This window comes from Apodemus sylvaticus, chromosome 10 (assembly GCF_947179515.1).
Source record: "Apodemus sylvaticus chromosome 10, mApoSyl1.1, whole genome shotgun sequence".
Classification (NCBI taxonomy): Eukaryota; Metazoa; Chordata; class Mammalia; order Rodentia; family Muridae; genus Apodemus; species Apodemus sylvaticus.
In genome coordinates, this window is record NC_067481.1 from 27,013,013 (window position 1) to 27,082,684 (window position 69,672).

Here is a 69,672-nt window from a genome sequence, read left to right on the forward strand (position 1 = left end):
CAATCCAGCCATCCTTGGACGTTCAAGACCAGCCTTGGCTACAGAGTGAGAAAAAGAGAACTAACTTTGACCACCACATGTACCCATAGCACTCAGGAGGCAGAGGCAGGTGGATTTCTGTGAGTCCACAGCCAAGGCCAGTCTGGGGGTGTGAGGAAAAGGGGGGTTAAAGCACACACTCTCCAAGCAACCTCTTCTGCAGTTGATGGATTGCAAGACACCAGTAGATGCCTGAAACCATCAACAGGGACTTTGGTAACTGGATCTGGAACTGATAAGCTATTAAGTAACTGACTTACTGCTAGCTTGTACTGATGGACAAGTCGGACCAGGAGAAGATCGCCTCCAGGGCAGGGAAGGGGTGTGGCAGCACAACATCTCATCCCAGACTGCAACATCTCATCCCAGACTGCAGCTCAGACTCCAGTGCAAATTTTAAATGGACCCTTTCCATCCATCTGCCATTCTCTCTCCTGCCCTCAAGTTCTCTTTCTGGAGAAAGGTATTCATGTAGCTCAACTCTGAGCGCAAGTAGTCAAGGAGCTTTAACTGCTGACCCCCTGTCTCTATATTGCAGTGGTGGGATCACAGGTGTTATGCATTCTGGAGCCTGAACTCAACGCTTCAGGGGTGCTAAGAAGAGGGGGGCATCAGATTCCCTGGGGCTGGAGTTGTAGATAGTTGTGAGCAGCCATCTTAAAGTCTTTGAAGGAAGCCAGAGTTTTGATGTTTCAGATTCGTTTTCATTTAGTTTACAACAGGAGGCCGTTCTGCAGCCCAGGCTACCCTAAAATTCATGTCAGTCTTCCTACCTCAGCTTCCTGAATACTAGGATTACAGGCATGAGTCAGCACACCAGCCTACAGCAAGTTTAAATATCATTAATAGAACTTTAATCACGCTTGTATAAACATTATTCAGCCTTACTATCCAATAAAGAATTAACTAGTAGGAGGGATGAGGACTTGGTTCATTGGTTGGGAGCACTTGCTGGTCTTTGTGCTGGTTAGTTTTATGTCAACTTGACACAAGCTGGAGTTATCACAGATAAAGGAGCTTTCGTTGAGGAAATACCTCCATGAGATCCAGCTGTAAGGCATTTTCTCAATTAATGATCAAAGGAGGAGGGCCCCTTGTGGGTGGTGCCATCCCTGGACTGGTAGTCCTGGGTTCTATAAGAAAGCAAGCTGAGCAAGCCAGGGGAAGCAAGCCAGTAAGAAACACCCTTCCATAGCCTCTGCATCAACTCCTGCCTCCAAGTTCCTGCCCCATGTCACTTCCAGTCCTGACTTCCTTTGGTGATGAACAGCAATGTGGAAGTGTAAGCTCAATAAACCCTTTCCTCCCCAATTTGCTTCTTGGTCATGATGGTTTGTGCAGGAATAGAAACCCTGACTAAGGCAGTCCTCCAGAGGAACTGGGTTTGATTCCTAGCACCCACATGGTAGTTCACAGCCATCTTGAACTTCAATTTCAGGGAATCCAAGGCCTTTTTCTAACCTTGGGGCCATCAGCAACTTACACATGGTGCACAGATGTACATGCAGGCAAAATATACATATATAATAATACAATAAACACATCTTTAATGGATTCTTGGCCTTTTGGCTAAGATCAAGCATAGTATCTGTTCTTATCAGTTTAATATCTGATACGTCCTCTATCCTAGGACAATATATTAAATGGATTTTTGGAAGTAGGAGTTAGAATAGGAGCTTGCTCTGTCTACTTTATGTATCTACCTGGTATTGCAGTACCTCTGGGACCAGTCCACCCCCTTGGGGGACTTACAAAAAATCAAAAATCAAAAATCAAAAAACAAAAAAAATCTTTAAAAAGTAAAGATCTTTAAAAAATAAATTTAAGAAATTAATTAGGGAGCTGGAGAGATGGCTCAGTGGTTAAGAGCACTGGCTGCTCTTCCAGAGGTCCTGAGTTCAATTCCCAGCAACCACATGGTAGCTCACAGCCATCTATAATGGGATCTGATGCCCCCTTTTGGTGTGTCAGCTACAGTGTACTCATATACATAAATAAAGAAATCTTTTTTAAAAAAGAAATTGACTATTAGGAATCTGGGCTGTTCACAACCACCTGTAATTCCAACTCTAAGGGATATCCACACTCTCTCTGGTGGCTTCCTTGGGTACCTACACACATGTGGTATTTATTTAAACACACACATACACACACACACACACACACACGAGCCCACATAAAAAAAAGTTAAAAGAATTCTTTTTGAGGTGAGTTATGGTGGTGCACACCTTCAATCCCAGCAATGAGGAAGCAGAGGGAGAGGCAGGTAGATCCCCGTGAGTTCAAGACCAGCCAGACCTATCTCAAAAACAAACAAACAAAATAAACAAATAAACAAACAAACAAAATCTGAGTGTTGGAAAGAGGGCTCAGCAATTAAGAGTACTGACTGCTCTTCCAGAAGACTCAGGTTCAATTCCAAGCACCTCTGGAACTGTAGTTATAGACAGTGTTAACTGTCTGCCCTATGGGTGCTGGCAGACAGCTCCTGACTGTAACTCAGCTCCAGAGTACCCGATGCCGTTGTTGGCCTCTCAGGGCAGTGCATGGTATGTAGTCAAGCAGACAACATATTCATACACATAAGATAAGAATAAATATGTGCTGCCGAGATGGCTCAGTGGCTAAGAGCACTGGCTACTCTTTCAAAAGACCTGGGTTCAATTCCCAGCACCCACATGACAACTCACAACTGTCTAAAACTCCAGTTCCAGAGGATCTGACCCCCTACACATACACGATCAGGCAGAGCACCAATGTATGTAAAATAAAACCAAGTTTTTTTGTTTTGGCTTTTCCAGACAGGGTTTCTCTGTATAGCCCTGCCTGTCCTGGAACTCACTCTGTAGACCAGGCTAGCCTTGAATTCAGAAATCCACTTGCCTCTGCCTCCTACGTGCTGGAATTACAGGTATGTGCCACCACTGCCCGGCAAAACCAAGTATTTTTAAAATATTAAAAAGACGAGAGGGAATAATGTTGCTGCTGGAGAGATGGCTCAACAGGTAAGAACACTAACTGCTCTTGCTAAGAACTGGGTTTCATTCCTAACACCCACATAGTGCCTCACAACCATCCCTGAGTTCTGTTGGGAATCGGTGAGCTTAGCTCAACTTCCCCAGCTGAGCTGTTTTGCACAGAAAATATCCTGCAGAACATCCTGCGGCTTAATTTGATTCCTGTTTTCCCGCCCAGTGTGGTAGGGACCTCCCTGGTGCCTAACCTATGGCTATGATTGTTTTTTTCCTGTTGTGTTTCCTGGCCTCTGGTATATATTGCTGGTCCCTGACTAAAAGCTTTGGCATTCTCTTTACAGAATGACCCGAGTCTGTCTTCTGTCAATCCCCTAGGCCTACACCCGACACTTGGTACCGTGGCAGCGCGGAGGTCCCACCGAGATCTGGAAAGAGAGGCTCTCCTGACGGAATCGTTCCATGAAAAGCCAGCCAGCGAAAGGAAGAGGAACGTATTGGGGAATATATGTTGCAAGAAACAAAGTAAAAGTAGGAATTGCATCAAGCAAAGTGAGTACAGGATGGCACCATGGGGATAACAAGTTCCACGTTAAAATTGGTGGATCAACTGGTGGGTCTGCTTAGGCAACAGGTACTGAGATCAAGGTTAAAACTGCTAGGGTGTGACAGCAAATTGGGATGGTGAATTTTATTAGGGAAATTGTCTGCAGTCTAGAGCTACATCAGGGGAGAATAGGGGATAAAATAAAATAAAAAGAGTAAAAAACAAAAAAGACAGATTTTAGAAACATGAGAGAGAAAGAGAAAAAGAGAAGGAAAATGGATTTCAAAACTCTGCTTGGGACAAGGGGAAACATGGAGACGTCCTGTTTCCTCTATGGACCCTACTGGAGATATTTTTAGTATTGGTTACAAGTGCTCTTTCCTCTCTATGTATTGTCTTTGCTGTCTGTGCAATTTGTCCACATATGTCTGTCCTTGTTTTGTTGTTTGAATGATTGTTCTATGTTTCGTGTTGAAAAGAAAAATTGGTAAAAACTTTATTCCATGTTGAAAAGAAAAATTGGTAAAAACTTTATCTGCTGGCGGTCCATCTCTTGATCCAGTCTCAGTTTACACAGCAGAGGCTGACTTAAGCTGCCCTGCATTTAGCTAGGAGTCAAGCACAGCTAGAGAAAAGCTGCTTTTAAAAGGGCCAGCAGCTTCTCAAGAAGTTCCATGACAAGTAGGCTGATGGTTATTTTTCCTAGAGAAATCTCTGCAATTGGGTACAAAGTGCTTTTTCTCTTGAAAGTACAGCTAGAAAAAAGAAGAAGAAAAACTGTTTGGTTTAAATTTATAAGATTCGTGTAGCTGCTTCATTTTTGTGTTTGATTGGTCTTTTGTTTTGCATGTCTTGACTATAGAGTATTTATTAGCTTATAATTTATTGGGCATGGTTAAAAATTATTACATTGGTAACAAAAAGTTAGTTTAAAACTGGTTCAGGGTTGGAGTTACCTTAAACAACACATGGCATGACCCAACCTAGGAAAAACAGGCCTCTAAGGTACTTCTAAATTGGCCTAATATTTTATGTAATTCTTATCCTAGAAATTAGACTTATAAGGGATAATATTTAAAACAATGTCTCTTTAATGAGGTTGTAAGTTGTACTATCATGTACTTAAACATAAGAACTTGCAGACAAACTTTGTAGTATGAAAGTAATGCATTTGCCATTGATTTTAAAGAGAATAGATTGTTTAAAATTGGGCTTTACTTTTCCTAAGTTGTAGTTATGCTCTAATATTGCAAGAGAAAGTTAAAAATTATGGTTAAAAACTGCCAGTGTACCATTGACTGCAGTTTGCCGTCAGATCAAAGGCTCACAATTCTTAACTCACCCATGTTTTGTATTTAAGATGATTTCAGGAATGATAAAAGTTAAAAACAGCTGTGGCCAGTATAGGCCTAATGCCACTTTCCACAAGCTTTGTTGGATACAGTGGTCGAAGCAAAATTTAACCGCACAAGATTGAAAAGGAGATCTCAGTGGGAATTTATTTGGTATCAAACAGGCTACTTTCAAACTGTTTCAAAAATTTGTAGATATGACTACTAAAAACAGCTAGTAGAATTTTTCTGGAAACCCTCAAATTTCAGGTTCCTTTTGTTACTCGACCCTCACACACTGGGCAATAGGCTCAGATTAGAAAATAGTTTACATTTGTGTAAATGAAAAGCTCAGAGCTGCCTCAGTGGAGGCTTGTGAGGCACTGCTTTTGTCTTGCAATTCCCACCTAGGACGTTTCAGGCCAAAAACAGCATCATTGACAGATCTATCCAGGTGTGGTTCAAAATACAGTTCAAACTTACGATCTATGAAAGGTTAATAAGGCTATGAAAGAACTTATAAAGACATTAAAATCTGGCCTGCCTACTCGATACAAAATCATTATGGATCCAGAATGTTGTTTTTTGCTTTGCATCCTGATAATTGTAAAACATTTATTGATTTAGACATTGCTCTAAGCTTACCACAGGAGGACTTAAAACTCTGTTCTCAAGGTGTATGCAAATGAACTGGCAAAAGACTTTACAGATAGTAGAGAAGGCTACTGCAATCAGTTGTTTGTTATGTGTTCACAGCCATTCCTTGGCAAAGAGCATTAATGCAGAGTCACCCTTCTTCATTTCCAAGTAAAGTTTTAACATCCTGCTATAAAGCTGTTGGTGTGTTGATAAAGTATTGTTGGATAGAATCATGAAAGTATTTTGAAAAGATTGTCTTAAGAACCTGATAAAACATTTGTTCCTTGTTTCAATCACCTATCAAATTGGTCATGACAGAGTATTGATACTTGGCCTATTACATGGCAAGTCTTTTAGGCAAAATTGATAATTGTTATCCAAAAGACAAGTTGTTAAAATTTGCTTCCATGAATGCTTTTATATTTCCTATAGATTTATGCATGCATCCCAAGGATTGTGAGTGTTTTGCTTTTAGTATTCCCTCTGTTAGAGAGCCTGCATATTGCTACCATTGGGTAGTGATGCCTCCAGGAATAGCTAATAGCCCCAATATGTGTCAAGTGTACGTGGAAACAGCTCTACAACCCTTAAGGAAAAAGTATTCTCAGATGTACATCATTCATTATGCGAATGATATTCTTTTGACAGCTAAAGAGGAGAAGGTACTTCTTGCAGCTTATGCTGATCTTTAAGGCAAGCTGGTTTGATTATTGTACCTGAAAAGGTGCAAAAAGGAATATCCATATCAATATTTAGGCCATGAACTCTTACAAAAAAGGAATTCGTTCACAAAGATTGCAAATTAGATTGGATACCTTAAAAAGATTGAATGATTTCCAGAAATTATTAGGAGATATAAATTGGTTATGGCCATCATTGAGGCTTAGTACAGGACAGTTAAAGCCCCTTTTTGATATACTAAAGGGGGATGCTTTACCCAACTCTCCTAGGAAATTAACAAAGGAAGCTAGGGAATGCTTAGAATTAGTACAAAGAGTCCTTGAGGAAGCTCATCTAAATTATATAGATTATTCTAAAAAATTAGTTTTTGGTTTTTGCCTCTTAAACATTCTCCCACAAGTGTTTTTTGACAGGAGGGACCCATATTATGGGTGCATTTGCAAGCTTCACCTTCCAAAATTGTGTTGTCTTATCCACAGGCAGTGGTGTCCTTACTGTTTAAGGCATATAAAACAAGCTTGCAAACGTTTGGCAAGGAACCTGATGTTATGATTACACCCTATAATAAGAAACAACTACAAATTTTATTCCAAGGTTTTGCTGATTGGGCCTTAATTAGATGTGTTACCAATTGTTATTTTGATAATCATTATTCAGATAGTAAGGTAATCATTATTCAGATAGTAAGTTGTGTCAATTTAAAAAAACTCATCCAGTAGTCTTTCCAAAGATTGTTTCCTCTTACCCTTTGGATTGTGCTCAATTGGTTTTCACTGATGGATCATCCAATGGGAGAGCTGCTGTTATTTTCGGGAATGAAGTAAAAGTTATAAAAATTCCTAATTGTTCTGCACAATTAGCAGAATCAAATTCTTTGCAGTTTCACTGTGATGTTGCTGGAGAACAAGCTGTGCAAATTGTTAATGCCCTCAATGTGCTCAGTTCATTTCATCACCCAATTTGGGAGTGAATCCCCGAGGTCTTAAAGCAAGTGATATTTGGCAAATGGATGTGACTCACATCCCATCATTTGGGAAGCTACAATTTGTTCATGTATCTATAAATACCTTTTCTGGTATGATTTTTACATCTGCACATAGTGGTCAAAAGGTAAAAGATGTAAAAAATCATTGTTTACAAGCTTTTGCTTGCATGGGAGTTCTAAATCAGTTAAAAACCGATAATGAGCCGGGTGGTGGTGGTGCACACCTGTAATCCCAGCACTCTGGGAGGCAGAGGCAGGTGGATTTCTGAGTTCGAGGCCAGCCAGGGCTATACAGAGAAACCCTGTCTTGAAAAAACCAAATCAAAAACAAAAAAAAAGAAAGAAAGAAAGAAAGAAAGAAAGAAAGAAAGAAAGAAAGAAAGAAAGAAAGAAAGAAAGAAAGAACCCGATAATGGTCCAGCATATACCAGCAGATCCTTTGAAAAATTTTGTGCATACTTTCATATTATTCATAAAACAGGGATTCCATATTGTCCCGCGCTACCGTCTCGCCAGCAAAACGACGCGGCACACTCAGGTTCCTTCTGTAGAATGCTTTAATGGCTCTTGAGAGGCAGAGCATAAGCTTACAACCACGGAGACTCCAACGGTCTGAAAAACCGTCCCTTATATAGGCTGGTAAGCCCGCCTAGGACGTGGCACTTCCTAATTGGTTGCAGCTCATCAGCCCATATTACGCCACGAGGTAGGCAGAGACCGAAGACGTTAAATCACTTCAGGCATGCGCACTGATTTGTTCGCCGGTTAATGATACATTTTAGCTAGATGTGAACGCCACCTTGTAATGGAGTTTGCAGGAGCAACGGGCGGCCCCTCACACCATATAATCCACAAGGGCAAGCTACAGTGGAGAGAGCTAATCTTACTGTAAAAAAATTATCTTGAAAAAACAGAAAAGGGGGAGTTTACCTCTCCATATGTTAGACTGTTCTTTATTCTTTATACTTTTAAATTTTTTTATTAATAGATAGAGATAATCTTTCTGCTGCAGACAGACTTGGAAAGGTATGAAGAAATCAGAGGGTTTGGTAAAATGGAAAGAGTTATCTTCAGGAGTTTGGAGAGGTCTTGATCCAGTGTTGGTCAGGATAAGAGGTTCTGTTTGTATCTTTCCTAAAGATGCCGAAAGTCCTGTTTGGGTTCCTGAGTGTTGTGTGCATCCTGTCATAGACACAGGTACAGACAGAAACTTACTGGAGCTTTGTGGAAAATCTACCAGTACTGATGGCAGTAGTACTGTGTGACCAGTTGTGCTCTCTACTAATAGGACTACAGGGAAGGCTGCAGCTAAATTAGAAGTACAACAGAGTAATATTACTTTACATCTTATATTAGAAAATAGTTTATGCTAGATAGAACTTCATTTCTTTTTTTTTTTCTTTTTCTTTTTTTGGTTTTTCGGATTTGGTTTTTTCCAGACAGGGTTTCTCTGTGTAGCCCTGGCTGTCCTGGAACTCACTCTGTAGACCAGGCTGGCCTCGAACTCAGAAATTCGCCTGCCTCTGCCTCCCAGAGTGCTGGGATTACAGGGGTGCGCCACCACTGCCCGGCTAGAACTTCATTTCTTGACTCCTGTCTTGCACTTTGCAATGTTTTCTTGAATACCAAACCATGTGTTTTAGTCCCATTCTTTTATGTAGTTTGAAAAGTCTCTAATTAACAGGAAGAAGACAAGAAGAAATTGAATTATTCTAGCAGATTGTGTGTATTGACAAACTGCTGAGACTATGAAGATACTGCTGTGGTTGTAAGAATTCCTGGAATTGTGCCTATCCCTCTAAATGATGAAGGAAGACTCCCTGTCACCTTGTACCACCATAAGGGAGACTTTGGCATTATTGCCACCACTGATTAAAAATGGCTGGGTCCATGGCACTAGGGCTTTTGGCTTGTGGAGCTGCCGCATTGGGATTGTTCCTTCTAAACCATATGTGCAAACAACAAAACCAGTCCAGAGCAGTAACTGAAAAAATGCTTATGTCTTCAGCACAGGTTAATCCATCTGCTCAAATTTGGCTCAGCCTATATCAAGAATAGTTAGCTATGGTGGGCAACTCCTTTGCAGTCCACACTAACCTAAGACAGGGGCTCTGGGACTGGCAGAGATTCCCAGAGATGGGTAATGGGAGTTGGATGGAAGGTGTCCTAAGACAGACACTATTCCTTTTATAAAATAAAAAAGGGTGACCTGTTGGGCATCGGTGAGCTTAGCTCAACTTCCCCAGCTGAGCTGTTTTACACAGAAAACATCCTGCAGGACATCCTGCGACTTAATTTGATTCCTGTTTTCCTGCCCAGTGTGGTAGAGACCTCCCTGGTGCCTAACCTATGGCTATGATGGTTTTTTCCTGTTGTGTTCCCTGGCCTCTGGTATATATTGCTGGTTCCTCTGTAAAAGCTTTGGCATTCTCCTTACAGAATGACATGTGTCTGTGTCTTCTGTCAATCCCCCAGGCCTACACCCGATACTTGGTGTTGGTATTCTGTCTAAGCTCCACCCCACACCTACCTGGCAATAGCCAGGTATGCCCCTCCTCATAGATCTGGCCCACTGTAAAAGGGGCTACTTGCCCCTCCTCTCTCTCTTTGCTCTGTCTTTGCTGTCTCTGCTCTCCCACATACTCTCACCTCTCTGCCCCTTGGGCTCTCCTCTCCCCCCTCCCTCCACGTGGTCATGGCTGCCCTCCACTCAACTTCTCTCTCTCTCTGCCTTTCTCTACCACTAACTCCCATCCCCTACTCTGAATAAACTCTGTTCTATACCATGCCTGTGTGTGTGTGGTCCCTCGGGAAAGAGGTGCCCGAACAAGGGCCTGCCTGGGCACCCCCTTCCCCCACACTGCCGTGCCACACTCCCTTAACCCCCAATCCTCTTTTTAAGCCCCCTCATTTGGTGCCGTGACTTCGGATGAGAAACACCGTGGGTTTTTGCTTAAGCCTCTCACTTGGGATCATGGCAGCTCAGGTGCTGTCTGAGTTCAATTCCAGGGGACCCTTCATCTTCTTACCTCCATGGGCTCTAGCCATGTCTGTGGTGCACATGCAGACATGCAAGCAAAGCATTCAGTCAGGCGATGGTGGCACACACCTATAATCCCAGCACTCTGGGAGGCAGAGGCAGGCAGATTTATGAGTTCTAGGCCAGCCTGGTCTACAGAGTGAGTTCCAGGACAGCCAGGGCTATACAGAGAAACCCTGTCTCAAAAAAGCCAAATCCAAAAAAACAAAACAAAAAACCAACAACAACTTGGTGGTCAGGGCCTTTAGCTGCTGAGCCGTCTCCCTAGCCCAGTTTTTAATTGTGGGGTGGGGTGTGGTGTGGGGCAGAGAGTGTGCTGGTGCCCTTGCCATCCAGAAGAGGGTATGGGATCCCCTAGAACTCCCGTTATAACCTGTTGTGAGCAACCCTACATAGATGCTGGGAACCAAACTCTGGTCCTCTAGTGTTCTAAACCCTCGTGTCATCTCTTCAGCCCTGAAAGTTTTCTGCATAGAATCATACCCGTAATCCCAGCCCTGGGAACACAGAGGCAGCAGGATCACTCTGACTTCAACAGCCTAATCTGCATAGCAAGTTCCTAGCCAGCCAGGGTTACATAGCAACATCTCATCTCTGAAAGGAAAAAAAAAAAGAATAAATGAAAATATTCTTAAACTGGGCATGATGGTGCATGCCTGTAATTCCAGAACTTGGAGGTTAGAGGCAGGAGGATTAAAAGTTCAACCAGAACCTGAATAGAATTGAAAGCCACCCTAGGCGATGTGAGACCCTGGTCCAAAAAAGAAAAAGAAAAGAGAAAACCCTCATGATTGTTTATTCTTGCTTATTTTTTAAGAATTCATTAAATATGCATGCTTGTGCATCTACATGTGGACATGTGTGCCTGAGTGTGGGTGCCTTAGAGATGGAGATGGTGTTACAGATTGCTGTGAGCTACCTGACATGGTTGCTGGGAACCACACTTCTGTCCTCTGGAACAGCAGCAAGTGTTTTTTTTTTTTTTTTTTTTTTTTTTGAAGTTCATGAAAAATTTATTGCAAACTGCTATTATTGTCAATAGATGGCAACTAAGATCACCCAGCCCCCTTTTCACCCCACCCCCAATGAGAGGCCAGTAAGTTTCTAAGTATTAGAACTAGTTGCTTTTGTGGGGAGGGGAATTAAATACAGAAACGAACATATTTTCCCCCTATCCCAGAAAAATGAGATGTTTACAATGCAGTTTGCTTTTCTGTGGGTGGCTCTATCTGATGAGTAACCACTAATTTATGGAGACAATCTAAACTGAAAAACAAAGGGTAAGTGTAGGACAGATACTAGATAAACAGTATCAAGTGGAGCAACTTCGTTGCAGATCCATTTATAATTACTCTTACAGTATTTTTAAATCAATGCAATGTACCAAAATCAACTGCAAACTCTGGGGCAGGAATTGCTGAGCCACCTTTCTGGTTCCAGCTCCTGCTTATTTTTATTTATTTATTTGTTTGTTATATGTAAGTATACTGTACCTGTTTTCAGACACACCAGAAGAGGGCATCAGATCTCATTAAGATGCTTGTGAGCCACCATATGGTTGCTGGGATTTGAATTTGGGACCTTTGAAAGAGCAGTCGGAAGCCAGGCGGTGGTGGTGCATGCCTTTAATCCCAGCACTTGGGAGTCAGAGGCAGGTGGATTTCTGAGTTCAAGACCAGCCTGGTCTACAGAGTGAGTTCCAGGACAGCCACGGCTATATAGAGAACCCTGTCTCGAAAATACAAAAAAAAGAAAAAAGAAAGAAAGAAAAAAAGAAAAGAAAAGAAAGAAAGAGCAGTCGGTGCTCTTAACCACTGAGCCATCTCTCCAGGCCCCTCTCCCTGCTTATTTTTAGAAATGAACTATAATACCTGTCTTATTTAGGGCCAGTAAGATGGGTCAGAGCAGTTTTACCTTGCAATCTGAGTTCGATCCCTGGAACGTACAGTGGAAGGGGTGAACTGCAAGTTGGCCTCTGATTGCCACACTGGCACTGTAGCACACACAAGCCCAAACTTTCAAATTTGGTAACAAACTAAACGAAAATAAATTAGGGCTGAAGAGATGGCTCATCAGTTAAAAGCACGTGTGTTCTTCCAGAGGACTTGACTTTGAGACTCCGCGCCCACGAGGTGACTCACAAATATCCCTAACTCCATGTCTTGGAATCCGGTTTTGGCATCCAAGAGCATCAGGCACATATGTGGTACACATTCAGGCAAAACGCCTATACACCTTTAAAGATATATATATTTAAGCATTTACTATCAGTGTGACAGTTATTTTTCCCATTGACATGGTGGCAAACGCCTTTAATCTCAGCAACTGAGAGACTGGGAGATCTCTACGAGTTCGAGGACAGCCAGGACTGCAAAGAGGGACCCTGTCTCAAAAAAAAAAAAAAAAAAAAAAAAAGGTTTTCAATGTTCATTCTTTTTTATCGGAACCTTTGCATGACATTTTTTAGTGCAGGCTCCTAGAAGTGCTATACTGGCTCAAAGAGGGCGGAGCATTTAAAGGTTCTCGGTTACTCAAGATTTACTGGGTCAAAGACGGTGGCTCATTCATAGCATTTCAAATAAAAAATATTGCCAAACTGCTTTCCAGGAAGGATTTCTAATTCATAATAGCTCAATGGTTACTGCAGTTCTATTTTTCTGTTCCTACCCTTCCTGCTTGTATGCATATACATGTGGTTGTGTTGTTTTGTCGTTGTTTTAAGCAAGGTTTTGCTACTTAATCCAGGCTGGCCTGGACCTTGTGCACGGTCATCCTGCTTCAGCCTTCTGTTTGGAATTACAAGCATACACTTGACTTTGCACATTTCCTTCTACCAATTATTGTTTTCGTTTTAGAGTTTCCCTCACTCCCAACACAATAGTCTGGCCCTAGCCTATTATTTATTTATTTATTTATTTACCTAAACTCATGAAGCTTAGTCTCCTGACCTTCCTGTCTCCCTAGCACCAGCCAAGTGCTAAGATGTCGGGTATGAAATAGCAAGCCTGGCTTGAATTGTGTTTTGTTGTTGTTCTTTCACCATTCAATTTGTGAGTCCATGTTGACTGACTACTGACAGTCCCACAAGAGCACGCTCATTACTTAGAAATTTTTCAACCATCCTTAATTCTTGGACGAAAACGGGGTTTTCTACAAATCACCATGGTGGAAGGTAGTGTAAAGGCGTCGGCTCTCCCCGCCAGGAAGCAACGTCTCGCGGGATGTCGGTGGTCCTTGGGTCCTCGGACTGGACTACAAGGCCCAACATGCAATGCGCTCCAAGGTCCAAGCGGCCGAATGAAGGCTCGGAGCCCGTATCACGTGTCCACCTGCGTCAAGCGGCCGGTTGTCACTCCCACGCTTTTTTCTTCCGCTTGCACCTTGGTCGCCATTTTGTGTTGAAGGTTGTAGAACCTCTGAGTCTCATCGACTCTATGGTCAAGCACTTCGGGATTCAACCAATCGTAACCCCGATCTCGGAAAAAGAACCCGCCTTTATCCGCAAGGAGGCGGGAATTGCCACGAAGCTCCTGTGGAGAGAGAGGAAGAAGCTGAAAAAAACCAATAAGAAAGATGGAGTTGATGACGCCAGCCAATTGGAACGTGGGGAGATAACGGCCAATGGGAGTGAAGGGACCCCGAACACGTGGGTGGGGAAGCTGAGCGCTGAGACCAAGGGCTAAAGCTGGGAGGTGAGTCAGTCACCTTGAGCAGGGAGTGTGCTGTGGGCCGAGCAGGGGCTGCAGGGGAGTGGGAGTGCAGGTGACTTGGGGCCGGGAGACAGGGGTCCGCAAGGCCGTGGGCTGTGCCACGAGGAGCACCATTTGCCTCCAGGGATAGAGGAGGAGGACTAGAGTCTCTAAGCTTATCAATTAATGTTAATTACCAACGGTAATGAGCGATAAACGGCCGCTGGGGAAGAGTAGGGGACACAGCTTTGTAACTTGGGCAGGATCCTGCACGACGTCTGCCAGTTTCTGCCTCCAGTCTTCCCGGGAGACCATTCCTTTTCGCAACATTTCCCTCTTGGGGCCTGAGCCACCTCCTTTTACTTCCGATCTTGGTTGCTGTCCTTCTGCAGACCCGCTGCGCGGAAAGTGGTTGACCCCGGAATCTGCTCTGTCCTTCTGACCTCTAATGCCCTCCTTAGCTGGGGTATAGGAAGAGGGTTGGGGAGAACGATTGGAGGTGGATGGGAACGACAGGAGGTTGCCAGGATAAGCAGACACCCGGGCCTTCATAGGAATTACGTTTTTTTTTTTTTCACCCCCTTCTTGCAGATTGAAAAATGCAGACCACCAAGGCACTGCTCCTTTCTCCAGTTCTGGTAAGCGGAGGCTCCGGGTTTCCCTATAGGGTCGGGTACGGTATGGGAGCAATCTTTAATGAATGGACTAAGGAGCTGGCGTTCCGTGATGCTGACGATAGCTATTGGGGGAAGGTATAGGATGTGTTGCAGGTAACCTATGTTTATTCAGGCCTGTAAACCCAGTCGTCAAGGCTTGTCCTCAGATAAGCTAGAGCTGACCTTTATCACAGCCCTGGGTTGGCTGTAGCCAGACAACCGGAAAACAGTTTTTCTCAACCTTGGCTGCATGTTCAGTTCATCTGGAAAGCCTAAAGCTCCTAATGCCCAGACTGCACCTAAGACCAATTGCATCAGACTGTGGGAAATGAAGGTGGAACCCCCAGGCAATTTTGGTAGAACTCCCCAGGTGATTCCAATGTTGTGCCAAGTCTGAGAGTCATTGCACTGAATAATATGTCTAGAAGTTCCGGTCACTGGGAGCTTTTCTAAGATGGCTGTTCTGGGAGTCAAACCAGGCTTTCTGGCCTACTGCATGAAGGATATATGTTGCTGTAAATGCATTTTAGTAAATCTCTCCCCTGGGTGCCTTTTGTTACCTCAACAACTGATTGGATATTTGAGTCTTACTCTATTCTGGGAAACTGATTAAGGCTGTGCCCTTGGAAATGAACTTTGATACCTGGTTTGGTTTGAGTTTGCTTCTGAGGATTGACCCCAGGGTCTTCTGAGTGCTCCCCAGCCTGGTACGTTATATCAAATGGTGATTGCTGCCACTGTGGGATACTACAGCCTATCAGCATAACTGTCTCCAATGCAGACCTACCTGAGAAAAATAAGGATAAGTTAATTGACCTTGAAATTGATTGGACTGATTGTGACAAACTCTTGCAGCTTAGGTTGGGTTTTTGTTGTTTTGTTTTGTTTTTGGTCTGATTTGGAGCAATACATCTTTCTGATTTTACAGATCCGCTCCTGTACCAGGGGTCTAATCAGGCCTGTGTCTGCCTCCCTCCTGAGTAGACCAGAGGCCCCATCTAAACAGGTAAGGAAATCGGGCCCCTCAGGATGTCCCTAGACACTGAGGTGCTTTTAGGAGAATTAGAGGATCTACGACACCCTTGTAATTCCAAGACTCAAATGACAGTCATAGATGTGACTGGCCCTGTCTGAACGCACCCTGGGCTGACATTGTCCTGTACACAGAGCACTCTGCCCTCTGAGGCTGAGTTCCAGCTGCTTCTTAACTCAGGTGGGTGGGGTGGGCAGGGAGCTGCCAGCTGCCTCTCTGCTCCCTGCTCGCTGACTGACTGCCCACCTCCCTCCCTTCTAGCCTTCCTGCAGCAGCTCCCCTCTCCAGGTGGCCAGACGGGAATTCCAGACCAGCGTGATTTCCCGGGACATCGACACAGCCGCCAAGTTCATTGGTGCTGGGGCCGCCACAGTTGGTGTGGCTGGATCAGGGGCTGGCATTGGCACAGTGTTTGGTAGCTTGATTATTGGTTATGCCAGGTAAGTTTGGGGCTGCCGGGAATGTTTCTCCATATAAGCTCCACCCCACTTGGGAAGAGTCTTAGCAAGCTGGAGTCATCAAATTGATGTTCTTTTACCTCCTGTTTCTCCAGTGAACTAAGTCAGAATCAAAGTATGCCACATGTGAACTTGCCAAGTCGCTAGTCTCCTTCCTGTCCCAGGTTCTCAGGGGAGATGTAGGCTAGCCCCCCTTGATGGCCGCACGTGTCCCTCTCCTGACCTGGACCCTCCCCCTTTCCCATCTCTGCTAGGAACCCGTCTCTCAAGCAGCAGCTCTTCTCCTATGCCATCCTGGGCTTTGCCCTGTCTGAGGCCATGGGACTCTTCTGTTTGATGGTCGCCTTCCTCATCCTCTTCGCCATGTGAGGCTCCATGGGGTCACCCAGCCGTCCCTGCTGCTTTGACTCCATGCCAGTCCTGGTGCTGGAGTGTGCTGAGCTTTACCATTAAACAACGTTTCTCTAAACCATATGCCTGTGCCTGTCTTTTACCCTGGGGCAGGGGGTGCCTTTGGAATGATGAGAAGTGACACTTGGGTCAGCCTTGGTGATAAGGCAGAGTGTGGAAGGTCCCACTGTCTCCCAGGAGGATGTCAGATAGCCTGGGCAATGATGTTGGTGCCTTTCAAGTTTAGCATATTGACAGGTGCCATTTCATTTTGCTTATTTGAGGGGATGGGGAATGTATTGCTTTATTTTGTTGAGTCCTTATGGCCTTGGCTGTGTGGCTCTGGCTAGCCTGGAATATAGACCAGGTTAGCTGTGAATTTATAGAGATCTACCTGCCTCTACTGGGGCTAAAGTCATGCGCCCCCTACTGTTCGGAGCAGGTAACATCGCTGAGGAGTTTAACTGACAAGTTCTGTGCTGAACAGCAGTCCATTTAAGCCTAACCATCACACCTCACGAGAGACCTGTGTTGAGGAAAGCAAAATAATTTGTGCAAAACTCTGAGCAGGGAAGGGGAGCTAGCCTAAATTTAAAGGTGCTACTCATCCGTTGTTCCCCTCGCCCTCAGTCCTTTTTTATTTTTGCCACACAATTTAAAGTGCTGTGGAGAAGCAGATTAAAGGGAGAGGTGTCGGGCAGTCAAGATGACTATGTGGGGTAAAGGTTCTTTGTTTTATTCCTCTTCGTAGTTCCGTATGTTCAAGACTCAATCTGTAGACCAGGCTAGACTTCAGCTCATAGAAATCCTCCTGCCTCTGCCTCCCGAGTGCTGGGATTAAAAGGTGTACCGCCACCCCCATCTGAGTAGAGCTTTTTGTCACAGTAGCCTGTGGACCACGGGAGCTGCAGGTGGAGGTCCCCTCGTCGCCTGCTTCCAGCTCACTTGGGAGTCTCCTTTTCATCTTCAGCCTCATGGGCTTCTGAAATGACTAAACAGAAGACACAGAGGTTCCCCTACAACAATCTAAACTTTTCTTGAGCCTGCAAGTACTTTGGGAGGGTGTGGACTAATGAATTCCTTGGCTTTCTGAAGCCTCTTTTCTGTGGCTTGTGCCTAGACCTTCCTTGGTCCTCATTTGGCAAAAATGGCACAGATAGCCCAGGTAAGAGAATAACTAGTCTACTGCCACGCCCCCTCCACACACATAAAAACCATACGTGCATACATATTTGTGTATACAAAATGGCAGGAGAGATTTTATGTCCATACAGGCACTCGGGCCAGAGACTATCAGATTTCCTGGAATTGGAGTTACAGGCAGATGTGTTGCTTCTATAAAAACGCTTTGAGCTCTCTCTCTCTCTTTTTTTTTTTTGGTTTTTCGATACAGAGTTTCTCTGTGTGGTCCTGGCTGTCCTGGAACTCAATCTGTAGATCAGGCTGGGTCGAACTCAGAAATCTGCCTGCCTCTGCCTCTCAAACGCTGGGCTTACAGGCGTGCGCCACCACACCTGGCCTGAGCTCTTTTGTTCTTTTATTTTTTTTAAAAAAACATATTTATTATATATAAGTACACTGTAACTGTCTTCAGACACTCCAGAAAAGGGCATCAAATGCTGGGCTTATAGGCGTGCCGTGCGCCACCACACCCGGCCTGAGCTCTTTTGTTTTTTAATTTTTTTAAAACATTTATTATATACACTGCAGCTGTCTTCAGACACTCCAGAAAAGGGCATCAAATCTCTTTACGGATGGTTGTGAGCCACCATATGGTTGCTGGGATTTGAACTCAGGACCTTCAGAAGAGCAGTCAGTGCTCTTAACTGCTGAGCCATCTCTCCAGCCCTCTCTTTTAAAAACTATTTAAATTTCTATTTCATGTACAGTGGTGTTTTGCCTACATGTATGTCTCTGAGGGTATCAGATCCCCTGCAACTAGAATAACAGACTGTAACACTGAGCCGCCGTGGGGGGGGGGGGAGGGCAGGGGTAGGCCATCAGCTCTTAACCATTAAGCCAGCTTTCCTGTCTGGAACAAGTCATTTTTTATAAGAAACCAAGAGGAGGGCTAGAGAGATAGCTCAGCAGTTAAGAGCACTGACTGCTCTTCCAGAGGTCCTGAGTTCAATTCCCAGCAACCACATGGTGGCTCACAACCAACTGTAATGGGATCTGATGCCCTTTTCAACCGTGTCTGAAGATAGCTACAGTGTACTCCTATACATAAAATAAATAAATGTTAAAAAAAAAAAAAGAAATCAAGAGGAGAGCTCAGCGGGGTGGGGCATCCTGCTAAGGTTGCATAGCTGGTTAGTAAAGCTATCATTCAAATTCTAGAAGCTCTTCTTATCACCGCGCTGACTCACTGAGAATAGGTTCAATGACTTGCCCAAGGCCGTGCAGCAAGCCAACACTTCCAACCCAGGTCCATTAGACATTTACTCCTGCATTTCTCAGCTTTTGTTGTCTGTAGGGCCTGGTAGGATAACTTCAGCACCCCAGTTTCCAAATAACCACTCTGAGGCTCACATTTATTAAGAAATGTTTAGGGATGGAGAGATGGCTCAGCAGGTAAGAGCACTGACTGTTCTTCCAAAGGTTCAAATCCCAGCAACCACATGGTGGCTCACAACCATCTCATAACAAGATCTGATGCCCTCTTCTGGAGTGTCTGAAGACAGCTACAGTGTACTTACATATAATAAGTAAATAAATCGTTTTTAAAAAAAAAAGAAATGCCTAGGCCATAAACTAGGCTGCTTCCTCCAACTAACTTCTTTTTTTTTTAAAGATTTATTTTATGTATATGTGAGTACACTGTAGCTGTCTTCAGACACACCAGAAGAGGGCATCGGACCCCATTACAGATGGGTGTGAGCCACCATGTGGTTGCTGGGATTTGAATTCAGGACCTCTGAAAGAGCAGTCAGTGAGCGCTGAGCCATCTCTCCAGCTGCACCCCCCCTTAACCTATCCAATTTATTTGAACCTGAGTTCAGCTACATGGCTGGTTTCCTTTCCTCAGTTTCTTATGTCCAACTTCCTCAGGGTCCAGGTGGCCAATCTTCTCCCAAAATTCTTTTCTCTTTCCTGGAACTTCTACCTGTTACTTCCTGCCTTTTGCTAATAGGCCATCAACTCTTTATTGACAGATGATGCTTCCACATAGTACATAAGAGATTATCCCTACAAGGCAGTTTCAGTAGTTGTCTTGAAGGGTGTTTCTGTTCAGTGAGCGGTAGGAGCATTCCTAACATAGCCACTAGATAACCAGTAGAAACAGATTTCCAAGTTGACAACCATTGACAGATGCCCTCTTAGTTATCTTACCTAAAGTAAGTGCCTCAGAGTTGCTGACCAGTGGTAAATCCTGAGACAGCCTGGCAGTTTCAGGCCAAAGGAAGAGGACCTGGCAAAGTGTCACCAAGGGAAGCAATAGATTAACTGGTAATGCAGTTACACAAACGGAACACCATAACCCTTGAGGATATGACGCTGGCACCCTGGATGGGTCACTTGCTCTGGAGGTAATCGAGGAACACTCCCCAGGGAAAGTGTTGCTTTTGCCTTTCTGTGAAAGGCCAGGAACCTGAGAGGTTGGTAAGGATCTCCTTCCATTCCATCCCAGCCTTCAAAGAGCCTTGGAATTGGCTGAATCTAACAGATCAGCAGGGCTGGGAGTCTAACAAGTAGATTCTTGGAGGGAGAATGCTTTCATGTCTGCTATAGGTTAGGAACATGACCACTAAGGCTCTTCAAGATCTATGATATATTAGCCCTGGTGTGTGGATGAGGCCATTTTGCTTAGTTCAAAATGTGAGTGCAAAGATGTTTGATCTTGGGGCATTTATGAGAATAAACTATACTCTGAGAAGTACATAGGAACCACAACCAGGAGCTGATGGTGAGGTTGGCAGTGTTGCTCAGTGGTAGTGCCTAGCGTGTTTGAAACCCTGGGTTCTCTTCCTAGCTAGGGGACAGGGAGATCAGAAGGGCATGGGCTTGAAAGCAAACAGAAATACAAATAGCCCCACCCCATCCTAGCTAAGATGTTACTGTCTCCCGAGTAGTGACTTCTTCATCCCTACAATGGGGATGAGACTGATTTTTGGCGATTGTAAAGAAATGAAATACTACAGGGAGTATATGTAAATGAGAACTGTTGTGTGCCCAGTTTCACATGCTGCTGGGGACCAAGGTAAGAAGAGTTTCACTGAATCTGGAGTCCAAATACTTTTATTTTGTATTGTGTGTATGTGCATGTGTCTGTGTGCATGTGAGTGTAGATGCCTTAGGAGGTCAGAAGTGTTATATCCTCTGGAGTTGGCATTTCAATCAGTTGTGAACTATCCAGTATGGGTGCTGGGAACCAAACACAAGTGCTCTGCTTGAGTACTTAAGGCCTTGTAAATTCCCAGCCGTTATTCCGGCCCCTCATACGCAGCTTTTACTAGATATCCAAACTCAGATTCATGTGTGGGCAGAAAGCCGTTTATCCACTGGAAAATCTCCCAGCTCACTAAGTAAATATTTTTTACTACACTATTAAGCAGCTATTGTAAATGATGAAGCTTGTTTATGCCAGTAATCCCAGCACTTGGAATGTGCAGGCAAAGGTGTCAAGAAACTCGAGGCCTGGGCTGGAGAGATGGCTCAGAGGTCAAGAGCACTGACTGCTCTTCCAGAGGTCCTGAGTTAAAATCCCAGCAACCACATGGTGGCTCACAGTCTTCCGTAATGGGATCCGGTGCTTCTTCTGGTATGTCTGGAAATAGCAACAGTGTGCCCATATACAATAAATAAATAAATCTAAGCCAGGCGATGGTGGTACAGGCCTTTAATCCCAGCACTTGGGAAGCAGAGGCAGGAGGATTTCTGAGTTTGAGGCCAGCCTGGTCTACAGAGTGAGTTCCAGGACAGCCAGGGCTACACAGAGAAACCCTGTCTCGAAAAAAACCAAATAAAATAAAATAAAATAAATAAAAAATAAATCTTTAAAAAGAAAAAGAAAAAAAATAAATTCAAGGCCAGCTTTTGCTATAAGTCCAAGCCAGCCAGGCTTCAAACACTGTCAACAAACCCAAATATAATCATGTATGTGTGCACATGTATGTAATATATATTTGTGTGTGGAGAGGTATTTTCAGTTATTAAAAGCTTTAAAATATCTGGTCCAATTTCTGATCTTTTTTCTTAGTTCAGGATTTAGGATCTATTAGGAAAATATCCATGAGTTCTGGCGTAGCACCAAGACACAAGCTGGAGTGCTGGAGGGGAAGGATGCCCCAGACAATGGTGAGACACACCACTGGGAAGCCGGAGATGAGTCTTCGTCTTCGTGGTGCATCTCCTCAGAAAGGCCATCTGAACTCTGGTCAACCCCTACTGCCTGAGAAGGACGCCTGCAAAGCCTTAACCAAACTGTGTTGGCCCAGCTCAGAAACAACATGAAGCTGGGGAGGAAGGAGATTTGGAATTCCTATGGGAGGCTGGCTCTACCGTCAGCCATTCCCAGAGGGCATAGAATTAGTTCCAGCAACTGTGCTATTGCCCCCTGGCCAAGTTCCCTGTGGAAAGTAGCCAGGTGTTGCCTTGAGAAAGTCAGTGGACACTGGAGGAAGTTAGCCAGCTTGCTTTGTGTTCACCCTTCTCTGGGTCTTTATGTCATCCTGGCCTCTGCTCTGGCAGTGCCTCCCACGGTGACTGGGGAGCTGGCCCTTTAAACACCCGCCATCTTCAGCAGTCCATCATGCCTTGACTTGCCAGTCCTTTGTGCATGTTTGGCTCAGCACTTTGGAAATACTCATACCTAAGGAAGAGAAGAGGTGAAATGCTAAAGGGCTCTGACCAGGGGGAGGGCCAGCGGCTACCATGCTGGGCCTCATCTCTAGCCTCCTGACCTACTGAACATTAGGCCCTAGAGCTAGGTGTCCTGTCCTTCCTGCTCTAGAGGAGGCCCTAGCCAGTGGCCAGACGTGAGTAACCAAACCACTGAAATAAAACACTCAAGAGCTGTAATAAAGGCATGAATAACCAACCATAAGGACCTGAAGAGGGAGTAATTAAAACTAATACATAATAATAATACTGTACCTGGAAATGTTATGGCTTGGCAGAGAAAGTGGAAGTCCAACTAGCTTTAAAGGACTTGTAAGAATAATAAGAGTTAATAATTATTATTGGCCCTGGGCAGTCATTGTGCCCATTCATTATCATATTTTCTGCGTTTAGTATCTTCAGTTGTCCCAGTTTTACTAGGAGGAGCAGAGATTTGGATAATTACGATTTCTTCCGATTTCTTCCGGTAGAGGTGAGGAGAAGGGGGAAGAGTTTGTTTTGTTGTTGTTTGTTTTCTTTTTCAATACAGGGTTTCTCTGTGTAGCCCTGGCTGTCCTGGAACTCATTCTGTAGACCAGGCTGGCCTCGAACTCAGAAATCAGCCTGCCTCTGCCTTCCAAGTGCTGGGATTAAAGGTGTGCACCACCACCTCCCGGCTAAAATGTTGTTTCATTAAAAAAAAAAAAAATCAAACAGAAACAAAGGTACATCAACAAAACACAGAACCTCTATAAAATAGTATACTGATCAGCTATATTTCATGTTACATTCCTACAATGAACTATACTAAGCTGAATTCACAATTAACACATGAGCTGGAGCCCTCGGTGTGTGCATGTGTGTGTAGCAAAATGACAACATCTGGAATCAGGTGCAGCTCTGCCCACTGCTCTCAGTGTGATCCTATGTGTGTGGGACCAGCCTTCTGTCTGCCTGTTGTTATTCTGTCTGTTACAAAAGGCTAATAACAGTCCTTACATCACTGAGCAGGTGAGAGGAACCAGTAAGATAAAGCAGATAAACAATGTGTAGCCTTAAGCACTCAATTAAATGGCAGCTTCAAAACCTAAAGTATTCCAGCCCCCCAGCCCCAGACCATTTGAGAAAATGCACAGATGTCCAGAACCCAGGCTTTTCACTTGTTGGGGGTTTTTTGTTTTGTTTTGTTTTGTTTTTGAGACAGGGTGTCCCTTTGTAGCCCAGATTGGCCTTGAACTCAATTTGTAGCCCCAACTATCCTACATCTCAGGGCCCTTGTGATTCCTCAGCCTCCCTAGTGCTGAGATTATAAGCATGAGCCACCACAGGAGCCAGACTTCTTTGGGAGTAAAAGAAGATGAAAAAAAAAAAAGAGTGTTGGGGAAACAAGATCCAAAGTAAGGCTCTGGATATTTGTTCTAGAATAAGTATTCATAAATGTACTGAAGTTAATATGAATATTTCATTGGGTGTGGTGGCTTATGCAGGTCATCTCAGCACTAAGAAGGCTGAGGTAAGCAGCTACATATGGAAACCTTGTCCCAAAAAATATTCATACAGTTTGCTGTAGAAGTTATCAGTATGTTTGTTACAGACTTTGTCTCAGACCAACTCAAAGGGTTATGTAAATTTTCAGTCATGTAGTACCTCTGGTTTTCCTGCAATGAGCAAACACACACAGAGACTCATATTTCTGTCAGTAGAACAATGTTAAAGTCTTTTCCCTTTCATCATAGAATTAGTTTTCTTATTACAAATCTCAATATAGTTCTAAGAAATCGAGAATTTCAAATCCGTAATTCCAGGACTAGCGGGTAGAGAAGGTACTAGGCTTGGAATCAAGCCTGTTGCTTGACTCCTACCAAGCTGTCAACTCCTGTGTCCTTATCTCCAGGCCAATGCCTAGCAACAGCTCCTGGCCTTTAGTATGCCCTTCATAAATAAATATTGAATAAACTGAAATGAGGTGGTGTTTTATTCACAGGTTCTGAATCCGTTCTTCTTAATCCACCCGCACTCAGGGGGCAATAGTAGTCGTTGATTGGCGAGAAGACCAGGCATGATCCATCACAGAGCCGTAAGGATGTGAAGAGCCCTAAAACTAGACATGCTCTTCTTTCGATCACCCTACAAGGGAACCTGGACCTTAGTCCTACCCCAGGATTGAGCATCGATGGTTCCTCCCTTTAAAGGAGAAGCTGTGGCTCTCTCCATCTTCTTTGAACTGTCTTCTCCTACATCAATACTTCAACATAAAATCTTTAACCATGGTGAGCTGCCAGCATCTCCACCGGAGCACAGAACCTGCGCTGGACTGGAGCGCAGGCTAGTGGGCTAGCGCCCCCCCCGCCCCCCCCCCCCCCCGCTCTGGAGGACCGTGGGTGGACGCTCTGGCAGCACGCCTCTCGCTGGTCAGGGCGGAGGTGGGCGGAGCCAGCGCCACCCGGGCTAGGGAAGCGGAGGGTGGGGACACTCTGGCCCGGCTCTCGGTGGTGCGGGAGCAGCGGCCGCTCTGGTCGGCGGACGAGCTGCTGAGCAGTCCCGGAAGCGAAGCAGCGATGGCGGAGAGTCCGACTGAGGAGGCGGCGACGGCGACGGCGGGCGCCGGGGCAGCAGGCCCAGGGGCGAGTGGTGTTGCCGGTGTGGTCGGCGTTAGCGGGAGCGGCGGCGGCGGGTTCGGGCCGCCTTTCCTGCCGGATGTGTGGGCGGCGGCGGCGGCAGCGGGCGGGGCCGGGGGACCGGGGAGCGGCCTGGCTCCGCTGCCAGGACTCCCGCCCTCGGCCGCTGCCCACGGGGCCGCGTTGCTAAGCCATTGGGACCCCACGCTCAGCTCGGACTGGGACGGAGAGCGAACCGCGCCACAGTGTCTACTTCGGATTAAGCGGTGAGCCGGGGTTTTTCCTCCCTCACCTCGGAGCTCCAGGGCTCGACCTTCCCCGCCCCCCACCTTTCCCCATTGGGGCTCACTCCCGCCTCATGTCTTCCAGGCCAAACCCTGCGGGCCTCTACTGATGGGGCCTTAGTTGTCGTCGCTCTTTCCCTCCCTCCCTCTTTCCTCAGCGCCGGGCCCTGCAGCCCAAACAGATCCACGATTGCCCTCAGGCCTACCCCGCCCCTTAGCGACCTCCGGTGAGCCCTGCAGCTCTGTTCCGGACGCCCTATCCCTACCCCCCTCCCGTTGACTGGAAACCCGACCCTTTTGCTCTACTGTAACACTCGGTCCCGCCCTTCACACTTCCCCTCTAACCTACCCCTCCAGTTTACCTAAAGGCTGCCCTCCGGCCCCACCCATCAGTCCCCCCATCTCTTCTGGAGTCCCCGCTTGGAACATACTCTACCTGCATTACCCAGTTGCAGACTCGAGTTCGTCTTCCTTTTTACCTTTCCTTTCCTCATTTCCCCCACCATATGGTCCTTTCCACGGGTCTAGATAGCCTCCCTGACTTTCCAGATCATCTCTTGAACCCCCTTTCCAGCCTCCCCAAAGCTGTCTCTCACACCTGTCCCAGAAACACAGCGTTCCTCCCGTCTCTCAGCATCATTCAGGATTGTAATATCCTATTTAAGAACTTTTTCTCCTGTATTTACCCCCTAGATTGTCTGGTTTACTTTTGCGAAGCAGATGTACTCCGTTCAAATATAGGAACAAAAGGCCTAGGGCCTTTCTGTGCTTGTTTCTTGGGTGACTGATCTTAGATCATATCACTTCATAGATGTTTTTGCAGAAGTGCTCACTTAGTATATACTACCTATTACATGGCAAAGTATAAGACTGTTGAGCTATTAATTTTGAAACTTATTTCCTGGTGACTTACTCTTTTCATGCCCCTTATCTGGATATTACCCCAAACATCCCAAGGCCCCTCAGGTGTCTACCCAGCTACATGTTTTTCAAGTTTTAATAAAAAAATAAACTACACCATGCGTGTAAAGTGCCTGGCACGGTGCCGGACACAGAACAACTTCCTAGTTAGTGCCACCTCTAACTTAAACTCAGAATACAACTCTCAGCTCCTTAGCCCTTTGATTCTAGTCTCGATACAGCTTTGGGTTTGGCCTGGACAAACGGCTTTGTTCTGCAACCCCATTGTGTTCCCAGACGTCCTCATAAGTGACTTCTTCTGAGCTACTTCTCAACTGATCCATTTCTAGTTTATTACTGACCTATCCGTCCTCATTACTAAATGTCATCTTTCAGAGATGAAATCCTGAAAATTTCAGAGGATCCCTTCCCCTTTCCTCCAAACAACTCTATCCTGTTAGTTCCTTGGCCACACAGGCCATGGTAGACTTGCTCCCCCTGGCTTCATACAGTCTCCTTACCAGCAAAGCAAACCCATATGGTTTATGGAGTAAGTTTTGTGGCAGACATAATGATTCCTTCCCAGTTAGTTTTGAGAAAATCTCTGTGCAGTTGTAGTACCTGGGATTCTGGGACGTGGGATGTGACTGAGTTTCCCTGTGGGAAACAGTGAGAGTAAATGGGATGTGCCTTTTCCAAGGTGACATCTGAGACCATTGGGATGTTGGCTTATTTTTCCTCTCTGAGTACTCCCCCCGCCCCAAGGAAACAATGCCCCTTTGATAATAATTTGCTCTCTGCCTGCCTGACAAGTATTCAGCTGAGATTTCTCAGCCTAGAAGACAGTGCAAAAAATTTCAGTACCAAGCACCACTTTCTCAAACTCCGGGCTCACTGAGGTGATGATAGCTGGCCCCCTCAAGGGATTTCCCTCTTCCTTCCTCACTCCTCCTACCTCCTCTTGGTGTTATACAGGGATATCATGTCCATTTATAAGGAGCCTCCTCCAGGAATGTTCGTCGTACCTGACACTGTTGACATGACTAAGGTAGGTAACTTGATGGGGGAGGGGGCAGGGGAATTACGTGAAAATCGGGTCCATAAAATTGAAAAGACCTAAAAAATATTAATTCAGCTCTCCTCTCTGATTGTACAGATAAAAAAATCAAACCCCCGAGAAAGGAAGTGGCTTGCCCAAGGTTATATACAGTGAGAGGTAGTGCAGAATCTCAAATAGGTCTGTAGCATACACAGGTATTGTTTGGCTCAGAAAATCCTCAGATTGACAAGCTGTACCTCTTGTTCCAGCTTAGCTATTAACAGACCACTCTTTCCTCTCAGCTGCTCCACTCTAGGTGATACATGTGGTATTGTACTCCCGTCTCTGTTCCATCATGGTGTCTTGATTTTGACTGTAGTGCTGCAAGTCAGTGCTGCAAGGCAAGGATGAGGCCGTCTTGGCTCAAGTGTTGGATACAGATTCCTAGTCTGTGGAGTGTCTCATCCGAGACCTATGCTCTCGTGGCCTGTACACAGAAAGCTTCTATATAACAGTTCTTCTGGCATTTGTACCTAGGATTCTCTGTCAGTAAATGTTGTACCCTTGGGAGTGAATTTGAACAGAAACTAATTTGGGGAGAAAGATAACCTAAATCAAATGTTTTAAGCAAGAACCAGTGAGTTCAGATTTCCTAAAGTAAAAACTCAGCTTATATGTTGTTACAGACTTTTTTATTTTGAATAGACTTTTTTTTTATTAATTTTTTCCTTTTTTTCTTTTCATGTGGTTGGAAATATTTTTCCTGTCTCTATTCAAATGCTAGGGTAGTATGCTAATCTCTTAGGCCTCAAAATTGATACCAGTTGACTTTACTATTTCCAGAGTTTGCAGACTAGAATATAACCTACTGTGTTGCCAGGGCAGAATAGGATTATAGATTTAAGGAATGAGGGTACACAGTCTTTTTCCACTTGCTGTTTAAATTCTGAGCATACTTAAGGCATTAGGTAGGAGCCTTGAAGACAAGGTCGACTTGAGTCAGCTCAGGTTTACTTCCCTTGAAGAAAGATTGTGTTCAGTAGTGGAATCAGTATGGCTTGTGGAGGAAGAGAGCTGAACTTACAGTTATGTTTTTAGGAATACTGACTTATTTATTTTTATAACGGTGTTGGAGAAACTTTTGGGGGGGATGGTCTATGGCCATAAGTAGACCCTGAATTTCTTTTTGTATCTTTGACACGGTGGTTTTGATCCTCTAGAGGAAGCAGACAGACAGCCTTTACACCCATGTAGTTATCAGTTCTGCACTGTTGTAGGCACTGGTGTTGTGTCCTCCAATCCCCTCTTCCGGTCATCTTCCATCCCCTTCCTGTCTCACACACACACACACACACACACACACACACACACACAGAATGGACTTACATCATAAGCATGATTAACCTTTCCTAAATTTAAAAACTTAATTTTATATTGTATAGTTTATATATTCTAGGTTCCATTTGTTGTCCATAGCACCAATTGGGGAGGTCTGGTGGGAAAAACAAAACAAAACTTGTTTTAAGGTAATACCAGCAAGGATCATTGTTTACCTTGGGCTTTAACTTTTGAACTTTTTAACTCTGAGTGTGGCGTATGATGCTACTCCACTGTAATGGGATTTCCTTACATTGAAGATCTACATACATGAGTGAGCCCAGGCAGTTGATTGTGTATGGTGAGGATGTGGAATATGAACACCAGGCAATGCATGCTGTTGGTGACTGCTTCTGGTGGGGGGGAGCAGGTGGAAGCTAGGAGGGGTGGTGGTGGGGCATCACCTCACAATTTTGAGATGGGGTTTTATTTTGCAGATTCATGCATTGATCACAGGCCCATTTGACACTCCTTATGAAGGGGGTTTCTTCCTGTTCGTCTTTCGGTGTCCACCCGACTATCCCATCCACCCACCTCGGGTCAAACTGATGACAACGGGCAATAACACAGTGAGGTTTAACCCCAACTTCTACCGCAATGGGAAGGTCTGCTTGAGTATTCTAGGGTAAGAGGAGACTTCTAAGAGGCCAAGTTGGTATTAGCAAATAATCACTCTAGGATAGCCTCCATCAATTAGGGTTCCTCTTCTGAACCCATAGCACAGAAGTGATTGACTATTCAGTCCTCAGGATGGCATATGACTGGTATAAAGGAGTAAGATCACGTTATTACATGTACGAAACATCTTAGGAAATGTTTTACTAAGTGCGGTCCTTGGGCTGCCACAGCAGCATCTGTACATTTGAAGGTCCCACCCTAGAAGCGTATCTCGAGCTCTGGGGTGTGTCAGTGGTCTGCTTTTTAGAGAGGCCATACATTACAGATGATTATGCTCTGTGCCCCTTTGAGAATTACTCCCTTATGAAACATTAGGGCCTTACTTTTTCCCCAGAGGCTTGAGAAATGTTCCAGGTCTGCTGTATTCATGCAATAGGTGTCTGATTGGAGTCTCTCAATGGGCGCCTTTGGAGGCAGTGGTGCTAATAATGATTATGATCATTTACAATTGAATAAAAAAAATCTGAGCTTGGAAATAATACCAGATATGAAACGAGTGTCACATAAACTCCCTGGGTGCTACTAGGAAGTTGCTTTGTGCAATTCTTACTCATTCCATATCAATTGCCTTTGTAAGTTTAAAATTCAGAATGAGTATCTTGTAGCCTGCTTTGGATTCTTTTCCAGGTTTCCTTGAGATAGAGAGTAAATATGGGTTGAATGTTGAGAAAGTTGCTGTTACTGGCAATGCTGTTTTTTTCTTACATCCAGCACATTTCTAGATTTGTGTGTGAGAAAGGCAGCTGAAGCACACTAGAAATGTGGTTCGTTCTCTCTCCTCTCTCCTCTCTCCTCTCTCCTCCCTCCTCCTCTCCCTCTCCCTCTCCCTCTTGCCATCCCCCTACCCCCCCAGAATTCAAATCTAGGGATATGGCATACTCTACTGGGATTATGATAGCTGTAAAGTTCCATTGAAGGAGATTATCTATAATAAGTCCTTCATCTTATTAGGCTACATAAATGTCTGCTGATGGGATTGGGTGTATGTATGTGTCCCTTGATAGTATGGAAATTAAGTCACGGGTTTGCTATGAAATTTGTTCTTAAAAGTATATGTGTAGTCGGTTCTCCCTCAGTAAGCTAATGTGAAGCCATCCTGGATACTAGCACATAGTTGAGTGAAAGGTGTAGACATTTGTTGCATGGTAATGAGATATCCACCCTGAAATGGAAATTGTACAGGTCCAGAGCCCTGGAGTAAGAAGGTTCTTATGTAGTTTTAGTTGGCTACATTAGCTTTTTGGCCTAATTCCCTCTCTGCATAGCTAGAAGTAACTGTCAGGGTGATTAACTGCTGAAGTAATGCAATGAGAACTAACCCTGTTGATCAGAATTTGCCGCAGGTAAAGTGGGGAACAGTACTGGGAGGGAGCAGTCTGGAGTTTCTAGTCCACACCGCTGATTTGGGTTTTCCTCAAGTGTAGAAGGGAAAGGGTAGTAGTTAACGTAAGCCAGAAGTGTCTCAGGTTGTGTTCTGTTTCCATCTCTCATGCCATCTTATTAATTAATTGAGTTAAATAAATACTATCATGCATGGTAGGACAAATTTCTGTAAGTTCAAGGACAGCTTGGTCTATTTAGCAAGTCCTAGGACAAGCCAGGGCTACATTAATGACATTCTACCTTTTAAATAAAGAAGAGACACCCTACCTCTAAATAAATAAAGGAAGGAAGGTGTTGATGTTCAAGTGCCCCACTCCAATACCTAATGTGGTTTAGCCAGGAGTGGTCTAAGGAGGCAGAGACAGGAGGATTGCTTGTAAATTTAAGAATAGCCAAGGTTGTATACCAAGACCCAGTCTTTTAAAAAAAAAGTGTGTGTAGGGGAGTGATATTTTCCCTGGTGTTCAAGTTGTTTTCTATCTGATATTTTAGATATTGTCAAACTCTCCACATTCTGAAAATGTGCCATCATTCCGGTTTTAGCAGGGTTGTGTGTCTTCAGAGACACTGGCTCTGCTTGTCTTGTTACAGAGCTGAGTCTATGAATGTCACCATGGTTCCTCATAGGCAAGGCAACAGCTCCAGTCACCGTTATGCCTTTGCTTAGCTTCTCTCCTTTAAGCAGCTCTGTCCCCACCAGTAACTAATTATAACTCTTTGAAGTCACAGGTGAACATTTAGACAGCCTTTAGAGTTATTTTCCCTCACTTGGGTTCCTGTTTTGGTAGGGTGGCCTTCCTTTGCCACGGTTTCTTTTCTAAATCAAATCGAGTCTTTTCAAAGTTGTTGTTCTTGGTTGCTTTCTGTCTTCTTCTCTGTCATTTGATTAGAGAATTTAGGCATTTGACTGTTCTGGTAAATGAGGGTAAACCAGAGCCTGGGCATTCCCCAAATGTTAAGAGTGAAAGAGCAACTTACGGTGAGTCACTGATGGTGGTGATGCTGCTGCTGCTGTTGGGGTCACTGGCTCTCTCTGCATCACCCTCTTCCTCTGCTGTGTTTGCAGTACGTGGACTGGCCCTGCCTGGAGCCCAGCCCAGAGCATCTCTTCTGTGCTTATCTCCATCCAGTCCCTGATGACTGAGAATCCCTACCACAACGAGCCAGGCTTTGAGCAGGTAAGGACTGTTGGCCTTGGGCTGACACCTGCAATATCAGGGGCTCTAGGTGCACTGAGCTACCCCGGAGAGTCCTTTTTCTTTTATTCTTTATTACCTAGGATAGCCCCACATGATACTGGTATAGAAAGAAAGGGAACCGACATAAATACTCTTTATTTGCAAGAATTGCAATATCAGCTGGGCATGGTGAAACACACCTTTAATCCCAGTTCTAGGGAGGCAGAAGCTAGTGGGTCTCTGAGGTTAAAGCTAACAAAGTCCATGAAGTGATTTCCAGGCCAGCTAAGACTTCTTAGTGAGACTCTGTCTCAAAAAGGAAGGGGGAAAAAAAGGAAAGGAAGAAAGGAAACAAACAAACAAATGTTACAATAAGATTGTTAAGTGTGTGGCTTGGGTTAGCCTACTTAGTTGAGGTAAATGTTGTCATTTGGAAATGAATTTTGAGCCTACTTTGGGAATTTTTTGTTTTTTAAATTTATTCTATGTATATGGGTAGCTTTTTCTGTATCTGTGTTTGTGTACCTTGTGGTACCTGATGCCAAGAGAGTCAGAAGAGGACATCAGGTCCCCTGGGACTCAGTTAGAGACATCAACCACTATGTGGGTTCTGAGAATCAAACCCTGGTCTTCTACAAGAGCAGCAGGAGCCCTTAACTGGTGAGCATGTCTGCAGCTCCATGCCAGTGGGTTACTGAGTGTGTTTGCATTCTGCAACATGGCCTTAAGGTGGTCTGTAATGACTCCTGCCCTCTGAGCTAGCTCCCTCCCCCCTTACAGTACCAAGGATTGGATATATGGAACCTAACCATGAGCCACTTCTCTAACCCTTTGAGTTTTTCATTTTGAAACAGGTTCTCAGGAGTTGTATAGGTTGGTCTTGAATTCTCTATATTCCAAGCAGACTTTGAACTTTTTTTTTTTTTTTTGTAAGATTGGTTTTTGTTACTTGTACTTGAGTGTGTGTTGTATGGTGTGCATGCATGCACATATGCACATGGCATGGAAGCCAGAAGAGGGTGTCGGTCATGTGGAGCTGGAGTTGTACAGGGTTGTGAGCTGCTAGGTATGAGTACCCGGAAGAGTAACAAGTGTTCTTAAGCACCGAGTCGTTTCTGCAGCCTCCTGACCTTGAACTTGATACCCCCTTGCTTCAGACTCCCAATAGTGGGGCTCATAGGCCTCTGTCACCAAGTCTTTCTCTAGCTATCTATTATTTTGGAGATATGATGGGTAATTAATTATTTGTATAGTTAAAGGAGCTAGTCATTACTTAAGACAGGAATATTCTGGTTGGCATTGCAAAGAAAAGGGCATAGGAAATACACATTTGCCAAGGGTAATGCTGTATGCTAGGCTGTGCTAGTCCTATATATATATTGTTTTAATATTTATACTGACTATGAAGTAAATATTGTCCTAATTTTCAGGTGAGGTGATAGCGGTTTTCTTTTCTTTTTTGTTTTTTTTTTTGTTTTGTTTTTGTTATATTTTTTCCCAGATGGTGTGTGTGTGTTATTCACATGCATGTTTGGGATAGAACCTTAGGGCCAAAGTGCCATATAACTTATTTATATCTGTTTAGCTCCCAACTTTTGACTCTATTTATTTGGAATGTTAAAGATTGTTCCTTTGATAAGTTTACAGCACGTCAGAGATAGAGGAACATACAGACAAGAAAAGAAATTAGCCAGACAGCTCCAGCATTGTTTCCCATTAATTTTTACTTAATAGGCCTTTTATCAGGACTCAGAATAATCTGATGGATCTAGTTTGCTGATTAGTTATTTGACCTATAATAGAATGGGTGTTTTTATGTATAGGGAGCTCAGGGGTCCACAGCTTAGATGTCTTGGATTTACAGTGGGAAAGGCAGTCTTTCATTCTTTGTATGTGTTTGGGTCGTGTGCTCTGTATTAACCCTGAAGTATCCTTGCCCTGGGTTTTCTCTTTTACTAAATGGATACTATGGCGTCTGTTAAATTACAGGAAAGACATCCAGGAGACAGCAAAAACTATAATGAATGTATCCGGCATGAGACCATCAGAGTTGCAGTCTGCGACATGATGGAGGGCAAGTGCCCCTGCCCTGAACCCCTACGGTATGTGTCCAGAGGGCCAGTGTTCATCCAGGTTTGGAGACTCAGTTTGCATCTGTGAGGACGTTTGCTTCAGAGTCTGTTGTCAAGAAACGTAGAACAGAAAAAGCAAGATGGATTTTTTTTTTTCTGTTTTTCTTTGCTTGTGTTTTTTGTTTTGAGACAGGGTTTCAGTTTGTATGTAGATCAGGCTGCCCTTCAATTCACAGAAATCCAGATGCAGTTCACAGAAATCCAGATGCCTCTGCCTTCTGAGTTCTGGGATTAAAGATGTGCAACACCACACCTGGCTTCAGACCTACAGTCTTATGGAGGGGAGTTTGAGACAGGGTTTTTCTGTATAGCCCTGACTGTCCTGGAATCACTGCGTAGACTAGATTGACCTCAAACTAGAAATCCCCCTGCCTCCCAAGGGCTGGGATTAAAGGTGTGCACCATCACTGCCTGGCCAGACCACGCCCCCCCACCCCCCCAGTGTTTCTCTGTATAGCCTTGGCTACAGACCTACAGTCTTATGCTTGCTAGGGAAGCACTTTAGCACTGAGCCCCAAACTCCCAAACTTTTGTTTTCTTCTCTGCTGTTCCTTTCTTTGTGTGTTTTGCATTTGTACAGGCACATACACCTGTGAGTGGGCGTGTGGAGGCCAGAGGTCAGCACTGGGGTCTTCCTTTTGAGATGGAGATTTTTATTTTTCTTTCTTTCTCTCCTTTTTTTTTTCTTTTGTTTTTGTATTTTGGATTGGGTTTTTTCTGAGACAGGGTTTCTCTGTATAGCCCTGGCTGTCCTGGAGCTCACTCTGTAGACAAGGCTGGCCTCGAACTCAGAAATCCACCTGCCTCTGCCTCCCAGAGTGCTGGGATTAAAGGTGTGCGCCACCACTGCCTGGCTCTTTCTCTCCTTTTTAAGATGTATTTATATGGCCGGGCAGTGGTGGCGCACGCCTGTAATCCCAGCACTTGGGAGGCAGAGGCAGGCGGATTTCTGAGTTCGAGGCCAGCCTGGTCTACAGAGTGAGTTCCAGGACAGCCAGGACTACACAGTGAAACCCTGACTCAAAAAACCAAAAAAAAAAAAAAAAAAAAAAAAAAGATGTATTTATATATTTTATGTATATGAGTACACTGTAGCTGTCTTCAGACACACCAGAAGAGGGCATCAGATCCCACTACCCTGTGGTTGCTGGGAATTGAACTCAGGATCTCTGGAAGAGCAGTCAATGGCCTTAACCACTGAGCCATCTCTCCAGCCCGAGATGGGGATTCTTTACTGAAGCTGGAGTTGACCACTTTTGCTCGATTGGCTGGCCAGCAAGATCCCAAGATGTACCCGTGCATTCCCTGGGGCATTGGGGTCATATGTTTCTGCCACGTCCAGCATTAACGTGGGTGCTAGAACTCGCACTTGGATCCTGTGCTTACTTTATAAGCATGCTGCTCACCAAACTGTCTGCCAGCTCTTTTGGTTTGTTTTCACACAGGATTTTAATTTTCAGGATAGACTGTCCTGGAACTCCTGATCCGCCTGCCTCTGCCGTTCTAAAGTTACAGACTTAACATCATTGTGCCCAGTCTTGTTCATGCTAGTTTCTTTTTTTTTTTTTTTTTTTTTTTGGTTCATGCTTTTAAAGAGCAAGTGGCTGTGGTTACCCAAAAAGTTATTCAGAGTTTTTCTTATTTTTTGTTTGTTGGGGGTTTTTTGGTGGTGTGGGTATTTTTCAAGACAGGGTCTAACTGTATAACTGTCCTGGACCTCACTGTTTAGACCAGGCTGGCCTCAAACTCACAGAGATTTACCTACCTCTACCTCCTAAGCCCTGGGATTAAAGTAGTTGCCACTCTGTTGGGCCTCTCAGTTCTATAAGAGTATGAAATGTAGCTGGGCGGTGGTGGCCCACACCTTTAATCCCAGCACTTGGGAGGCAGAGGCAGGCGGAGTTCGAGGCCAGCCTGGTCTACAGAGTGAGTTCCAGGACAGCCAGGGATATACAGAGAAACCCTGTCTTGAAAACAAAAACAAAAACCCAAAAAACAACAAAAGTGTGAAATGTAATGGGAAAAGCAGAGTCTTCACAGCGTCCCTTGATCAAGAGCCAAATGAGAGTGAACGCCAAAAACCCACTTCATTTTCTTTTTTCTTGTCTTGTCTTTTCTTTCTTTCTTTTTAAAGATTTATTTATTTATTTATTCATTGTATGTGAGTACATCATAGCTATCCTCAGACACACCAGAAGAGAGCATCAGATCCCACTACCCTGTGGTTGCTGGGAATTGGACTCGGGACCTCTGGAAGAGCAGTCAATGGCCTTAACCACTGAGCCATCACTCTAGCCTGAGATGGGGATTCTTTACTGAAGCTGGAGTTGACCACTTTTGCTCGATTGGCTGGCCAGCTTGGATACCCGGAGTCAGGGTCCTGGACCTAGAGTTACAGACAGCTATGAAATGTGCGTGTTCTGGACATACACCCAGGTCCTCTAGAAGAACAGACAGTGCTCTTAATACAGAGCATTTCTCAGCCCCAAGGAGGATATTTTCATTTCATATTTTTATTTGTTTATTTGAGACAGGATTTTACTATATAGACCTGGCTAGTCTTAAACTCACAGTAATCCTTGCCTTTGCGTCCTTAGGTATGGGATTAAAGGTCTATGCCAAAATGCTTATCTTTATTTTTACTTTTAAATTTTTGTTAAAGAAAAAACAAACAAAAATTTTTTAAATTGTTTATTTTATGTAGACAAGTAGCTGAAGACACTGTAGCTGACTTCAGACACACCAGAAGAGGGCACCAGATATCATTATAGATCCAATGTGGTTGCTAGGAATTAAACTCAGGACCTTTGGAAGAACAACCAGTGTTCTTAACTGCTGAGCCATCTCTCTGGCCCCCTTTTATTGTTTTTGTTTTGTTTTGTTTTGTTTTGTTTTGTTTTGTTTTGTTTTGCTTTGTTTTTGAAACAAGGTTTATCCATATAATCCGGGCTGTCCTGGACTCCTGTTGTCTATTTTTTTTTAAACTCCTGTTGTCTATTATTTTAAAAGTTTGTGTGTGAAACTAAATCTGAATCTTGTGTGAAACTGAATCTGAAGATTGGAATTCTCACTTGTTTGTTCTGTGTGTGTGTGTGTGTGTGTGTGTGTGTGTGTGTGTGTGTGTGTGTGTGTTCTGAGACAGGGTTTCTATGTATTCCCTAGACCAGGTTGGTTTAGATCTGCCAGTCTTTGCCTCCTGAGTACTGCAATTAAAGTAGAATGCCACCAGTACCCAGCCAAGAATATTTACTCTTTAGTTGGTATTAAGATTAGGAAATAAAAGAGGGACCTGTGCCTCATGTTTCTGACTGCTCTGTTTAATTTCCAGGGGAGTAATGGAGAAGTCCTTCCTGGAGTATTATGACTTCTATGAGGTGGCCTGCAAAGATCGCCTGCATCTTCAAGGCCAGACTATGCAGGTAATACAGTCTCTTGTTGCTAATTCTAAGCCCCACACAGGTTACATCTACATCTCATAAAATGTCACAATTGAAAAAAATCCTTTGTCATGTGAGGCCAGGGAGAAGACTGACTTGCTTAAGAACATGAAGAGATGGTTTCTAGTCATACTTAGAGTCAAGTAGGAATGATCTGTTCTAAAATGTACATTATAAGCCTTTCCTTTCTAGGGAAGCTCTTTAAACTCTTCAGAACATTGTCCCTAAGGGCTTACAGAGAAAAGTGACTTAGTGTAGCAATAGTATTCAGTATGATGTTGATTCCTGCATTAGAGGTAGTAACTAGTTCATTCTCTACTGAGGAAGTGTGTTCTGGCTTCATATAAGAAAGAATAGAGGCTGGAGAGATGGTTCAGTTATTAAGAGCACTGACTGCTCTTCCAGAGGTCCTGAGTTCAATTCCCAGCAACCACATGGTGGCTCACAACCATCTATAATGTGGTCTGATGCTCTCTTCTGCTACGTGTGAGGAGAGCAATGGTGGTGTACTCATATGCATAAAATAAATAAATCTTGAAACAAAGAAAAGGTTATGGAGCTGGGAGATGGCTTAGCAGTTTAGAGCACTGTATGTTCTTCCAGAGGACTTGGGCTCAATTCCCAGCACCCACATGGCAACTCACAACTGTCTCAAATCCAGTTTCATGGAATCTGACCCCCTCACACATACAGGCAAAACACCAATTATATAAAAATAAATAAAAAAAAAAAGAATAGGCTGTGGCAGCTGATGAGATGGCTTGATGGGTAAGGCAGTTGCCAAGTAACCTGAGCTTAATCTCTGGAACCCATGAATAGGTGGAACGAGAACTGACTACAAGATAGTCAGTCTTCTGTCCTCTGACACCTGTGTGTATGCCATACAATAATAATTACTTGGTGGTGCATGTATGTAATCCTTGTCCTTGAGAGGCTTGAGCAGGAGAATTGCTGTAAGTTAGAGACCAGCCTAGACTAATAAGACCCTGATGAAATTTCTTTTTTGAAATCAGGTTAAGGAAGGACCTGAGACAGGGTTCCATTGTGTCGCCCTACATGCTCTAGAACCTAAAAGTAGACCAGACCAGCCTAGAACTCAGAGATCTACCTTCCTCTGCTTCCCGGGTGCTAGGATTAAGACATGTACCACCACATCCAGCTTAAGATGGGCTTGTTCACTTAGGAGGCAGAAGCAGGCAGATCTCTGAGTTCCAGACCAATCTGGAACAGATACAGAGAAACTCTGTCTCAAAACAACAACAACAGTAATAATAATTTTTAAAAAGGTTTATTTTAACAAAGAAAGACTTACTGACCAAGTCATAGATAGATTTACCAGCTTGATAAGAAGCCGAGAACATCGGTCTGTTGGATGACTTGCTTAGAAATGGGATAACTTGTCTGGGTGTGGCTACCTGAAATCCCAGTTACTAGAGAGACATGCAGGAGCATGCAGGGTTTAAGGCTGCCTTGGTGGTTGAGTAAGAACTTTTCTTCAGCCAGGCAGTGGTGGCGCACACCTGTAATCCCAGCACTCTTGGAGGCAGAGGCAGGTGGATTTCTGAGTTCAAGAGCAGCCTGGTCTACAGAGTGAGTTCCAGGACAGCCAGGGCTATACAGAGAAACCCTGTCTCTACAAAACCAAATCCAAAAAAAAAAAGAAAAGAAAAAGAACTTTTCTTCAAATGAAGAAAGAACTGATGATTTTAGCTTAGTGATAGAATAAGTTGTCTGGAATGAAGAAAACTGAGGATTCAAAATTTGTAATTCCTTAAAGAGAAACGGGGTGACTTAGGCAGTTGACTAATCTCTCATGGCTTTTCAAAGCTCTTCTTGAGCTGTATGCATTTATACAACACTCTTAGAGTGGTTTGTTTTCTGGAAGCTTCTCTGTCCACTTACCTGCCTTGAGGACAAAGGAGGACAGGGCAGGCTAAGGATGAACTTGGAGGGTCCATTAGAGGAAGCCGGCCCCATCTGTTCTCTCGTGGAACGCAGTAGCTGTTCAGTGAGAGAAGAGGTGGGAGGGGCAGGTTCTGGTAGAGGAGAAGGAGAAAAGGGAGCCAAGGGGAAGGGACATTGAAAAACTGATAATCTCAAAATAAAGATACAGTCTAGCCTGAAGAACTGTAACCTTCATGAATGAAAAGGATGGATAGTTGTCACAATGCCCATGGCTGACATCTGCTCATAGCAGCTGTAGTTCATGAGAGTGGACTTGCAGCCACAGAAGGAAAGAGTGGAAGGGGCTTTTGTGAGAAGTGAACAGAGGGAGATAGTGTAAGTCATGGTTTGTTTTGTTTTGTTTTTGTCTGTGTGTTATTGTCATGCAAAGAAAGGGCCCATTTGTTTGAACCCTGGCCATGTGAATTTGCTGCCATTAAATTTCTATATTATATCCTCTGTCTGTCTGTCTCCCTCTCTCACTCACTCCCACAGGGTTTTCCTGTGTAGCCCTGGCTGTCCTGAAACTAGCTCTGGAGACCAATCAGGCTGGCCTCTAACTCAGAGATCCACCTGCCTCTGGGATGAACAGTGAGTGCCACCACTACAGGCTGCCTCTTTTAAAGACAGGGTTTACTGTGTAACCCTGGCTGGCCTGGAGCTCATTCCTATATATTATTTTTAAAACTCAAGTTTTTATTTGTTTGTTTGTTTTTTGGAATTGCCATTTTCTTAGTTTTATTGCTGTGAAGAGACACCATGACCATAGCAGTTCTTTTTTTTTTTTTTTTTTTTTTTTTTGGATTTTCGAGACAGGGTTTCTCTGTGTAGCCCTGGATGTTCTAGAACTCACTCTGTAGACCAGGCTGGCCTCAAACTCAGAAATCTGAGTTTCTGCCTCTGCCTCCCAAGTGCTAGGATTAAAGACGTGTGCCACCTGCCTCACTGACCATAGCCATTCATTCATTCATTCATTCATTTATTTGTTATTTTTATACACAATATTTCATAGAAATTCTTATAAAGGAAAACACTTAATGGGTCTGGATTACAGTTTTTAATCTGTTAATCATGGTGGGAAGCATGGTAGTGTCCAGGTAGACATGATGCAGGAGAAGGAGCTGAGAGTTGTACATCCTGGTCCACAAGCAGCAGCAGGGGACTGCTATGCTGGGTGTGGCATGTGCACAGTGCATCCCAAAGCTTGCCTTTGGTTGGCTTTTTAAAAGTATACTCCATTTCAGCTATAGGTATAATGATACTTTGATGACAGATCTACAAAATTTTATGTTTTATATATTTATACAAAATGCTTAGTGATCTTTGGCGAGGTGTGGTGGCAGATATCTAATCCTAGCAGTGGGAGGTAAGGGCAGACCCAAAGGCCAGTGTGGTTGACAAAGCAAGCTCCAAGCCAGCCACAGCCACAGTGAGACAGACCCTATATCCAAAAAACAAGCTTTAGTGGTCTTTGATCTAGAAGGACACAATTGGGTGAAGGCTAGGCAGCTCTGGAGCATTGCCCAGAAACCTGGATAGCAATGTTGTATTGGGTCTCTGGGAAAAGAACACCGGTGCTCATTGGGAAATCAGCACTCCCGACTTTTAGATCTGTGTGACCTTAGAAAAGCAGAATATCAGCCGGGCAGTGGGGGTGCATGCACCTGTAATCCCAACACTTGGGAGGCGGAAGCAGGCCGATTTCTGAGTTCAAGGTTAGCCTGGTCTACAGAGTGAGTTCCAGGACAACCAGGGATACACAGAGAAACCCTGTCTCAAAAAAAAAAAGTATCCTTTCTGAAGACAGAATATGGAGGGAGATTGTAGGTTGAAAACACAGGCAGGCCCTCTGGGGCCAGAGAGATGACTCAGCAGTTAAAAGCACTGACCGCCTGATACAGCAACTGTCTGTAACTCCAGTTCCTGGGGATCTGAAGCTATCTTCTGGCTCCCATGGGCACTGCTCCACATGAGCTACCTGTGCATACATATATGTACATAATACGTGTAAGCAATATACTCACATTAAATCTCAAAAAAATTAAAAAGAAAGCATAGGCTCATCTAATGATAATGGTCTCCCTTGATAGTTCATTGAATTTCCTCATATTCTCTTTTGCATATTGGCTTCTTTTTAGAGTGAAAACCTATTTTAGTGTTAACCCAAGCTAGACCTATTTGGGGCAGTAATACACTATTTTATTTGGAACCATTTGGACCACCTGTGCTTCCTGTGTCCCAGAAGGCAATTGCGTTTCAGAGCTGAACTAGAGCAACAGACTTAAATCTTAAATCTTCTTATGTGTTTTTGTGTTTTTTTCTTCCACAGGACCCTTTTGGAGAGAAGCGGGGCCACTTTGACTACCAGTCCCTCTTGATGCGCCTCGGACTGATTCGACAGAAAGTTCTGGAAAGGCTCCATAATGAGAATGCTGAAATGGACTCTGATAGTAGCTCCTCTGGGACAGAGACAGACCTGCACGGGAGCCTGAGGGTCTAGACCCTGTTCCCCTGCCCCTCCCCCAACTCGAGAGTCCCAGCAGAGCCCCTCCCCTCACCCCAGGGATGGAGAGGCACTGTGCATCTCCCTTCAAAAGTGTTGGCATCCGCAAGATGGCAAGAAGCAAGCAAACTAATCCCAGGGTGTGGGAGTGGGGCTGTTCCCAATCTGACCTCCTTGGTGCTGGAGCACCTAGGGCTATAGTCAATCCTGGATCAGGGCCAGGGTACTTTTGGGAGAGTACCTGGAGTGATGGCCTCTGGCAAAGCTAAACAACCAACACACCTCTCTGCAGGGCCAGCTGATTAGGGATAGGAGAAGACAGAAAACAAGATCCCAAGAGGGAGCATGCCCGCGTGGTTTATAGGGATATCTGGGAGTTTGGGTGGGGGTGCTGTCCACGACACTTAAGCAGTCTGGTTGGTTATCTGTTTGTCTTCAGTCTTGAAGCAGGGCTTCCCAACACCCTTTTCCTCCCCTCCCCTACTTCCCATGGGCCAGCATAACTTTGTCTTTCCTAATTTATATAGTCACTGTTCTAGACAGACCAAAGACAAGGAACAGTGCTGGAGTCTGGGCTGCTGATCAGTAAGCTTTACCTAGCACCTGAGCACCTTCTCCCTCCCACCACTTCCTCCACATTTTAGGTTACAGGTAGAAGGTAAGCCAGCTGGGACTGAGCCCAGGTCTCTGTGAAGCCTGCATGGGCGTCAGGAAGCTGCTCACTGTGTCCCCACAATCACTGATTTGAAAGGTTCCCAGCACAGGCAGCTGCAGCGTGTATGGGATTTGAGCCACTACATAAAATAGTCTCTTACAGATTGTCCTGAATAGTAGTCAATGAGGGTGTTTTTCTTGGGGTGGAGCACGAGAAGACTGTTAGTCCCTATTTTGTTTGGCTGTTATGTCTGTAGTCCCCGTCCTCCCTTCTGCCCTACCCCCATTCCCTGGGGATTTGTGAGCTTGGACAGTCAATGGCCCGAGGAGATTGTGCCTGGGACTCTGGAGACTCCTCCCCTTATCTTTCCCTCTTTTGTCACTGGCGCTGTTCCTTTCTTTGAATTTAGCTACAGTGATTCTTCAGCTGGTTGAGTAAGAAGTACGTTTTTCAGTGGCTCGGGGTCAGAGGAACCCATCCTTCCCAGTTTGATACAGTTCACACTTTTCAGGTTTGCTGTTCTGGCTCCCAGTGGGTGGTTAGTGATCCCCATGATGCAGGCCTTCTGGTCAGTGTCCAGCCCTGAGGAATGGAGACCCTCCTGCCCTGCCCGCTGCTATAAAGGTCTCTGCCTTGTGGATCATGGGACTCCCTTGGAGAGAGAGGGAGAAGATACGGCACAAAGAGGAACCTCTTGGGAGGGCAGAAAGCAGAGAACTGGATAGGGACAGGTCACTTGGGGGAGCAGTTCTGTTTGGGCTACATGGATATGTGGAGGTTTGAAAAGGGACCTTGCTTCCAGTTTCCCTCTTCCATTCCCAGAACTAGTCCAGGGCTGAGGATGCCTTTGGTCTGTGGGTCCAGTGTTGTCTGTCATCCATTAAGTGTTCCCACTTTCAAGTGACAATCTTCTCCTTGGCCCTGCCTTGGGGCAGAGCATGTCTGGCATAGCAGCCTGACTTTTATGCCCTAATTTTAAGTTGAGGAAATATATGCACAGGAGTCAAAGAGATGTCTTTATATCTGACTGTACATAAATGAAGTTTTCTTTTTTTTTTTCCTTTTTGGTGCAATAAAGTTTGTTTTGGCAGAAGGAGGAAGTGCCTGTGGGTGTGGGAGGGTTTGTGTAAAGAAAACATGGACAGTCACCTGTGCCACACTGTCAGGAAGGAGGGCCAGCCTGAGTTTTCTGGAAGCATCTGTGGAAAGAACCACTTGGGTGGGTTTCCTCCCATTTGAAAGTGGAAGGCTATGTCCTCAGCAGTCAATGACGGGAACAACCAATCCTAAATGGATTCAAAAGTAGCTTTCAGGCCTGGGAGTGAGCATGTCCTGTGAGGGCGGACTGGACTGGAGTAAAGATGGGCCCAGGCTACAGGATGCCAGTGTGGAGAAGCCACTGTATTTCAGTGTCCAGATACTGACCCAGCACTAATACCTGACAGCTTGCAAGACCGGGTTGCAAACTCAAGCCTCTTTTCCATTACCATCTCATTCACATGCTGTGAGAGAATTTTGCTTTCTAACAGGTGTTTCCTCTTGATTGATCATGAGTGCAGAAAGAACCAGTGCATGTTACGTTCTGCGAGCCTGTACTGTAGGTGCAGTGATAACGGTAACTGGCTAACAGCCTGGCTTTAGCTTTGGCACTGCCTCTGGCATTGACTCCCCTTTCAGTCAGATAACTGCTTAACTGAAGGGCAGTGTATATAAAAACAGGGTAGGTACTCACCAATTCTCCACCTGAGTCTACAGGACCCGGTCAGGTACCAGTAAGGGATTTGGACAAATTGTTCAGTTGCAGTGGGACTACTTCAGTTAGGTGCACTGCTTGCTTTTCTCTACCACTAGACTAAAGTTTCCTTCACACGATTTGGCTCTACAGAAGACTGCAAGACAAGTCACAGTGACTTACTGTGAGAGCCAAAGTCTGCTAGGGAGAAAAGGAATGAGGAAGAGGTTTGAATTGGTGAAATGGTAATTTGTTTTGCTGCTATATTATGGCTAACCACAAGACACTCCATCTTGGCCCAGCCCTAGGTCTGTAGGTGATCTGTGCAAGTCGTTCTATGTGCTTGCCGCTATTGCTGTCCCTGTTACTCGGGTTATCCTCACTGCATGAAGGAGGTTTCCTCCAAGACGGATGAAACGTGAAGGCACTTCTGAAAAATACTGGGGGAAAAAAATAAAATCTTGGAATGAACTTTTTTTATAAACAAAATTGTCCAGGTTTATTCACAGACAGGACGCCTCTGGCTTGCTGCTGTGTACCCCTACACACTCAGTCAAGGGAAGGCTTCTTTGGCCTCTTCAGCCGATATCTCCTGGGAGTAGAGATCTGTAAAAAGAGCTGGCAGCCAATAGTGGGCCTCTCCTGGAGCCTGCAGATCCAGCCAGGCCAGGCCTTCCTTCAGCAGGTGTTCCTGTAGGGAGGAACAGGACTGATTTGAGAAAAGGGAGATTAGTTATATTTGGGGAGCTAAGCAGCCCCCACACCTACCCTAACTTCTGGAAAGTTTTCAGACAACCTACATGTGCCTTCATTTGTTCACACACCCAGATGGAAAGATGTTTGGCTTTGGCCAAGGCCTGAATGTCCAGCTGCAGTACAATGGAAGGTAGAGGAAAGAATGCAAAACTCCAGAGTATACGCTGATATGGTGTTGACATCACTGCCTGTCTCTAACTCCCCAGAGCGAGTGGGGATCAGGGTTCTGGATGGCTTTCAGATAATCTGCAGGGAGCAAATAAACACTACAATCCACTCAGTTCCTAAGATAAGCTATTGGCATTTTATGTTCTCTATTTTACAGATATAAGTGCAAAGAATTGCTGGGATTAGGAAAAGGTACTGAAATAGTGTTCCTTCATTCTGCTCTCTGTTCTGAGCCTCAGTGTTTCACTAGTATAAGTTTGCATATGCAAAATTATCCCCCATATAATTTAATATGTAGTTTGTAATTACAGATAGGTAATTATCTTCAGTGGTTACCAATTCCCTTTGCTCTGTACTATTTCCAGTGCAAACTATATTTATCATGCCCCTGATCAACAGCTCCACTCTATGTCTCCAGGAAAGTTAGAGGGTACCACTGGTCCCTCAGAAGCCAAGTGTGCATTATCAGGGAAGAGGCCAGCTTTAGGGGAGTTCTGTCTTCTCAGTGTTGCTGGCAGAGATGCTGGGCTTCCCAATATGAAGTTAAAGGGAACAAAATAAGATGTCTCTGAACCCCAGGGCCATCTGCCACATACCAGCACTTGCCGTGCTCGCTCCGTCTCCCATTTGAGACTGGCTTTGATTTCACTGACAGTCACATACCCGTTTTTCTGGAGGAAGGAATAAACAGGAACTTAATCAGTTAAGAGTGTTGCCTGGAGCCCAGCACCTGCCTAGAAGCAGGACATATATCTGGACAGTCTGCCCTTAAACAAGCCTGAGCATGCAGGGAAAGAATGTAAATGTTTCTAACAGAGAGGTGACTTTCAGGATGGAGAGAGACTGTCAAGTTCATCCTTAAAAACTGGGTCCAAGGCACTAAGATAGCAAATTACACCTCCACAGAGAACTCCAGAGCACACCAAGAAGAGATTCAGAGTGATTAACCAGGAAGGAATGAGGATAATCATTTTCATCTAAATATTTAAATACAAAGCTGCGGTACCACCTCACCCCACCCATCTTCCAGAACAGAAAGCCTCTTGCTTATCCAGTTTTGTTTTATATTACAGAATTAAGAAAAATGAACACATTTCTATGTCATGAATGTTTATGGGGACATTTATGTTTTGGGCATGCTGAGAAGCCAGGGAAGGGGGATTAAGTCTGTCTACCCGACTAGACTGTAAGCACCCCAAAGGCAGGGCCTTTTTAGCCTCTCTGTCCCAAAAGACAGGTGTTTTGTACTGCAGTTGCCTAATAAATGTGCTGAATGAGCACAGGCCAGAGTAGTTAAGTTAATCCACAAGACAGTCTTTGTACAAGGCCCAAGCAATGGACAGGTGGGAACCGCTCCTGACTGGCCCAGGCTGCCCCCGGCACTCTGGAAAGCGCAGCCTACCTCAGCCAGCTGCAGCACCACAGTGTGGTCCATGTTGAGCTCAGCCGGGACAGACTGAATGAGGTAAGTGCCTCCCACGGGGATGATGCCGAACCCAGTGCCCAGGGCTTTCAGCTTCTTGATGGCCCTCATCAGGTCGTCTCTGGAGTGAGTAAAAGCACCTTAAAAACCCTTGGCAAATCAGGCCTGACACTCATACATTAAGCAGAACAGCAACCAAGGAGCCAACAGGCTGTAGTACAGATTACAGCAAACTAGAGAGTGCTTGTCCATTTTTATAGGGGCAGCAGCTGATTACTGCTATTTTCTGATTGTAGCTGGCAACTCATGAAGAGGAAAAACCCACGGAACATGAGATCGTACACAGCCAGCACACTAGAGGCTCACACCCCTTGCCAGGGAAAGGACACCTATAGTGTGAATGCTCTTCCAGTACCCTACAGGAGCAGACTCAAGTCTGTTTGACTATACTGGCTCCCCTCTCCTGAAAACTTGGTGTGCAAAGAGCAAGGCTGGCCACCTTCTGCCACTGCTTGCTTTTCCTAGTCTTTGGTACATCACTTGAGTCTGATCTCTGGGAACACTTATTTTTTTCTCAACTTGAATTTGCACAGACAGGTAAACTAGGTCAATTTATGCCCTGTCACCTGACCCTTACCTCGGTCCCAGTCTTTAGGTGCCTGCTCTAGTCTCCTTGACACCAAATAATTAATCTCAACACATTAAAAAAATAGCATACGCCAGATGTGGTGGCACACACCTTTAAGAGGTTTTTTGTTTTTGTTTCCTCCCCCCAGGCTGGCCTCAAACTCAGAAATCCGCCTGCCTCTGCCTCCCATAGTGCTGGGATTACAGGTGTGCACCACCACCCAGCAGCACACACCTTTATGCTAAAGCAGAAACAGGTGGAGTTCTGTGAGTTTGATACCAGCCTGATCTACAGAGTGTGTTCTAGGCTACATAGTAAGACAATATCTCAAAAGCACGATTGTTTTTATAGGTCTGGGGATGTAGTTCATAGTATAAGGACCTAGGCTCAATCCACAATACCACCAGAAACAGGAAAAAAGAATGTAATTTTATCATACAGATTAAGAATGGTTCTAAAGCTAGTCTAGACATTGGAGGACTAGGAGGAAAAAGTGAAGAAAAAAAAAAAAAAGCCGGGCAGTGGCGGTGCACACCTTTAATCCCAGCACTTAGGAGGGGAGGCAGAAGCAGGCAGATTTCTGAGTTTCATGACAGCCAGGTAGCCAGGGCTATACAGAGAAACCCTGTCTCAAGAAACCCTGTCTTGAAAAGCCAAAAGGAAGGGAAAAAAAAGAATACTTTTAAAGAATTCTTTCTAGCCAAGTGCTGTGCATGCCTGTAATCCCAACACTAAGGTGGTGGGGCTGGGGAGATGGCTCAGTGGGTAAGAGCACTAGCCACTCATTCAGAGGGACCAAGTTGGCTTGCAGTACCCTCACAGAAGCTCAAACAAAACTCCAGTTCCAGAGGCTCCAAAGGCATCTTATGGTCTCTATGGGCACCTCACATAAAATTTTAAGAGGTGCAGGTGGGTGGAATATCTATTCAAGGCCCCTCTAAGCTCCACAGGCCAACCTGGGCTACAGAGATCCTATTTTGGGGTGTTTGTTTGCTTATTTTGTTTTCTGACACAGGGTTTCTTTGTATAACCTTAGCTATCCTCAAACTTGCTCTGTAGACCCCAGGCTGCCTTCAGATTTAACAGAGATCAGCCCGCCTCTGCTTCCCACATACTGGGATTAAAGGCAGGCACCATCACTCTCTGGTGAGACCCTCTTTTTTTTTTTTTTTTTTGGATTTGGTTTTTTGGAGACAGGGTTTCTCTGTGTAGCCCTGGCTGTCCTGGAACTCACTCTGTAGACCAGGCTGCCCTCGAACTCAGAAATCTACCTGCCTCTGCCTCCCAGAGTGCTGGGATTACAGGCGTGCGCCACCACCTCCCGGCTGGTGAGACCCTCTTAAAAAATCCCTTACTACTTGAAAGGGTTGGTGCAGGACATACTGGCTGACATCCTGAGCAAACTTGCCCCTTCCTTTCAACACCTGCTGATGTAGCTCCTCCAGAGTGATCAGACCTATTGGAGAGAGAAAATGAAAAATTACCTAGATGGCTACAACTGCTTGAGATACATGAACAACTGCCCCTACAGGGAACAAACATCACTCTAGCTCCCCAATCTCTCCTAAAGTAACAGTCCAGACCATAAGAAATGAGCCCTGAGACCTTCTTAGAACGTTCAACAGCAGAGACCCAGGAAAGTCTGAAAGCAAAGGCACAGTGACAAGCATGAGGGCTCACCCCTGCCTGGATTCCCCGCGCTCAGAAGACTGAGGCAGACACAAGTTCCAGGCCATATTGGGCTAAGGAGTCTCTAAACAACAACAAAAAAGATGGTCTGCCAGATGGCCAATTTGATTGTCAGGTTTCTTTGTGACAAATTCTCTGCTAGGTATCCCAGATAGGCCTCCAACTATGTAGTCAGAGTGACTGTGACCTTTTTGTTGAAAGACAGGGTCTCTCATTATATAGTCCCGGTTCACCTGGAATTCATAGACACCTGCCTGCCTCTGCATCCAGAGTGCTTGGGATAACAGAATCATACATGGTTCCGTTTCATTTTATTTTATTGAGATACAGAGTCACTATGTAACCAAGTAGCCTCACCTTCCTATATAGCCCAGACTGGCCTCCAATTCATGATTCTACCTGAGTTTTTTACAATGAAATTACAACTGTGTCCCTTACCATGCAGCAGTTGTTTTTTTTCTTTTAATTTTTAAAAATTTTACTCATCATTACTTTGTATGTATTAATAAACAGTATGTCTTAATACTATGTGTATTACATGTAGATACGCCAAGACATGCATATGTGTTGGGCCTTATTCTGCCAGATACTGGGTCCTAGTGAGGGAGCCTCGGTCCTGGTCACTTGTGTACTGGAGTGACTCAGCATGAGCTGCTTAAGCCTGCCTTGGCCTACCTAACGCTGATGTGGAATAACTTCATTGACCCTGCAAGTCACCCCCATGTCATCTCACCCCATCACAAATCCCCGTCTCCTTCCCAAGCTCTATATAAACAAAAGACTGATCCTGCTTCCACAGACTCCCAGCTCCGGGTGGTTATTTTCAGAGGCAACACTCACCATCCTCACCACCCGCTCAGCCCTGAGAGACTCGGCTGGACCGGGTTCTCTCCTCTCGGCCTGGACCTGCCGGCAGAGAGCCGACACATACGGAACTCAGGAAATGAGTGTGCGGGGTCAGTTGTCTCCCTCCATCTTTCTGTGGTTGCAGGGACTGAGGTCATGTAGTTGGGCTCTCCCAGCAAACACCTGTACATGTGGAATCCTCTCACTGGCCCCAGATGACCAAATTTTGAAATCACAAACTTCAGAACTCAAAGGCTGGGCTGGCCCCACTATACTTCAGAAAGGTGGGTCAAGTCTACCTACAGTTACAATGGGAACTTTGTAACAAAGACCAGTGTATACTAGACAACCCTCCTACCTTTAACTGTAGCTATAGAGATCTGCCACGGATTCAACAACATGAAAGAGTTAAGATATGTTTCAAGAGGGCTGGAGAAATGGCTCAGGGTTAAGAGCACTGACTACTCTTCCGGAAGTTCTGAGTTCAAATCCCAGCAACCACATGGTGGCTCACAACCATCTTAATGAGATCTGATGCCCTCTTCTGATGTATCTGAAGACAGCTACAGTGTACTTACATATAATAAATAAATCTTAAAAAAAAAAAAAAAGATATGCCTCAAGACCTTACAAGTCTGCAGGCTACAGAATTTTAGAAAAGAAATCAGAAACTAAGTCCAAAGCCCAGTTCACAAGTCCCAACCACCCTTACCTCCATTCCGATGTTTTAGGGCCAGGCACACTTCAATAATCTGGACGCCCAGTTCATAATAGAAGTCCCCAACGCCCAGCATCTCAGACCAAAACCCCTTTCCAGCTAAAAACAGAAAAATAAAAGCTGTATTATTCATTCATTTTCATCTCTTCTCTCCTCTCCTCTCAATGCTGGACTGAAGCATCTATCCTGTGGGAAGTCTCTCTGTACAGAAGTCAGGCCCTGCTTCTTCCTCCCAGGCTCATGTTCCATCAGATTCAAACCCTGCCTAATCCTAAATGCCGCCGTGTTTACTACTGAAGAGTCTCTGAGTCAGGCACATGCATGCAGAATGTACACCAGCAATCAAAGCATTCTGAATGGGGAGGCAGCAAGGTAAGCAGGTTCAAAAAATCATCCTCACTTTTTGCCAGAGGAAGCAAGCCAGTAAGAAACATCCCTCCATGGCCTCTGCCTCAGCTCCTGCTTCCTGACCTGCTTGAATTCCAGTCCTGACCTCCTTTGGGGATGAACAGCAATTTGGAAAATGTAAGCTGAATAAACCCTTTCTCCACATCTTGCTTCTTGGTCATGGTGTTAGTGCAGGAATGGAAATCCTGACTAAGACAGCTGGTAAAGTGATGGTTCAAAGCTGTTCCCAACTCCACTACCAGGGACTCTAAAACCCTCTTCTGGCTTCCGTGAGCTCAGTCACAAATATGGTACACAGGCAGACAAAACACCCATACACAGAAATAAAACATTGTTAAAGCCAGATTTGATGACACACACCTTAAATCCCAGAAGTAGAGAGGCAGAGGTTAGCAGATCTCTGGGAGTTGGAGGTCAGCCTAGTCTATGTAGGAGACCCTGTCAAAAAAGAAGTCTCCTTACAGGGCTTCCCTTTCGGTGGCTCAGCAGGTAAGAGCTTTTACTTGTTCTGAGGCCCAAATTCCACTTCCAGCACCCAAAGAGGCAGCTTACAACAGACTATAACCCCAGCTTGCTGGCCTCTGAGGGTACCTGTGATCACATACATGTGATGTGCTGCCCCCGTCCATATACATAATTAAAAATTATAAAAATAAATCTTTAAAATTCTTTTCTTTTTCTAATAAGAGGAAAGTCAAGAAAAAAGAAAAAGTGTACTAAAGATTGTTCAAGGAAAGATGGTGCCCACTGACTCCAACCAGCACTGCAGGCTCTTCACCATCCACCTCAGAAGGGCACACACAGCCAGGCGTGGCGGCGCACGCCTGTAATTGCAGCACTCTGGGAGGCAGAGGCAGGCAGATTTCTGAGTTCCAGGCCAGCCTGGTCTACAGAGTGAGTTCCAGGACAGCCAGGGCTACACAGAGAAACCCTGTCTCAAAAAAACAAATAGAGTACAGCCGACCCTACAGGCACTACTTACAGGCCAGGGGATCAACCCCAATGGTAGCACACATGTCTTGGAACTGTACTCGGAACTCAGGATTCTTCCGGATCTCTTGCTTGTGCTTGCTGGCAAATTCTTCTAGGTTGGTCTTGAACATGTCCAGCTGTTTTGACATCTATTAAGAAAGACAAGGGGAGGGCTGGAGAGATGGCTCAGTGGTTAAGAGCACTGACCGCTCTTCTGAAGGTCCTGAGTTTAAATCCCAGCAATCACATGGTGGCTCACAACCATCAGTACAGCTACAGTGTACTCATATACATAAAATAAAAGAAAGACAGACAGACAAGGGGAGATTAGAGAAACCCAAGTACAATCAGAGGCTAAACATAGGTCCCCAGCCTGGTGGCAGAGAAAAATCCAAATAACCAATCTCTGGCTGGCATAATGGCTCAGGGGCTAAAGGCACTTGCTATCAAGCCCAGCTTCATCCCTGGCCACACACGGTACTTTGTCCTCTGACCTTCTCACATCTACTATGGCAGGAGCTCACACTATGCACAAAGAAATATACCAACAACAAAACAACTGATTTCCTTCAGATCTACTATTACCCCATTTATTCTGTGCTTTCTCTTGGTGTCTTTATCCTTATCGTGAAACAGGGGTTCACGGAGTCCTGTCTGGCTTGAACCCACTATACTACAGTGGAAGATGTCCTTGAACTCAAGATCCTCCTGCCTGCACTTCCCAGGTGCTGCGATTACAGGCATTTGCTGTAATGATGCTCAGCTCTGTGCTCTCTCTCCTGTCTCTGCTCCTGCACAGCTGTGCTGCAGGCAGAAAGGAGATGATACTGGTTCCTCTGTTCTAAAATCTGTGTTTGTTTGCAGTGTCCCAGTCCTGATAATCAACATGCACGACAATTGTGCTTTTTCTCTTCTTTCTGGAAAAATTCATTAAACTGAAGGTACCACAATCTATTTTGTCTTTTAAAATGGAAGACTAGCCAGGCAGTGTTGGCGCATGCCTTTAATCCCAGTGTATCTCTGATTTTGAGATCAGGTTGGTCTACAGAGTGAGTTCCAGGACAGTCAGAGCGACACTATAAAACCCTGTCCCCCAAAAAGAAAATGAAAATAAGAGAAGAATTATCTCTATTACCCTTCCTTTTTCTTTAACAAACAACTTTTAGGTCACCAAGAGTAATCACTTCTGGGCTGGAGAGATGGCTCAGTGGTTAAGAGCAATGACTGCTCTTCCGGAAGTCCTTTGTTTACAGTGGCTCACAGCCATCCGTAAAGAGATCTGATGCCCTCTTCTGGTGTGTCTGAAGACAGCTACAGTGTACTTACATATAATAAACAAACAAACAAACAAATAAATCTATCTGAGGTCCTAAATTCAACTCCCAGCAACCACATAAAAGCTCACAACCATCTGTACAGCTACAAGTATACTTATATACATAAAACAAAATAAATAAATCTTAAAAAAAAATAAAATAAAAAAGAGCCAAGCGGTGGTGGTGCACGCCTGTAATCCCAGCACTGGGGAGGCAGAGGCAGGCAGATTTCTGAGTTCGAGGCCAGCCTGGTCTACAGAGTGAGTTCCAGGACAGCCAGGGCTACACAGAGAAACCCTGTCTCAAAAAACCAAAAAAAAAAGAAACAAAGAAACAAAGAAACAAAGAAAGAAAAGAAAGGAAAAGAAGAAAAGAAAAGAAAGAAAAGCTGTTAAGCTGAGATACAGTTTGGTGGTAGGACACATACTGAGCATGTGCCAGGCCCTGGATTTGATACAAAACACCAGGGTGGCATAGTCCTTTAATCCCAGCACTGGGGAGACAGAGGCAGAGGCATGTGGATAACCAACTTCAAGGCCACCCTGTTCAACGAGACTAGTTCCACATGGTGATAGGCAGTAAGAGCCTAACTCTGAAAAAAAAAAAAAAAAGCTGGGCATGGTGCCACATGGCTTTAATCCTAGCATTTGGTAGGCAGAGGCAGGAGGATCGCCTTGAGTTCCACACCAACCTGGTCTACATTGTGAATTTCAGGACTACCCGGGCTGCACCGTCCTTGTCTCAACAAAACAAATAAAACAAAATTCAAATTTTCAAAAAAAAAAAAAAAAAGGCATCTGTCTAGCAGACTGTTCAACCTTGAACACCACTGTTCTTATTATCATTATGACTAAAGATTATCATTTCAAACTATCATTAATATTAATGATTTTACTTTTTGTCTCAACTTCTGTAGACACGCACATGACTCCCACTGGTATACAGATTCCTAATGCTACTGCAATGTTATTAGTAAATAGATATCAGCATTCTTTTTTGTTTTGTTTCTCAAGACAGGGTTACTCTTTGTAGCCATGACTGTCCTGAAACTCCCTTTGTAGACCAGGCTGGCCTCCAACTCAAGAGATCCACTGGTCTCTGCCTTCCAGGTCCTGGGATTAAAGGCATGTGCCACCACTGCCTGGACAAATATCAGTACTCTTAGGAAAAATTATCATTCTGATTCTTAAAGTTTAAATGTTTGCCCTGCTGAGAATGGCCTCTTGGACTTGTGCCTGTCAGGCAAACACTCTACTGCTGAGGTCCATTCCCAGATCACTGGATAAATTTTTAAAAATCTAAGTTGACATGGAATTGTAATGAGGATTGAACACGGCCGTGTTTGCAGAGAAACCATAAGGCTAGCGGAGTGGAGGGGTAATTTGCTACTCATCAGACTGAGATAAGAGCTGAACCCAGCCTTGGCAGCAAAGTGAGATACCATCTTAAAAAAACAAACAAACAAAAAGAAAGATAATAATCAAATAAAATAAAAAAGGGGAAACGCACAAGTCTAATTACTCAAAACTCTTAGCTAGTATTACTAGCAAATCTCCCTAAAACGAAATCTGGATTTGCCTGACATCCTATTTTTAGTTCAGTGGAGACAATCTATACCAAAGGTATATTGACCAGTCCTGTTCCATCTCCCTTCCTGTCTGGAGCCTTACAATCACTCACCTGGGCCAGCTGGTCCTCAGCCAAGACAGTCCCTCGCTCCTTATACTTGGCCTGTCAGACAAAAAGACCGGCATGAGTTGAGACAGTGATCGCTAAGGCTCCCATTGTGCTGCCACTGCTTTAGCATTAAAGATCTGTCTTATATAGTGACTTAATCGGCGGCCTCTTGACACTCCAATCCCTGGGCTCCGGAGAAACCTGTCTTCTACAGATTGTTTAAGAGGCGATTTAGGGAAATAGAACTCGACTCCGGGAGAATTCGGTGTCTCGAGGGCAGAGCAGGCTTCAACCCGGCTTCCTTCCCGCTCACCTCGGCGAGTTTCTTCTTGGCAATGGCGCCAGCTCCCACCCCGCGCCGGTGCATCCCCACCCCGGGCCCGCGGGCCGCCCCGCAGACCCGACCCCAGCTCTCCGCGTCCCAGGTTCTATAGCCAGCTCCCAACACGGAAGCCGGGTGCCGTGCGTCATCTGAGCGCGCCGGAAGTCGCGATATTCACTTCCTGCCGCAGGGTCTAGGAGTGTCTCGTAAGGGCTCCAGTCCCCGCTGTAGCTGGGGACCGATTTCCACGAAGCCCAGTTGACATCGAAAGCTCGAACCCGGTCTCCGGTTGTAATTCCCCATGCATCCTACTAAGGTGGGCGCCTGGAGAGCAACAGGTGCTTCTGGGACATGACCAAGAGCTGTGTTGGCCATAGAAGTTGCCATTTTTTTTTCCAGCCAGGGTCTACCTACATAACTACGGTTGGTCTGGAACTGTGTAAGCCAAGCTCACTTCGAATTCACAGAGATCTCCTGCCTTTACCTCTGAATGTTGGGATTAAATGTATGAACCACCTTGAGCAATAGCCAATAATAAAACTAAGTCTTAGATTTAGAAAAAAAAAAAAAAAAACAGCAACAGCATCTGATAGTTTTGTGCCCCGCTCTGCACAACTTGCCTTGTTCTGTACTTATTCAAACCCTCAAATCCGGGAGTTGGTATTGTATTTCACAAGGGATTCTGGAATCTGCCTTATATTACTTAACTTCATGAAATAGTATTAGCTATGAGTCAAACAGTCTGACTCAAAAAAAATTGTGGCGGTGGTGATGGGGTGCTCAATACAGCCTTGACAGTCCTGGAATTCGCTTGTTCTGTAGATGACGCTAGCCTTAAATTCAGAGATCTTCCTGATCGTGGGCAGGCCCTTTGCTGTAAATTCTTAACCCAACTTAGAGTTTCTGCAGAAGAATCCAATAGGTAAATTTCATCAAGTCAGGGTTTGTTCTGTCCATGTAGCAAATAGGTTTACTGCATGGAATTCTAAATTTCTACCTAACACAGGAAGTGTTGTGCCTAGTAAGAGCTAGAGGTTTGTTATGATTAAAAGCAATGTTTATAGACAGTCTTTTACAATGGCTGGCTTGGAGGAAAACCATTACACAAATGAAGGGAGGAAAACATGTAACTCTTTTTGAGGCTTTGACACTCTCTTCAGATATCCAAGATGTCACACATGTAAATCCAAACTTTTCCTTTGCTTTTTTTTTTTTAACTGTCTCTTTGTTAGTGTATGGTCACACATGCCACAGTGCATGTAAAAGTCAGAGAAAGGTTTGTGAAGTCTGTTTTCTCCCTCCACCTTTACTGGGTTCTAGAGATAGAACACACAGGTCAAGACAATAAGTTCTATCATAAATAATCACTAAAACATGGCCACTTTAAAAAGTAATTCCTAGGGCTGGAGAGACAGCTCAGTGGTTAAGAGCACTGACTGCTCTTCTGGAGGCCCTGAGTTCAAATCCCAGCAACCACATAGTGGCTCACAACCACCTGTAATGAGATCTGATGCCCTCTTCTGATGTGTCTGAAGACAACTACAGTGTACTTACATATAATAAATCAATAAATCTTCAAAAAAAAAAAGTAATTCCTAGGGGACAGAGAGATGGCTCAGTGGTTAAGAGCACTGACTGCTCTTCCAGAGGTCCTGAATTCAATTCCATGCAACCACATGGTGGCTCACAACCATCTACAATGGGATCCAATGCCCTCTTTTGGTGTTTCTGAGGACAGTAATACAGTGATAGTATATTCACATACATAAAATAAATTTTAAAAATTTTTTTAAAAAAGTAATTTCTAGGGCGCTGGAGAGATGGCTCAGTGGTTAAGAGCACTGACTGCTCTTCCAAAGAAGGTCCTGAGTTCAAATCCCAGAAACCACATGGTGGCTCACAACCATCTGTAATGAGATCTGATGCCCTCTTCTGGTGTGTCTGAAGACAGCTACAGTGTACTTACATATAATAAATAAATAAATAAATAAATAAATAAATAAATAAATAAATAAATAAATAAATATTTTTTTAAAAAAGTAATTTCTAAGCCAAGATTAGTGGCTCATACCTTTAATCCCAGGACTCAAGAGGAAGAGGCATGCAGAACTCTTGGCATTCGAGGCCAGCTTGGTCTGCATAATGAGTTCCAGGGCAGCCAAAGATATATAGTGAAACCCTTTTGGGGGGGAGGGGGGTTGGATTTGGTTTTTTTCAAGACAGGGTTTCTCTGTATAGCCCTGGCCTGTCCTGGAACTCATTCTGTAGACCAGGCTGACCTCGAAATCAGAAATCTGCCTGCCCCTGCCTCCCAGAGTGCTGGGATTACAGGTGTGTGCCACCACCGCCCGGCTTGAAACCCTGTCTTAAACAAACAAAAATGCAATTTGTAGCTGGTAAGGTAAGCACTACTGTGATCCAAGCTCGTGAGAGACAGGAGAATCAGGGGTTTAAGGTCATACATAATAATTTAGAGGCCAGCATGGGCGACATGAAACCCTGACTCAAAATGGAACAGACCCATTAGGGGAGATGAGATGGGCAAACCTGAAGACCTAGATTTGGATTTCTAGGACCCACTTGGCAGAAGGAGAGAACCAACTCCTCCAAGTTGTCCTCTCACCACCACACCCCTCATGCACACACAGACAGACACACAATAAATAAACCTACAAACTATTTAACAAGGAGGAAGGTATAACTCAGCCATCAGCAGCTCTGTAGGTCCTAGATTCTAGCCTCAGCTTCCCAAGAGTGGGGGGGGGGGCTAAAACAAACAATCCTCTAAGCAAAGATTGCCCTGTAATTGCATGGTGCATACTTCACAAACTGCAGAAGTCTCGAAGGAAAGAAACAATATCATCAAAGATGCACGAAAACCGAGACGTTTGGCGGGCGTGTTGGCTTATCCCCTTAACCCCAGCGTTAGGAAGTAGATCTCTGAGTTCGAGGCCAGCTTGGTCTTCAAAGTGAATTTTAGAATAGTCAGGGCTACACAGAGAAACCCAGTCTGGAAAAACAGAAAAAAAAATCAAAGTAAAAAAAGAAAACATAGATGGCTTATGAAGCAAAGGCACTTGTCTTTTCTTTTTTTTCTTTTCAAGACAGGGTTGCTCTGTGTAGTCCTGGGGCTCACTCTGTACACCAGGTTGGCCTAGAACTCAGAAATTCGCCTGCCTCTGCCTCTCGAGTACAAGGGTTAAAGACATGGCCACCACTGCCTGGCTAAAGGCACTTGTCTTGCAAGCCTGATGACCCCGAGTTCCACAAAGTCCTCAAACTGTACATAGCGTGGTGCGAGCATGCCTACGCATACACAGCACACACACACACACACACACACGCACACACACCACTATTAATAAGTAAAATAAACCTAATGAAAGTCAGCTGAAGGAGGCTGGAGAGATGGCTCAGTGGTTAAGAGCACTGACTGCTCTTCCAGAGGTCCTGAGTTCAAATCCCAGCAACCACATGGTGGCTCACAACCATCTGTAATGAAATCTGATGCCCTCTTCTGGTGTGTTTAAAGACAGCTACAGTGTACTCATATATAATAAATAAATAAATCTTAAAAAAAAGGGAAAAAAACATTAAAAAAAGACAGCTGAAGTCCAGAGATTGTAAGCTGGCGGTCCTCAGCTCCAATTCAGTTCTGGGATCAGTGTGAGGATGGAAATGTAGCTCAAGGTTTGGCGCCACGTTGACCTAGTGTGCTCAAAGACTGGGTTCTGCCGTCAACACTTCATACACAGTCTGAGGTCTGTAACACGGACTGACTGCAGAGGTGCATCGGTGTTTATGAGTACTCACTGCTCCTCTAGGGAATCCCAAACTCAATTCCCAGCACCCACGCATTACACAGCTCACATACAACCCCCGAACCTCAGCCCCAGAGGCATCCACTGTCCTTTTCTGGTCTCTATGGGCATCCACTCACCTACAGCATAAGAGAAATAAATACACACATATAAAAAATAAATATAGGGCCGGATGGTGGTGGCACACTCCTGTAATCCCAGCATTTGGGAGGCAGAGGCAGGCAGATTTCTGATTTCGAGGTCAGCCTGGTCTACAGAGTGAGTTCCAGGACAGCCAGGGCTACACAGAGAAACCCTGTCTTGAAAAACCAAAAAAAAACAAAACAAAACAAAACAAAACAAAACAAGCAAACAAACAAACAAACAAATAAATAAAACGAACTTTGTATTACGGCCTGGTATGATGGTGTTTGCCTGTAAGCCCAGGACTGGGGGGTGGGGGGGCGAGGCAGAAGGATACTGGATTTACAGCCATCTTGGGCTTTTTAGAGAAACTCTACTTCAAGAAACAAATAAAAATCCAGGCTGAAGCCAACTTGACAACCCAATTATTTATATATAATTTATATTTTATTTATGTATTTTCTTAGAAGCAGTCTCACTTTGTAGCTCGGACCATCCTGAAAGTTATTATGTAGACTAGGCTGACTTCAAATTCACAGTGCATGGCACCCTGCCTGGCTAAATTTATTTTCTTTTCATTTCATTTCATTTTATTTTATTTTTGGATTTTCGACACAGGGTTTCTCTGTGTAGCCCTGGCTGTCCTGGAACTCACTCTGTAGACCAGGCTGGCCTCGAACTCAGAAATCCACCTGCCTCTGCCTTCCAAGGCATGCGCCACCACTCCCAGCCTACTATTTCATTTCATTTCATTCCATTTTGAGACAGGTCCCACTACATCATCCTAACTCCAACTATGTGTTGCTCAGACTCTCAGCAACCTCCCTGCCTCACCTTCCCTGCCACCCTCTGAGGCCTCTGCCCGGCCTCCTTGCTCTCAAGCTGTATTTCCATTTCCCATCTTCCGTTTATTGACACATTTTGTTTTGTTGTTTTGTTTCTTATGCATATGAGCACACTATAGCTGTCTCCAGACACACCAGATCTCATTATGGATGGTTGTGAGCCACCGTGTGCTTGCTGGGATTTGAACTCAGGACCTCTGGAAGAGCAGTCAGTGCTCTTAAGCTGAGCCATCTCTCCAGCCTGACATAGTTTTTTAATTGATGTGAAATGTATGTGTGTGTCTGTGTGTCTGTGTGGATATACACAAGTGTGTGTGTGCATGCCCTCTTTGGCCAAGAGAGGATGCTGTGTTTCCTAGAGCAGAGTTACAGGCCATTGTGAGCCACTGGATGAGAGTTCTGGGACCCAAACTCTGATCCTCTCTTTACCACTGAGAGGTCTCTCCAACCTGCTTAGTCACTGGTTTGTCTTCCCAATCTCAGCTTAAACGACATTTTCTTATTCCATTCCATCTTGAAAAGACTTTTCTGTCTTTGTCCATGTATCTCAGTGTGCTGAGATTAGTAGTTTGTGTGTTTAAAGATAAAGGCTTGTTGGCACCTGTTGTCCCAGCAACTTGAAAGGCCCATGTAGTTGAAGAACCTTCTCCTTTTGTGTTTATTTGCTTGCTTTTGAGTCATTAGAACAGTTTCATGAGGGGCTGGAGAGATGGCTCAGCGATTAAGAGCACTGACTGTGGTTAAGAGCACCGACTGCTCTTCTGAGGGTCCTGAGTTCAAATCCCAGCAACCACATGGTGGCTCACAACCATCCATAACAAGATCTGACTTCCTCTTCTGGAGTGTCTGAAGACAGCTACAGTGTACTCATATAATAAAAAAAAAAAAAAAAAAAAAAAAAAAAGAACAGTTTCATGTAGCCATGTCTGTCCTTGAACTCCTGATCCTCCCGCCTTCCCCTCCTCAGCACTGGTATTACAGGCTTATGATGTCACACTTTGTTAACATGTAAGGCTGCTACACTGTGTGTACTTCACTGTTATATACAGTGAGTTAGTCAGAATCCCTCTTAGCTATGTTGTTGCATCTAGTCTGATTGTAGGATGCATAGACGAATAACTTGATGTGTTCCTTTTCTTTGGTAGGCATGGACAAACCCAAGATACACACAGTTATGCCCTGGGAGTGCTCAGCTGACATCTGAATGAGTTTTCACGGTGGACACCAAGGTTTACTTCAACTCAAGGCTTTATTGGTTTGGTTCTCACAGAGACTTTGAACCACAGCGGAAGCAGGAGCTAAGCAAGCTAAGGTCAGAGTCCAGCCCTGCTCCGGGCTGGGTCAGTCACTGGGACCTGGAAGAGGGGGGGACAAGAACAAAGAGGGAAGAGGGAGTTACCAACTTAGAGTCAGCTCAGCAAGTTTATCTTGCCGTCCAGGCATAGATAAACCATTCCTACCTACAAATGACCTTTTGCAATGATTGATTAGTAGTCAAAATGCTTCACCAAAGTACCAAGACAGCACCCCCCACCTTCCGACAGAGATTTGTCCTCTCAACTGGCTTGATCACATTCTATTTGTCTCTGTGTGTGTGTGTCAGTGTGTGTGTACATACATATGCATCTATACACACATGTCTGTGCGTGTGTGTGCACATGCATTTAAGTAAGGTCCACGGGTTGATATCCACTCTAATTTTTTAAAGACTTATTTCCTTTTATGTTGTGTGCTTGCATGTTCTGCCCACTTGTATGTATGTGTACAATGTGCACACAGTGCCTGTAGAGGTCCAAAGAGAACCATCTGGAACCAGAGATGTGGGTGGCAGTTTAGTGATTAAATAGGTCCTGGGAACAGAACCCAAGTCCTCTGGAAGAACAGCAAGCGCTTAACCACTGAATCATCTCTCTAGCCTTTGCCCACTTTTTCTTTTAAAACAGGGTTTTACTACTTTCTCTTAATGTCTTGGGACTTACTCTGGCCTTAAATCACAGGGATCTGCCTGCCTCTGCCCACCCGCCAAGTGCTGCAGGCCCCCAAGGTGTGCACCACCCACCGTGTCCGGCCCAGTGAGCACTTACCCACTGAGCTCCCTCCTTCCTCTCTATCTTCTGGCAAGCACCCACATTTGCTCCCTCCAACCCTCCCCAGCTCCCAGTAAGTCTGGGTGTGTCTGGGTTTCTGTGTTTTGAGTGAGGTTCGTGGGTCATCCCACAGTGTTTAGGCCCTCATTTGGAGCAGGACCTAGCTGGTGGCCATCGGGACAAACAGTGGCTATAGAGCAGAGCCACATGAACACACAGGGGTTCCTATCCCTGGGAAGGTGCCCTGGCCCAAAGGTCACGGGGAAAGCAGAGAACAGAAAAGGCAGCTAGATGAGAAGGCAGAGAGCCTCAGCTAACAAGCTTGCAATACCCCCGTGGCCCCGTGCTCCCCACCTGAGTCGGCAGAGCTCCATTTGGTCCACCATCCAGGCCAGTAGCTCTTGAATCAGAAGGTCCCTCAGCGCGTCTTCATCACTGAGGCTCTTGGGCAAAGAGCTGCAAAGGCGACAGATCACAGAGCCGCTGGGTGGTTCTAGCCCTGGCTGGCTCAGAACTTGCTAGGTAACCCAAGTTGGGCTGCCTCCGTCTCTGTCTCTGGACTGCTGGGATTAAAGCACGTGCTAGGAGCTAGGGAGCTAACCCAGCTTGCTGCTTCCGGGTTAGTTCCATTCTCGGATCCCGAGGAGGCTCCTTTATGCTGGGAGCCCTACCTGGTTCTGCTACTCAGAGAAAAGCGGATCCACAGTCCAGGCGAAACCAAAGGCAACTTTGCAGTAAGGTAGCTCACTAACACACCTGGAAAAATCTGTGACAATACATCCCAGTGACCCCAGAGAGAGCCTCACACTTCATAGAGTGAGTGACTGATCTCAGGAGTTGGGCTTTGGGAGGATGCCAAGGTCTCTCAGTGGTCTCCCAGACAGCTTTAGTCACAGACCTTAGAAAGCCCTCAGGGGATCCTCTGGGACCCTACTCACTGGCAGTCTTCTTAAGCTCTCAGAGAGAAGGGTGCTTCCTGGGGGGTCCCTGCCTTTCTCTACAGGGAGGGGGAGGGGAGAAGGAGGGGGGAGAAGGAGAGGGAGAGAGAGAGAGAGAGGGGTGGGGCTAGCCGGTGAAAGCAGTGAAAAGCAGCCGGCAGGAGGAGGCTGTTTCCCCTCCCCCCACGGTGGACTCACCTCCCCTGTGCCTCTTTCTCCTCTTTACCCTGAGATTGTCCTGCCAGCTCCAAAGCCCGGGCCTCTCTCTGGGTGATGTTGTGTTTCCAGCTGGAAAAATGAAGAGTGTTCAAGAATGAATTGGGCTGGAGGGGACAACTGAAGTTGCCCCACCCAGGAGCACTGGAATCTTCAATACCTCAACAGTAGGAGCCAACAGTGCCTCTTCCTGCACTGACACGCCCACACACCCAGCACTGCCTGTGTTCAGTCTCCTCCATCACTGACAGCGCTTCAGAATCCACCAGACTAACCAAACAGCAGCGAACACGACTCAGCACAGGTTGGGAGAGGCACAGTGGTGGTTTATTTCCAGAGCCTGAAGTAGCCACCACCAAACAGACAGCCCAGCTCCCATGGCCTTCACCCCCAGACCTCTGGGGATCCCTCTGCCGCTTCTGCAGCTGGTCTCTCACTACCTCGTGGGTTCTTTCTTCCACCCTTCTTACCTCTTTTCTTCTATCCTTTAAACCCCCTAACACTAGATAAGAGAGGAAAAAAGACAGAAAGGTAAGAACAAGGATCTCTTTAGATTACTTCCTGCTGATTAGGGGCATTAAGTTCTTGAGGCAAGTCTGATCTTTGCCATCAAGATATCTAATTTCTTCTTTCTTTTTTTAGACAGGACTACTTATACAGGACTACCACAACCAACAACAACTAAACAACAGCCCCACCACCACCAAGCAAGCAAACAAACAAAAAACCCTATGGAGCCTTAGCATTATATACCCTCTGAAACTCTAAAAAGTCCCCAGAATTCCAAACATCATACAGTCACAGAAACTATCTGCTGCAAGCAAAATCACATCCCTGCTAGAGCATGAGGCAAATCATATAGTCAGCTGCTGTGAACAATCTGAAGTAGCCCATATCCCACACTTGGAATTAAAACAAAGACATATTCTTATACAATTTCTATGTTTGTTTGTTTTGTTCTTTGTTTTAAATATTTATTTATTTATTTATTTATGTATTTAATGTATATGAGTATAATGCCACTGTCTTCAAACACACCAGAACAGGGCATCGGATCCTATTATAGATGGCTATGAGCCACCATGTGGTTGCTGGAAATTGAACTCAGGACTTCTGGAAGAACAACCAGTGCTCTTAACTGCTGAGCCATCTCTCCAGCCCCATTTCTGTATTTTTAAAAGGAACCAAAATACCAAAATTGTCACTACAACTCTCCTTAGAAGTAAAAGCTGGGGGGCTGGAGAGATGGCTCAGTGGTTAAGAGCACTGCCTACTCTTCTAGAGGACTCTGGTTCAATTCCCTGCATCCACATGGCAGCTGTCTGTAACTCCTGTACACCCTGACACAAACATTACATCAAGTTACCAATGTACATAGAATAAAATAATAAGAAGGAAAGGGTGGGAGAATGCACCCTCTGCCCAGTCAGTCCCAGGGCGCTGGTCGTGGCCATTTAATTTCCTCATGCTCGCTTATTGAAAGGTATCTGGAATTGTGCACCTCACAGCCCATGTGGTCACCTGGGAGATGGTGTGAGCATAGAGTGTGGCGTGGAGACAGGAGGCAACCACTTACTCATTCTTCTTCCCCTTCTGGGCCAGCAGCCAGTTCACAAAGTCTTGTTGGCGGATCTTGTCCATGGCGATGCTGTAATCACTGATGAACGTCCCCTCTGCATATCTTGGGCCTCGAGGTCTGGGGCCAGCAAACTTAGCATGAGATCTGAGAGGTGACAGAGAGAAACCAGGGTATCAGTGAAGGGAAGGTCATGTTGGGGAAATCACATTGGCTGATCCTTCCTTTGGTTCATAGTCAATCACAAGAGAATGAACTTAGCTGGGTCTGTGATTCCGGCACTTAGAAGGAAGAGGCAGGAGCATCACTGCAAGTTCAAGGCCAGCCAATGCTATCTCAAAGATAACAATAATGATGAAATAATAACAATAGTCAGCACTCAGGAGGCACAGAATCTCTGCAGGTTCAAGGCCAACCTGGTCTAGGACAGCCAGAGCCATATAGAAAGACCACGTCTTAAAAACATAGTAATAACAATAAAAATAAAAGTAAAAATATTACTAATTAATACTAACCATTACTAATTATTACTAGTAATATATTATTATTGTTAATTAGTACTTACTACTAGTGATAATAATAGTGAGCTCAGGGACTGCTGCTGAGACTGTTTGGCAAACAGTTTACCGCCAAGCCTGACCACCTGAGCTCCATCCCCAGGACCAACCAACATGATGGAAGGAGGCATCCACTTCCCACAAGCTCCATCCCAAAGGAAGAAAGGACAAAGGAACTGAGTGCCAGATGTGGTAGTCCCCCCCCCCGGCCCCCCCCCCACCGTGTGGTCTCAGTGCTTAGGGGATGGAGGCAGGAGGATCTCAAGTTCTGCTGTTTACATTTTATTACTATTACGGAGGGTTTCCCATGACAGAGTGCACATGGAGCCAGAGGACCCCACGATGGAGACGTTTCTCTCCATCCACCTTGTCATGAATTCTGAGGATTGAACCTAGACTCCCAGCCTTGCATGTGACTTTACCTGCTTAGCCATCTCACTGGCCCCAGAGGCCAAAGACTTACACTACCCCTGACTGTATAAACAGGCCCTGTCTCTGTCTCGCTGTAACAACACCAACAAGGACAGTACTTGGTGAAGTCACAGAGAGTGCTTTGTACGACTCAAGGACTGCATAAGCCTATTTGTTTTGTATTTTTTGAATTCTGGGGAATGAGCCCTGTCTCTTGTGCACACTGGCCACGTGTCTTACTACTGAGTTACACCTCCAGTCTATACAAGCCTTTTAGTACGTAAGATTATCCTGCCACCCGCCCTAGGAGAGGTCCTATTTGTAGCCCATCTGTCTGTCTGTCTGTCTGTCTGTCTGTCTGTCTGTCTCGTGTGTGTGTGTGTGTGTGTGTGTGTGTGTGTGTGTGTGTGTGTGCGCTGGGATCAAATCCAGGACCTTGCATGTGCCAAGTAGGAGTTTTACCACTCTCTGTGTCCCCATTTTGTGCATGAGAAAAACAAGGTCTCACATAATATACAGGAAATATCCAGGATTCACCTACTCAATTTGGGCCTGGGTTTCAGGGGGGTGCTGGGGGGTATTGTTTAGTTTGTTGTTTTAAGTCTAGGCACGGAACCTATGGGTCTCAAGCACGAACGCACGCACGCACGCACGCACAGAGGCAAATGCTGTACCACAGAGGAGCTTTCCCTAGCCCCAACTCTCTGGGATTTGTTGTTGTGTTGTTTTGGATTGGTTTGTTGCTATGGTTCTGGGAAGCAGGGTCTCTTGTATCCCAGGCTGGCCTCAAACACATTGTGTAGGTGAAGTTCACCATGGACTCCTGATCTTCCTGCTACCTCGCCCCAGTGCTGGGATAAAGGCAGCAGCATGTTGACTCCCTGAGTCTCTGTTTTTTGTTGGGATAGGGTCTCACTGTGTCCCCCTGGCTGGCCTGGATCTCAGCATGTCTGCCTCTGTCTCCAGAGTGATGGAAATGAGCAGAATGTGCTATCATGCATGGGATTTGAGGTTTTGTTCTTAACATCCAACAAGGTCTCTCTCTCTCTCTCTCTCTCTCTCTCTCTCTCTCTCTCCCTCTCTCTCCTCTCCTGTCCTCACAGGGCTTGCATTTCTGACGGCTTTCCTATTTTACATGTGCCAACTTTGCATGGTACATGGATTGTCCTTGCATCTTAGGAAGATCGGGTCTACATTGACTAGTCTCTACCTTGGTTCCCAAACACAGCGTCAGAACCTTTGGTTTTGATATGTAGCCTAGGTTAGCCTCAAACTTTCTAACCTCCCTCTACCTGCCAAGTACTGGGGTCACAAAAGTGCACTACCGTGCTCAGCATGCTCTGTCCTGTGGTTGTCTTGGCTTTGCTCCACAGGACTCTGTACTATGTCTGTCTATGTGGTTCTTTTCTGTGCTTGCCTTGGTCTGTGTTCTCACTGAAGGCCAGAACCCACAGTGGACCTTTGTTCACATGTATTCTGACCTGTGTCTGGTGCTCAGGAAACTCCTGTGAGATCTGAGGGAATGCACACATTGTGTCAATGCTGCCTCTCAGCCACCAAAAAGTCCTTCCACAGACCTAGCTAACCACAGTCTCTCTCTCTTCAGCAGGGATCCTTAATAAATAATTCTCTAATTCTGTCTCATTACTTGTTCAGGCTGCAGGTTCGTTGTTCTTCTTCCTACCCTCCCCTCTACACACACACACACACACACACACACACAACTCCTACCGGAACTCAACCTCTTCTCTTTCTCCCAACCCCACAGCCAGGAACAGGAGCACCAGAAGCAGAGAACAGGTCTTCAAAGCCACCATCTTCCTGGATCGTGTCCCCAAGCTGAGAAGGAGAAGGGAGCAGTATTATACCAAGGGGGGATCTAGGAGGCCACTTGATCCTGGGGCCTGGGCTGAGTGCCAAGAGCTGGGGTCGGGCAGGAACAAGAGAATGATCAAGGGTGCTGGGCATTACATGAACTGAATGGAAGGAGCATGGAGCCTTGACCCAGAGCTGATCCTGCTTTGTAGCTTTGGAGTGGGGTGGGATGGGAGGTCTGGGAAGAAGAAAGCAGCAGAGGCCTAGGTGGTGGGAACTCCTTTCCTGGCTCGTTACCAGACATCACAGGGATAGGATTTGGCAAGATTATCCCCATAAAGCCCTAAACTCATAGCAGCCCACCTTCCTGCTTCCAACTAGGCGTCACTGGGCCATCACACCCCTCCCCTAAATGAAAATCACACCGAAAACCATCCCGTTACACACCCCTTCTCATGATTAACTCTTCTCAACTCTTCCTAAAGTTTCATCCGAACTTCTTCAGAGGCCTGGACCCATTACCGTCTTTAGGAAAGATAGCAAGTTGTGAGAAACCTTGCTCCAGATCTCTGAAGAGCAGAGCTAGCCCAAGGCACTGAAACCTAGTCTCCTAAGAATCTCTCTGTACTCTCTTCTGGATTCCCTTGGAGACAAGGGAGGAACCAGGAGAGCCACTTCCTCTGGCGCCAGCCCTGGCCTACCCCAGGTTCTTTCTTACCCAACAGCTCTTCTCAGCTCTTCCAGGAGGGCAGGATGAGGTCCCTTCCTTCTACCTGACGGCTCTCAGGATCTTGCCTCAAGACCCTGTCTTAGCTTCCTTATATCCAGTCACCACAGACAGCTGATTAACCTGAAAGCCTCTTATCTCTAAAGCTTAAGCCCACTTCTCCTGCTCAGCGAAGCCCATTACACACCTAATCACTTTCCCCTCTGCTCCTCGGCTGTGCTAATGGGTGATTAACATTTGGGTATCTCCAGCATTATCTGGGGCCTGCCTGGTGGGCAGGGTAGGTAGCCTGAGCACCCCCTTTTTCCTCCTTTCTTCTTTTCTGGGCACAGGGCCCACTGTTCTCTGCCCTACTTCCTGTTGGATACTGCGGGTACAAAGGGTTGTCTCAGTGAAGGTCAACTTGGGTGGCACTCTCTGAGGGAAGGGGCATGCCCACAAAGCCATAGGTGAACTTCTGAGGGAACACAAGGGATCAGGGTGGTCTGAATCCCAGAGGTGGACATTAACTGATAATGGCAGCACTATGGAAGTGATGCTACCCTGAGGAAAGACGCTACCCTGAGAGTGCCCAGTGACTCATGGTTTCCTACTTGGGGCAATATAAATGGGAACATTTATATGTTGGAGGCTCAAGAAAGATATAACTCGCTGGGCGGTGGTGGTGCACGCCTTTAATCCCAGCACTTGGGAGGCAGAGGCAGGTGGATTTCTGAGTTCGAGGCCAGCCTGGTCTACAGAGTGAGTTCCAGGACAGCCAGGGCTACACAGAGAACCCCCCCTTTTTTTGGGGGGGGGTTCTTTCAAGACAAGGTTTCTCTGTATAGCCCTGGATGTCCTGGAACTCACTCACCCACTGTGTAGACCAGGTTGGCCTCAGAAATCCTCCCTCTGCCTCCCAAGTGCGTGTGTGCCACTGCTGCCCGGCCAAAACAAATTTTTGGGGGAGGTAGGTTTGGATTTGATTTATTTTTTCCTTGAGACAGGGTTTCTCTGTATAGCCCTGGCTGTCTTGGAACTCACTCTGTAGACCAGGCTGGCCTCGAACTCAGAAATCTGCCTGCCTCTGCCTCCCAGAGATTACAGGTGTGCAGCACCACTGCCCAGCTGAAAACAATTTAAAAAAAAAAAAAAAGAAAAATCAAGAGCCTGTCTCAGAAGACCCAACTTAAATAGCAAAAGCCCCCCCCCCCACATCAAGACCCTTCTCAAACACAGCCCTGCTCAAAAATAGAAACAAAAATATGTGTGAAACCCCAGCCCCTCCTCAAACACCACAGCCTGTGATCCTGTCATGTCCTCTTTTGTCACAGGCCCTCTGGAGGTCATTTCATCCTTCTGAGCTGAGTCAGGGCCTTTAACCCTTATCAGTCTGAAGGCTCTCTAGGAGGAGCCATGACACTGGGACCAGGTCCTCTCAGCGTAGTGAGGTTTCCTGGAGTTCAAGGCTGTCTCCCCCTCAGTCCAGAGACCCTTGAAAATCTTCATTTCCC

General features: G+C 45.2%; 4 protein-coding genes and 1 non-coding gene across 7 annotated transcripts; 3 read left to right on the forward strand and 2 right to left on the reverse strand.

The window, feature by feature from the left end:
- Positions 1-1,588: 1,588 nt before the first annotated feature.
- Positions 1,589-1,779, forward strand: LOC127695742 (U2 spliceosomal RNA). Its single transcript, XR_007980100.1, has one exon. It is a non-coding gene; the product is annotated as a U2 spliceosomal RNA (small nuclear RNA).
- Positions 1,780-13,682: 11,903 nt separating this feature from the next.
- On the forward strand, positions 13,683-16,539 carry Atp5mc1 (ATP synthase membrane subunit c locus 1). 3 transcript variants are annotated; one of them, XM_052196836.1, is made up of 5 exons: positions 13,683-13,926; positions 14,515-14,561; positions 15,508-15,585; positions 15,874-16,052; positions 16,325-16,539. In XM_052196836.1, the coding sequence occupies exons 2-5, from the start codon at positions 14,523-14,525 to the stop codon at positions 16,437-16,439; spliced, it is 411 nt and encodes a 136-aa protein (XP_052052796.1). In that variant the 5' UTR covers positions 13,683-13,926; positions 14,515-14,522; the 3' UTR covers positions 16,440-16,539. The 3 variants fall into 3 exon arrangements, with proteins under 3 accessions (XP_052052796.1, XP_052052798.1, XP_052052797.1); XM_052196838.1 differs by having other exon boundaries at positions 13,921-13,996; XM_052196837.1 differs by lacking the exon at positions 13,683-13,926 and adding an exon at positions 14,041-14,125.
- Positions 16,540-24,718: 8,179 nt separating this feature from the next.
- Positions 24,719-43,501, forward strand: Ube2z (ubiquitin conjugating enzyme E2 Z). Its single transcript, XM_052194577.1, has 7 exons — positions 24,719-25,164; positions 27,058-27,130; positions 28,936-29,123; positions 31,626-31,737; positions 33,727-33,839; positions 37,198-37,288; positions 41,580-43,501. The coding sequence occupies exons 1-7, from the start codon at positions 24,839-24,841 to the stop codon at positions 41,748-41,750; spliced, it is 1,074 nt and encodes a 357-aa protein (XP_052050537.1). The 5' UTR covers positions 24,719-24,838; the 3' UTR covers positions 41,751-43,501.
- Positions 43,502-44,594: 1,093 nt separating this feature from the next.
- Positions 44,595-55,196, reverse strand: Snf8 (SNF8 subunit of ESCRT-II). Its single transcript, XM_052194578.1, has 8 exons — positions 55,055-55,196; positions 54,745-54,795; positions 51,759-51,897; positions 50,363-50,467; positions 48,499-48,571; positions 46,467-46,608; positions 45,661-45,735; positions 44,595-44,831 (listed from the first exon to the last, which is right to left on the reverse strand). Exons 1-8 carry the CDS (start codon positions 55,106-55,108, stop codon positions 44,694-44,696), a joined length of 777 nt encoding a protein of 258 aa, XP_052050538.1. The 5' UTR covers positions 55,109-55,196; the 3' UTR covers positions 44,595-44,693.
- A 6,001-nt stretch (positions 55,197-61,197) lies between these two features.
- Gip (gastric inhibitory polypeptide) lies at positions 61,198-67,454 on the reverse strand. Its single transcript, XM_052195912.1, has 5 exons — positions 67,369-67,454; positions 64,670-64,816; positions 63,076-63,165; positions 62,294-62,395; positions 61,198-61,207 (listed from the first exon to the last, which is right to left on the reverse strand). Exons 1-5 carry the CDS (start codon positions 67,452-67,454, stop codon positions 61,198-61,200), a joined length of 435 nt encoding a protein of 144 aa, XP_052051872.1.
- Between the last annotated feature and the right edge of the window lie 2,218 nt (positions 67,455-69,672).

Excerpts from the sequence above, each read along its gene's own strand:
- Snf8 (XM_052194578.1), bottom strand. The coding sequence starts at position 55,108 with ATGCACCGGCGCGGGGTGGGAGCTGGCGCCATTGCCAAGAAGAAACTC. Across the intron at positions 54,796-55,054 it reads CCAAGAAGAAACTCGCCGAG|GCCAAGTATAAGGAGCGAGG; the intron begins GTGAGCGGGAAG and ends TTTGTCTGACAG. Across the intron at positions 50,468-51,758 it reads TGGGGTTGATCCCCTGGCCT|CTGGAAAGGGGTTTTGGTCT; the intron begins GTAAGTAGTGCC and ends TTCTGTTTTTAG.
- Ube2z (XM_052194577.1), top strand. The coding sequence starts at position 24,839 with ATGGCGGAGAGTCCGACTGAGGAGGCGGCGACGGCGACGGCGGGCGCC. Across the intron at positions 25,165-27,057 it reads TGTCTACTTCGGATTAAGCG|GGATATCATGTCCATTTATA; the intron begins GTGAGCCGGGGT and ends GGTGTTATACAG. Across the intron at positions 33,840-37,197 it reads CCCTGCCCTGAACCCCTACG|GGGAGTAATGGAGAAGTCCT; the intron begins GTATGTGTCCAG and ends TTTAATTTCCAG.
- Gip (XM_052195912.1), bottom strand. The coding sequence starts at position 67,454 with ATGGTGGCTTTGAAGACCTGTTCTCTGCTTCTGGTGCTCCTGTTCCTG. Across the intron at positions 64,817-67,368 it reads AGAGAAGAGGTTGAGTTCCG|ATCTCATGCTAAGTTTGCTG; the intron begins GTAGGAGTTGTG and ends GTCACCTCTCAG. Across the intron at positions 62,396-63,075 it reads GAGAAAGAGGCACAGGGGAG|CTCTTTGCCCAAGAGCCTCA; the intron begins GTGAGTCCACCG and ends TCGCCTTTGCAG.
- Atp5mc1 (XM_052196836.1), top strand. The coding sequence starts at position 14,523 with ATGCAGACCACCAAGGCACTGCTCCTTTCTCCAGTTCTG. Across the intron at positions 15,586-15,873 it reads CAGAGGCCCCATCTAAACAG|CCTTCCTGCAGCAGCTCCCC; the intron begins GTAAGGAAATCG and ends CCTCCCTTCTAG. Across the intron at positions 16,053-16,324 it reads TTGATTATTGGTTATGCCAG|GAACCCGTCTCTCAAGCAGC; the intron begins GTAAGTTTGGGG and ends CATCTCTGCTAG.